Below are 72,089 nucleotides of genomic sequence, written 5' to 3' on the forward strand. Positions count from 1 at the left end.
CACTGGTCCATGCCAGGGGTAGGGAACTCCGGTCCTTGAGAGCCGTATTCCAGTCGGGTTTTCAGGATTTCCCCAATGAATATGCATGAAATCTATTTGCATGCATGCATATTCATTGGGGAAATCCTGAAAACCCAACTGGAATACGGCTCTCGAGGACCGGAGTTCCCTACCCCTGGGTTACACCATCGAAGATAAGTGTTGCTTTTCCTCTCTACATGTGATTTAATGATCTATATTTGTGTGATTAATGTTTTTTATTTTTGGTCTTAACATCATAGTATTTCTAAAGTACACATCTCCCTCTGTATCCCATGTGCATGCAAACTTGGTAGCGCATCGATAGCTGTTCCACAATCGGCCAACAGTGATCCAGTCAGTGTTATCGACTGAGATTAGTGCATCTAGCCCTTGGTCCTTTTGTTTGGGGTTGTAACTGCCTCTATATCTAGGATACTCCTTCCCCTTGCCTTTATTTACATAGGAACTTACCCGCCAATATTCAGCCTATGGTGATCAGCTAATTTAAATGTGCAGGCTGAATCTGACCTGGAAATTCAATGCCGGCTAAATCCAGGTACCACCAGCATTGAAATATCCAGGTCACAGGCAGCTGCTGGAAATTTTTTTGGGCAACAACCAATGCTCAAACTGGTGCTCAGAAAAAGCTAGGACAGCCATTTTTGCTGTCCTAAGCTTATCTGGTCATTTACATGGTTAGTGCAATGAAAATCACTGTGTTACTTTCCCCGTTCTTGTCTTATTTAAGTTGTATTTGCTATGCAGGGCAGACAACTTACCCTGCAGCCATAACATTCTGCTACTCTGCAGATAAGGATTTTGTCTACTGCTGACATGTTTCCTGAACAAAATAAAACAAGATATATGGAGTGGAGAACACATTCATCAGTATGAAATGTGTTGATTTGATTCTTATATACTGTGGGACTCATTTTCAAAAAAGTAGGCATTTTCAGAACTGACTTAGATGTCTTTCTGGTCATTTTGTCTAAATCTTAAGGGGGCATGTTAGAGACATGTTTTGGGTGGGATTAGGGCAGGCTTAGCACTTAAGATGTTTTACAGCGATAATCAAACATTTTACAAATCGTACAGAGCACAATTTGGACGTTTTGGGCTAGATCTGTTTTTAAATGAATAAAGGCTAGAAAGGTATCCAAACTGAGCAGAAGACCACTAGAGGGATGAAAATATGGCCTCCACAACTCCTCCAGTGGTCACTGACACCCCTCCCATCCCAAAATATCTGCACGAAACAGTACATATCTGTCTCTGTGACAGCTGCAGATACTATGGCCAGTTCTAAGCAGAGCTGCAAGCAGGTCTCTGGAGTAGCGTGGTGGGCAGTGCAGTGGACTGCAGAGAAGAGGACACAGGCCTATATGTCACCCTAACTAGTACACTTCTGATGGAAACCAACCAAAAACCCACTGTGCTGCCATATAGATGACTGTTGCAGGCATAAGGGTTTTTGGGATGGTAGACAGGTGGAAACAGTTGGTTTTCAGGAAGTTTTGGAGGGATCAGCATATAATGTACAGGGGTTGTGAGATATGTACTTGGCACCCTTAATGTGAAGTTCACAGCAGTGACCCCTAAAGTACCCCACTTACTGGCATGATTGTGTGGCCAATCCATTAAAAATGCTAGTCCCTCCTATATGCAAATGGATTGATTTGGACGTTCTTAATTTGGACCTTTTTTTTTTTTAATAATGGCAAAAAATGCTAGATGCCTAGCTGGGCCATTTTTGAAACAAAATGGGCATTTTCTCAAAATGTGCAAAGTCAGACTTAGACATCCTATCGAAAATGCTCCTTCATCATATTATACTTGCCCAGACTGACTGACAATCATTGTCTCTTTGAAGGCTGATTATCTCCAAAAATGTGGAAAGCCCCTCACATTCCCAATATGGAAACTCCCAACCCCCCCCCCAAAAAAAAGAGAATAGTTTTTGATAAAGTTAGCATCTAATAACAAAGGCATTACAAGGTGTTATAAAATAGAATATGTCTAAAATTGGAAAAAAAAAGATAACAGCAGATCCCTTGTGTCTATCTTTTAAAAATGAAATAGATTCTCATATATAACTGAAGAAGCAAAACATGTTTTCCATTTCACTTTTATGACCTTTAAAACTGTGCTTTCATAAATCACAGCGGGAAATATGGAACTGTAATTTTTTTTTTTTTAGCAAAGTAATTCATCTGTTAGAAAGTATACAGTATTTTAGCTAATACGATACTGACACCTAGTGGAATTCATGTAACAACACATGTCTCAAAATCTTCCAATGAGGAAAAGTAATACAGATTTCTGAACACAGCACGGCATTTCATTTTATTCTCTGCCGTAGGAACAAAGCTTTTTGAGGACAGATCAAAGAAATAGAATTAAATGTGAGATGACATGTGAAATGTACTGTGTCCCCTCCAGTGGCATAGCGAGAATGAGCGGCGTCCCTCCCCCACCCTCTTCTCCGCTCCCTGCTTCTTCCCGACCCCCCCTGCTGTGCGTATGCACCCCTTCCCCTGTACCTTTTAAATTTTCCTGGCGCAAGCATCACAAACTTGCTGCCGCGTCCCTCTGAGAGAACTGACACAGACATGGGCAGCAAGTTCGTGATACTGCTTGCACTGGGAAAATTAAAGAGGTACAAGGGAAGAGAAGGGGCTTACGTGCGTGCCGGGGGAGGGGTGGCGGAGAGGACAAGTGCTGGTGCCCCTACCAAGATGGCGCCCGGTGCAGACCGCCTCTGGTCCCCTCTATTAAAACGGTCCAAACAAAACTATTAAGGGACCGAGATAGAAAAGAAACATTTCTTATCCATCTAGTACTATAGATACAGAACCCACAAGGTATTCCACTCAATGTTCCTGCCTTATTTGTCCACTTTAATACTCTTGCAAACCCCTGCACAAGCACTGCTCCCCTTACTGAGCACTGTCTTCTTATGTCCCTGGAGCAATGGAGGGTTGACTTGCCCAGAATCACTAGTAGAAACAGTGTGAATCAAATTCAGTACCCTTTCCCACTGCATTTTCCATTAGGCTACTCCATGGTATAAATGTGCAGGACAGTTTCTTTCAATTGAAAGGAAGCTCAGGAATGAGGAGGCATAGGATGAAGGTGCAAAACAGACTCAGGAGTATCCTAAGGAAATACTTCTTTACATAAAGGGTTGTGGATGTGTGGAATGGCTTCCCAGTGGAGGTGATGGAGACAAGGACTGTATCTGAATTCAAGAAAGAGTGGGACAAGCACAGAGAATCTCTAAAGGAGAGGAAGGAATATTATTGCCAGTAATCGGTAGGGATGGACAGACTGGAGAGGGCCATTTGTTCTTTATCTGCAATCATTTTCTCTATTTCTGGGTAAAAGTATGAAAGGTTTGAAGCCAGATACGTAAAATTTGCAACAACACAGAATTAAATCTGCTGAAAAGTTTTATGATTTACGACTGGGGCAACCCCAGGTAAAATTAGCTTTTAAAAATGTAGGGTGTTACTGCTGATATAGGTTAAGATGATGCCAAGCTGTGTGGTAGACTGGTGTGAACATTTCTAATCCATCTAGTACTACAGATCCGGAACCCTAAATGAAAAATACCAATGCAGGCTCTATGGAGACGTTTAGCGCGTGCGGTATTGTAGCTAGCGGAGCCCTGAGTGGTGTGGCTGAGCTGAGATCCGTAGGTTAATGATGAAGAATTTATCCTGCAATGACCCTTAGACCAGCAGTAACTCAAACATCCATACCACTGAGATCAGTTTAACATTTTACTAAATTAATTCACACATATTCCAATCTGCAAATATAATTAAAAGGACAACAATTTTCTTCTGTAATTCATTAAGACAAGAAGTAAACACAAATCGAGTTTTGTAGCATCTGTTTCTCAAGAATCAAAAAGGAAATGCTACTCGATACAATAAAAGCACCACAACACAGTTACAAAATAGGTCTTTTGTTTCCCTTTCCACATATATAAAAGACAACATACTTCCCAAACTAGGTTTCATATCATTCCATAGCTCATTAAAATAAAACTATAAAATTCTCTAAATTTACACTAAGGTCAGACAAGGCCTGGAATACGGTGCATCCAAGCAGAAACCCCCAACTATCAGTGCCAACGAAAAACATTTTAAAAAGTCAAAAGAAACCCCTCTTTTCCAAAACGAGCAAATTCTGAAATAATGGTGCTGCCTCACGATAAGGAGTTAAGGGCTTTGTTCGGGTGAAGGAGGGGGAAAGGATATGTAGGCTTCTAGGTTTAGTTTGTATCAAGCTTAGCCATTTCCTGCACATAGATCCCTATACTTTCACTGTCAAAAAGCACAAAATAAACAGTCTTGATTGAAGATGCCATCGTTGACACAAAATAGCCGGAGATCGCTTTCAGGATCAGTTGTGCAGCGGTCTGCTTTGGGAAGCCGTTTCTATGAAGGCAAAAATATGAAAGATTAAAAAACAACAACAACCCAGGACAGGATATAATTCAGTATTAGGCTGTGACCAAAATGCAACATAAACCATCAAAAATTACAAAGACTAGGGGACGCTCAATTAAGTTACTTTTAAAACAAATAGCAGGAAATATTTTTTCACTCAGAGAATAGTTAAGCTCTGCAACGCGTTGCTGGCGCATGTGGTAAGAGGGGTTAACTAAGCTAGTTTTAAAAAAAGGTTTGGACAAGTTCCTGGAGGAAAAATCCATAGTCTGCTATTGAGACAGACACGGGGGAAGTCACTGCTTGCCCTGGGATTGGAAGCATGGAATGTTGCTACTTTTTGGGATTCCAAAATCTTGCTATTCTTTGGGATTCTGTATGGGAGTATGTTAACCAGGTCTCTCAAACAACTGGCAAAAAAATCACAGTTGTAAAAAAAAAAGAAAAAGTCCACCGAAACACCAGAGGCAGCATCCTGAACCGCAAATCCTCCCTCCCTCAAGCCCCCAAGCAACTACCAATCCTCCTCTCTTCTGGCCCCCCTCCTTCCCCGAAGCACCAGCGTGGCAGTGGTCCTGAGCCGCAAAGCGCTCCTCCCTTAAGCCCCCAAGCAGCTACAAACCCCCCCTCCCTCCCACCCCTAAGCACCAGCGTGGCAATGGTCCTGATCTGCAAAGCCCTCCTCCCTCTTTCAAGCCCCAAAGTGGCAGAAACAGGTGGCGGTCCTGAGCCGCAAATTCCCTCGCTCCCTCCCTCCCCCGAGTGCAGATGGTCAGCAGGAGACAGCCTCAAAACAGGCTGCTTGCGGCCAGCCCTGGCAGGGCCTTTCCTCCAATGCACATTCTCACCACATTCTCTGGCAACGATTTTCCAAAGTTTAAATTCGAGTTGAGTGAACTGCTGCTTAAAAACAGCGCTAGCGGGCTATGCTCAGAAGCAATGCACTATCCGCGTGCCCTGCGTACACCACCCATGTGATAAAATACATTTTTTCCTTCGTGCAGGGACCTTGTTTGGGAGTACAGTCGTGCTCTGTGGATTAACATGAGATCCCTTATGTCCTGCAAAATAGGTGATGGTAAGGGCTGACACACTAATTCTGAAATTACCAGGTAGCAATTAATAAGGAATGCCAAATTACGGCCTCAGCACATGGATAACCCAAATGCTAAAAACAGCGTAGGTCACTTTTTAGCGCAGCTTAGTAAAAGGGCCCCATAATGAGGGCGTCACGGTGAACTCTGTGTGTGATTGTTTTTAATGTGTTATTACTATGTATGATTTTATATGATCTATAAAAGATTAAAATAAATCAAAAAATAAATCAAGATTTGAAAGCAAATGGAAGATATTTACACTTATTGCAGGTTTCCAGGTCTTGCTGTGTCTTGTCAGGTAGAACCGAAATTTCAGCTATCGTGCTGTGGCTTTCTTCAGGGTATGGTGTGAGCTCTTCAGTTTGTCTTTATATAGTAGATCCTCAAACCCGATTGGTTGGGGCCTAAATTTTGGTGGGAAAGTCAGTTGGTCACATGATGGCTGAAACGTTGGTTCTACCTGACAAGAGATAACGAGATCAGAAAAATTGTATATAATACTGCTCATACTGGACAATACATATCAGTATTGGAAGCCCAACAGACTTGAAGGGCTCTGGCCTCAGAATCGGAGCCTACGCACAGCAGTGAATCACAAACTGAGAAGATCTGCGTAGTTTATACAGCTCCTACTCCAATCATTGGCCAGCAATTAAATTTTTTTGAAAATTTTTTTTAAAGCAATTTAATAAAGCTAAAACCCTTCCAACTTTAAAGGGATATTATGCATATGTAGTAGCCAGGATTTGAAAAAATGGGAAACCAAAAAGACTTATCTCAGAACTTGACTTGTCTTTATAACATGTTCAGTCACCAGTGCTGGCCAATGATTGGAGTAGGAGCTGTATAAACTACGCGGATCTTCTCAGTTTGTGATTCACTGCTGTGCGTAGGCTCCGATTCTGAGGCCAGAGCCCTTCAAGTCTGTTGGGCTTCCAATACTGATATGTATTGTCCAGTATGAGCAGTATTATATACAATTTTTCTGATTACGTTATATGCTGCTGGGGTAACTAGTTTTAAGAGATAACGAGACCCTGAAACCTGCAGTAACCATGCTCAGCTGCGGAAACCCTGAGAGAATATATAACCCAGTTTCACTGGCAGGACATCTTTAAACTCATCAGAGACTTCCATTCTACGAGCAAAAGAGACCAACTGATTTTACCACCACAATTCAAATTTGTGAGCAACTGAATTTCCCATCAAAATTCAAGCCCCAACCAATCGGGTTTGAGAACCTACTACTTGTATATAAACAAAATTCAGACCTCAAAGCATACCCTGAAGAAAACCACAGCGAGACCCCGACACCTGCAATAAGCATGATGCCAGATATGGAAACCCTGAGATATTGATGTATTCTGGCTTTTAAACCCGCTCCTTTTGAATCCTTCCCAGATGTGCACATTTGCTCTCCCGTGTCCATCAACACCTGAAACCAAGAGGAAAATGCTCTGACCAAAATGTCATTTCTAAAGGGTGAGAGGTTAAAAACCCAGTTCATGCTTCAGTTACAGCACTTCCTGATTTAACATGCTCAAAACCTGAAAAGAGTAAGGACTGAGCCTTAAACTGAGGACACTTCCTTCTTGGCCAAGCCTGAAAGCCTGTACAATGTATAGGGCTAAACTTCTGTGACCAGAACAATGATCTAAGCCCGTAGGGAAACAAACCAAAAATTATTCCATGAGAATCAATCAGGGACAAATGATTGAATGAAAAAAACAGAACAGCAAAACTTAAAATAATTTCACAGATTGTATGGAAACATCATTTTATATTTTATTACAAAATAATAAAGAAAGTCCTACGGAAGTGAGCGAAATAATAATCCAAGTAGTCTTGGTAATACCAATCATATAATAAAAAGACTTGGACTCGTATAGTGAAGTTAATTTCCCTCCAATTACAACCTGATTTACTTCCTTGGCATTGCTTCTCTTGTAATCCCCTTCTTGGATCATAACTGAGAATGAAGGCTTTTCATGAGAGTTCAGCAGGGGATATCTGTGAAACAGATGTTTGGACAGGACATCACGTGTGTCCGAGTTGGGCTTGACACAATTACTTTTCAGCTTTCAAATGACTTTTTTACTGGATGACAAAATGTAAACATTATTCTTTTGTTTTTCTTAACGATTGCTGCATTGTCACGACAATATTTACCTTCTCAATATTCAAAATGAAATCAATGCATTTACAAACTGTCGAACGTGGTTGTTTCAAAACTGCATTACTATAACTCTGCTTATTAGCCTTCCTTATTATATTTTCTGTAGTCTATAAAAGAAACGACCTCCCAGAAAGAAAGACCGATTTAGTGTGAATTTAGAACTGATTTTTATCCACAGCTGAGCCTTTATCATTTCAAACGAAAAGAAGCCGAAATCGAGGTGACCAAAATACACTGAGTGATGAATCTCAGCACTAGCTGGCTAAGGAGGGTGTCAGGTCAAAAGCGCGCACGCAGACAACTGAGCGCAATGCGGAGGTGCGCGCCGAAGAAAATGACTGCTTTAAAGGGCTCCGAAAGGGGGTGTGGGGGGGGAACACCCCTCTTTACTTTATACAGATCGCGCCGCGTTGTGGGGGGTTGTAACCCCCCCCACATTTTACTGAAAACTTCACTTTTTCCCTAAAAAACAGGGAAACAGTTCAGTTTCCAGTATAATGAGGGCGGTTACAACCTCCCAAACCCCCCACAACGCCGCTGCGATCTGTATTAAGTAAAGTGGGGGGGGGGGGTTCCCCAACAAAACCCCCCGTCGGAGCCCCTAAAAACACTCTTTTTCTTCGGCGCGCGCTTCCGTCTTGCGCTCAGTTGTCGGCGCGCGCCTTTGTCTTCGGCGGTTTTGTCTATGAACCGCTAAGGAGTCCTTTTGCTAAGCTGCAGTAACATGTGGCCTTAGCATGTCCTTACGTGGGTTTTTCTCCAAGCTCTAAGTCCAAACTCCTAACACAAGGGTGGTGTACCAGGAGGCTGAAAGGATTTGCACTGAATATGTCTTGCATTATAAAATGTGCCTCACAGAACCTCAGACAACAGGTTTCAAAGTAGTCCTTACCTGCCACTTCCAATTGAAGGGAAAGCGATAGACTTCAGCTTCTTCTCATCTGCCAAGGCCAAGCAGTTCTTCACCGTCTTCTCCAACATTTCTTCACACTTGTCTGAGCCCCAGCTGGGGCTATTACAGTGTATCACAAACTTAGCCGGCAACCCATGACCCGCGCTGAGAGCCGCTAATTAGAAACAGCAAAAAGTGAATTTAATTACTTGGATTTTGCTGAGCTTAAAAATGTACTCCAGAAATATGTATGCTATGTGAAATTCTGATTGCTATGACATTAAGCATAACATCTAGACAGTTCTGAAATCCGAACTGATGCTTTGTGTTATATTCCAAAACGCACAAGCAGAAGGCATGACCACACACTCTGAATTAATTTGCAGTATTTCTAGCTGAAAACTCTTTGCAGTTAGCTGACGTCAAACCTTAAGCAAAACACAATTTTTTCTAAATTCTTTGCGTGAGTCACAGGATATGTTTCAGTATAATGGAAAAGAGCTCTGTAGACCTAGCTGTGGTTTGACAAATAGCAAATCATGGGGCCTTTTTACTAGAGAGCATTAAACAATTTATACTGTACACTTCCCCCTCCCCATTCGTGCTTTCTGTACTCGCGATTTCACATAATCGTGATTTTTTTTTGGGGGGGAGGGGTAAACCCCCCCCATATTTTTGCCTTCCCCCCGGCATCCCGCCCTTACCTGGTGGTCTAGCGGGCTTTCGGGGCAGGAGCGATCTTCCTACGCTCCTGCCCCATGTAGATCGCCAATAGGAAATGGCTGCCGTGAGCTCCCGCCGTAGTCTCGAGAGACTACGGGAACTCCCAGCAGCCATTTCCTCATGGCGATCTGCACGAGGCAGGAGCGTAGGAAGATCGCTCCTGCCCCGAAAGCCCTCTAGACCACCAGGTAAGGCCGGGAAGGCGGCAGGGAAGGAAAAAATATGGGGTTTTAAAAAGTTTAGACTGTTTTTTTTTTTATTTTCCCCCTCCCCAGAAAAAAATCACGATTATCTGAAACCGCAAATGGAGAAACCGCGAATGGGGAGTGTACTGCTTTTTCAGTGTGGTTACAATCAAAGTGGTAGACACTTGCCCAGAATCCACAAGGAGCTGCAGTGGGAGTTGAACTCGCAGCCTCAGGGTGCTGAGGCAGCGCTAGTTTTTATTGGCCCCCAAATGTGGGCACTGTTCATAGAATTGAGTCCTACATATGCCAAATAAAAAGTACACTGACAGTCAGTTCTACAAAACACAGTAGATGACGGCAGATAAAGACCCAAACGGCTCCCCCTTCTGCTTCTATTCCTTTCTCTCCTCTCTTCTACCTTCCAAAGTATTTAGATCAATGCTGTCTTGTTAAAATGTTTATTTTATTTTTCTTTCCAGCTTATGATTTATCTTTAATCTTATCTATTGTTTTGCCTTTTGTCTTTGTTTTGTTCTATTTCTATCATTTAAATTTCTCCCCCTTCTGCTTCTATTCCTTTCTCTCCTCTCTTCTACCTTCCAAAGTATTTAGATCAATGCTGTCTTGTTAAAATGTTTATTTTATTTTTATTTTTCCTCTAACTCTACTTTTCACTTCTCTATTACCCTCCACGTACTTTAGTTAGATTGTGAGCCTTCGGGACAGTAAGGGAATTTTTCAAGTACCTTTCTTATTTCTAATCTTAATGTATATTTTCTGTAAACCGCTTAGAACCTAACGGATGTAGCGGTATATAAGAAATAAATTACATTACATTACATTACATTCCATCTAGTCTGCCCAACCTGATTCAATTTTCTTCTCCTTAGCTATTTCTGGGCCAGGATCTAAAGCTCTGCCTGGTACTGTTCTTAGGTTCCAGCTAGTGAAACATAGCACAGAGCTTCATTTTATGATTTCCAGAATAGAAGTAAAGTTGTAAGTCTTCAAAGCCTTACCTCCTGCTATATCCAATGGTCCATTCTTTTTTCGAAGCTCATTAATGGAATCTGTAAATTCCTTGCCACCTTTCTTCTCTAACGCATTCCCTAGAGGACAAGATTATTATTTTTCTAAACTTCTGTACATTTGAGTTTTCAAAACATTTTGGGTTTTTTTCCCCCTCCATATGTTTTATGCACAACTGCAAAATAAGATCTTTCCCATATTGCAGCCTCTCTCTCTATACTATTGTTTTCTTGGTAGCAATATGATGCCAAAATGTGACACACTTCCTGGGATGTGGCCACTAGATTTTTACAAAGAAAACCAATTTCAGAATAATTTGAAAAATGGAATCTATGCCAAATGTATAACAACATCTGTGTGCAACAGCTTTGGATTGACCCAACGAAGATTTCAAAGCCTACAATGCATCCTATGCATGACTGGTTTATTTGCAAAATAAGCAGATAATAAATGATTCAAATACTTGACAGTTATACACTTAGCATGGCTGTTGGCACTGTTAGAGAGTCATTTTATTAAACTTTTCCCACATGCAAAGCCTGTTTTACATGCAGAAAGGGCTTTTATACAAATGGACAACTACAAATTAGCATAAAAAGTACAGAGGGAAGTATGCAGCTACTTTTAGGCATTCCTGGGGGTAGAGTCTGGGTGGAGCAGAGGCCGAGTTGAGATGTATGCACATATTTTATAAAAAATATGTGCACATATTTACTCTTTTTGAGCACACAGTTTGTGCATCAGCATTTGTATGTTAATGAGGCTGGCTCGGGGAGCTTATTTTATAAAGGCACATAGGCACCTATATAACTTTTACAAAAAAGGCAACGTTTTGGACTTTCCTATATATGTCCTCTTATAAAATGAACTCTGTATTGTTTGCTAAGTTCACAGTTCCATTAATTTATAAGTCTATATGGAGTCAGATCTTCTACAGCTGGCAAACGTAAGCATTCGAGACCAGATTCTTTAACTAGGTGCTTTCTTCAAGCAAAAGAGTTGCTACAATAAATTTAACCACATAAAAAGGAGAAAGTCTAGACAGCATATTCTCCTTTAGAAATCTTCTGATTTCTCCTGCAAAGGAAAGATGTGAACTGTACAGCATTATTAGGAAGCTGAAAATTAGCTTTTGAATTAACTTTAGATCTTATTTTGCAGTTTCAATGTAAAATCAAATTTCCAACATTGGATATGCTTTCAATATGCATAAAAAGCAACTTCAGTAAGCAGACTGAAGATCTCATTTACTGTAAATAACTTAAGACAGCATTTAGAAAAATATGCATAGCAAAGTGGCATCCCAAAAGGAATGGCAATCCCGATGAGCTCCATTTATTTTCACCGAAAAAACAATGGGGTCCCACTTTGGAAAACTGTGAAGAACTGGTACTAGAAAAGAATTTTAAAAGATAATTCTATTACCAGTTAACACAGAGCGAGAAATATTCCTGTTGTTAGCTCTTTTTTTTTTTTTTTTTAGGAAGTGATATGTGTCTTAACATTTTTGAGAGCTCCTTCGATTTGGTTTTTTTCCGGAATCTAAGCAGATTGAGGTGCACCTGCTTTCATACTGATCCTTGTTATAAAGGATTCTACTACACTGATATACAATCGTGCAACAGTAAGGCATTCAGCAACAGAATGGAACTGCTTTCTCTGAAGAGACCATCTACAGCAGGGGTCTCAAAGTCCCACCTTGAGGGCCGCGATCCATTCGGGTTTTCAGGATTTCCCCAATGAATATGCATTGAAAGCAGTGCATGCACATAGATCTCATGCATATTCATTCGGGAAATCCTGAAAACCCGAATGGATTGCAGCCCTCAAGGAGGGACTTTGAGACCCCTGATCTACAGTGATCTGCCTAGAGCAGGCTTTCTCATACCAGTCAATGGAGCACACCAAGTTATAAGAGCCAGCTCTGTTAATAATAATAATAATAACAGTTTATATACCGCAGTACCATGAAGTTCTATGCGGTTTACAAAAGAATAAAAGAAGGTACAAATTGATTGAACTTAAGAGGTGAAAGCAAGTGATTGATAGGTCAAGAGAACCGTTATTGAGGAGAAAGAGATGTACGGGTCAGTTGTCTAGTTACTTCAGGAACAGGTATGTTTTTAGACGCTTCCTGAATTCCTCATAAGTAATGGGTGAAAGCAATTGTTCTAGATCTTTACCCCATAATGCTGCCTGATGTGAGAGAAGGTGTTCAAGGTGTTTTTTTTCAGTTTAGGGAGAGGTAATTTCCATCGGGTTTAGCACCCCCAATAATTTTGAGATATTGGCTCCTCTGCACCAAGTCCCATTGGGTTTTCTGGATATCCACAATGAATATGCATGAGATAAATTGGCTTTCACTTGGTATGCAACTCTGACGGGACTTGATGTGCCCCAAGGGCTGGGTTAAGAAGCCCTAGTCTAGAGGCTCAAATCAGAGAAGAGACTCCAGCATTTATCCTCCTGAGTACATAATAGTAATTCTAAATGGATAATAAGAATTGCATTCTATATCTAATTTCATTATTTAAAAAGTGCATATCTTTCATTTTAGACTTGTATCTAGCTAGTATTAAGGCTTTAAAATCAAGCTTTCTAAAAGACACAATGGTAAAGAGCTTTGAATACAATTTGGCCTCACCAGAGACCGTCATCACTCCTTGTAATACCAGTTGTCTGCTGGAATATTGCAAAGCAATATTGTAAAGGCTGACAGATGAATTTTGAAATACTGACTTCATTTACTGAAGAACCCAGTGAAAACAAAACTGGTTTGTTAATATTAAATAGGATTTTAATCTTTTTTTTTTTTTTTAACTTACACCACTTGCCTACTGCTTACTTACTGCACTTTAATTCTGGCACTGATGGCTGAATCCAGGCTAAATACCATAGCCTTATAATTATTTTTAAATGTTAATCAACATTAGAATAAATGTTACCGTACTTTCAAATTTATAACCTGCCCAAGTGGCAAGATTTGCAGATGCTTTTGTATGGTCCTGCAACTGAATGTCTGCAATTTAGGGGAAATGGACTTGACCTGAAACCACTCTAGGAATATAGGGTTTATGGTACTCTATACATGGTCAATAGGCAAGTCAAATCTGGCATAACAGTACCGTCTAGGTTATCAAAGGTGAGCAATGATTTTATTTCATTTTGTATGTTTGCACTGGGGAAAGGAAGAGACGGTAAATGCTGTGGATGAGATTGGAGGGGTTATTTGGCTTTCATCTGCCTTCGTGTTTCTACGTTTATTGTATTTTTAAAGACTTTTACAGTGTTAATTCCATATCAGAATACCACAATTTGGTATCTAGATGCTGTGTTGATCCAATTATGGTATCTGGGCACCATGATTCCATTCTAAAATACTATCATAAAGTGGCATCTTATGGCAACTGCTGACTAAACAGGCTTGTTTAAATTGGCGCTTTAAAACAAGCTCCGAGCCACATAGGGAGGAGCGAAGACAAATTGGCCGAAGCCTTGGGGCCAATCAGCTAGGGGGAGGGGGAGAAGGGCAGGATAGATTAGGGGTGAGCGGAGGGGAGGTCGCCCCTCTCGATCCAGCAGCACACGAGGCGGACGTGGCTTCCCTTCCGCTCACCCACTACAGCAACAATTTGTTTGCCTCTCACCTTACTGGAGTGCTCCCGCGGAGCTAGAAGCTGGCAGGGCGTCCTTAGGGCGCCTCCAGCTCCAGTATCCTGTGAGCGACTGTGGGCTGGGACGTTGGGCCGCTGCACACGCGGCCAGGAGCAGTCCCCGACCCATAGGGAGCGGAAGGGAGATCTGACTAAACAGGCTTGTTTAAATTGGCGCTTTATAACAGTGGTTCTCGATGAAGTCCTTGGAGCACACCCAGCCAAGGCTGGTTTTCACGATATACACAATGCACAAGCTCGAGTTAGATTTCCATGCACTGCTTCCTTGCAATGGAAAACTCTCTCATGCATATGCACTCTAGATAGGGTGTCAGGTCAAAAGCGCGCCAGGACAAAGGCGCGCCCAGACAATTGAGCGCAGTGCGCGCCGCACCGTTCTAAATTACTGTTTTTAGTGCTCCAACGGGGGGGGGGGGCGTGGAACCCCCCCACTTTACTTAATAGACATCGCACCGCGTTGTGGGGGCATTGTGGGGGGTTGTAACCCCCCACATTTTACTGAAAACTTCACTTTTTCCCTGTTTTTAGGGAAAAAGTTCAGTTTACAGTAAAATGTGGAGGGTTACAACCCCCCAAAACGCCGGCGCAATGTCTTAAACTGGGGGGGTTCCCCAACAAAAATCCCCGTCTGAGCCCCTAAAAACTGTAATTTAGAGCGGCGCGGCGGCGCTTAATTGTCGGCGCGTGCTTTTGTCTTTCGCGCCCTTGTCTATGAACCCTAGATAGCCTGAAAACGTGAGTGGGTGTGCCCCGAGGACTGGATTGAGAATCCCTACTTTAAAGCATAAGTCTATGCTCCTCCCCTGCGAATACCAACTTGCATTTACGTGCGTAAGTGTACACTTATCCGCGTTAGTATTCAATAACGATATATGTGCAATGGGTGCTGTGTTTTAGAATGAGGGGGGTATTTGCCTTACAGAAGTCTGAGAAGCCAAATGTATATACTATAGGTCTTTATTTTGCTGGGTTCCCAATATTGACATTTGAAGCATCTGCACCTCTCCGAGAATCCCGGGGACTTGGTGATCCGATTCCACAGGTTGCCATAGTAACCTGCTTTTACTCCATTATCTTCAGTGGAGTCGTGACATAGGGGCTGCCACCGCAACCTCTGCTTCGAGGCTGCACTGAATAATGAAATTACTGTAATTCAAATTTTGGCTTTAATTTCTTAGTAAAAGGAGCAGCCTCAGTCCCTGTAAACTTGATAAATGGCAAGGCGGTGTCAGGTCAAAAGTGCGCCGGGACAATTGAGCGCAGCGTGGAGGTGTGCGCCGCACAAAATTACTGTTTTTACGGCTCCGAAGGGGGTGTGGGGGGGGGAACCCCCCCCCCACTTTACTTAATAGAGATCGCGCCGCGTTGTGGGGGGTTGTAACCCCCACATTTTACTGAAAACTTCACTTTTTCCCTGTTTTTGAGGAGGGGTCTCAAAGTCCCTCCTTGAGGGCCACAATCCAGTCGGGTTTTCAGGATTTCCCCAATGAATATGCATGAGATCTATGTGCATGCCCTGCTTTCAATGCATATTCACTGGGGAAATCCTGAAAACCCGACTGGATTGCAGCTCTCAAGGAGGGACTTTGTACTTGTGGTTCATGTACTCCAGGGATCTCAATCTGTTTTAACTGTTAACATCCTTCACCGTAGTCTCCCAGGTTGGCCTGTGTTTCGTCCAGTTTGCGAGGGACACACTGTGACTACACAGTGTTACAAATCATTTCTGCATTGTGTCGTGCAGTATGGGAGAAACTTCCAGAACTGTTGGCTGCTACTACTACTATCCATTCAGTCATGTCCAACCCTTGGATATGCTGTAGGCCAGTCCTCGCCATGCTTCCATTTTCCACAGCTTCTTTCAATTGCTTTATGTTCATCTCTGTGTCATACTTGATGGTATCTAGCCAACAGGCCTTTGGTCTCCGCTGCTTTCCTTTCACCACTGACTATTCCGAGTAGCATCTCCTCTTCTTGTGAATTCGCCCTCATCACGTCCAAACTAGGTCAGTTTCTGTATGGTAATCTTGCCTTCCAGGGTTAGCTCTGTGTTTATATGATCAAGAACATCTTTATTGGTGATCCTAAGTCTTCCCCTGCACCACAGGTCGAAGGCATCGATTTTTCTTCTATCTGCTTTTGTGAGTATCCATGTCTTGATTCCGGAACTTGGCTTGAAAATCAATAAAGATTTATATAAAAAAAGGTCCATGTCTTGCAGTCATATGTCACAATTGGGAACACAATGGCAGTGACAACGCTTTGAAGGATGTTAACAGTTACACATACTCACTCTCAAGCTCTGTGCTTGGTTTTGTGAAACAGCTAACATTTATTATTTGTCAATAAAATGATTTCAAATGTCATGCTTTTTGCTTCTCCTCTACTAGAGACCGCTACACTCATTTCTCATCTAGAGACAACATTAAGAAGTACACGGCACACATTTTCAAATGTATATATTGATTTCCAGTGCTGACGCACTTTCAAGAGAAAAAAATAGTTGCCATGACTTATGAATCAACCTTCGTATATGCAAGATAGACATCCATTTGTGACATTTTGACTTTGAAGTCCTTTCTAAAATGCCGCTCCACTCTGGCACGCATTTATTCAGATTTTGAATGCAAAAAATTGTCCTAATCAGCATTTTTATATAAAAATGTGCATTTTTTAAAATGTTTTCTTAAAACACACCAACTTTAATGCTGGAGTACACTATTGCTTAAGTGTAAGATGCTTGCTCATAGAGTGTTCAATACTGTGCATCCCATCTTTCTTTTTGATAAGCTGGTTCTCTGTCTTTCAGAGTGCACTTTACATTCATGATATGACAAACTGCTATTTTTAACCCCTTCTTCTCATGCATGTTTAGAAGGAACATGGCGGTCTGCTTTTTATTGTTCGACTCCTTTGAGTATCTAAGTCCCTCAACATCTATGTCTAGCATCCTCATGCTTCAAGGCTGGTCTTAAGCCACACCTCTTCACTCAAGCTTTAGGGGAGGAAAGACTAGGGGACACTCAAAGTTACAGGGAAATACTCTTAAAACCAATAGGAGGAAATTTTTTTTCACTCAGAGAATAGTTAAGCTCTGGAACGCGTTGCCAGAGGATGTGTAAGAGTGGATAGTGTACCTGGTTTTAAGGAAGGTTTGGACAAGTTCCTGAAGGAAAAGTCTAGTCTGTTATTGAGAAAAACATGGAGGAAGCCACTACTTGCCCTGTACTGGTAGCATGGAATATTGCTACACCTTGGGTTTTGGCCAGGTACTAGTGAGCTGGATTGGCCACCACGAGAACGGGCTACTGGGCTTGCTGGACCATTGATCTGACTCAGTATTCTTATGTAAGTCAAGTATAGGACAATTAAACCATTGTGACATCATTGATGAGGTTGGCTCCGAGGCACTGTGGACTGAGGCATTATGACATCACAATCTCAGCTCTGGAATGTTGCTCTCATTGGGGTTCCGTAATCTTGCTATTCTTTGAGATGCTGGAATGCTGCTACTCTTTGGGTTTTGGCCAGGTACTAGGGACCTGGATTGGCCACCGTGAGAACGGGCTACTGGGCTTGCTGGACCATTGATCTGACCCAGTATTCTTATGTTTTATGTAAGTCAAGTATAGGACAATTAAACCATTGTGACATCATTGATGAGGTTGGCTCCGAGGCACTGTGGACTGAGGCATTATGACATCACAATCTCAGCTCTGGAATGTTGCTCTCATTGGGGTTCCGTAATCTTGCTATTCTTTGAGATGCTGGAATGCTGCTACTCTTTGGGTTTTGGCCAGGTACTAGGGACCTGGATTGGCCACCGTGAGAACGGGCTACTGGACCATTGGTCTGACCTAGTAAGGCTATTCTTATGTTCTTAGAGTGTGAGCTCATCCCTAGAGGTAATAGATCTCCCTAGCTGGGATGCTATATTTTTCACCTCTGCCATTTCTCCTCTTCTTTGGTTCCTGTGCTGTTCTTTACGTAGTTTGAAAGTTGTAAATCACTGTTGCTATTATGTCCTATAAATGTTAATATATAAAAAGTGTAATAACAACATAGCTATATCTATGAAAAGCTGAAACTACAGATGCCAGTCCATTGAGTACAAACCTCCGACTCCTCACAGTTCAGCCTGCTATGCTGCAGAAACTCCATTTATAGTAGCTCAGACTGGTTTAAAATAAACACTGAAAGATTCTGCTCAGCCCCACTTCTAAATGTGGCAAGAGACACATAGCAGCATTTTTTTTATTGTTTCCTGTAATTGTACATTGTCTTGTCCTGTAAAACACTCAGAGCTCAGGGGAGGATTATATTAGAACCCAGCGTCATGGGCACTAAAAACATAGTGACTGGATCCTGGTATTATGGGCATCCCCAGCTGACCTGGAGAGCTCCATCCCTAGCAGTATTCAAATCCACGGTATAAGGCCACTTTTTGGAAACTGCTTTCAACTCTTAACGCCCCCTGTATCGTTTCCTCTACCATAATCTCCCCAACCCTGATATGTCCTCCTGTTTGTCTGACTAAATTAGACTGTAAGCTCTTCTGAGCAGGGACTGTCTATTGTATGTTAAAATGTACAGCAATGTGTACACCTTTCAGGACTATAGAAGTAACTAGTCATAGTAGAAGATCTGAACCCAGACCTTGACCCATGCAGTAAAGCCACAGAATCAACCGGTCAGCTCATCCGCTCAAGCTTCCCGCGCTTCTAATCTCCATCACTGAGGTCAACAGCAACAAGAGCTTCAAGGTAGTTGCCTTTTTTCCTTAAGCAAGCCCAAGGAATCCTATTTTCAGCACCGCTTTTCGTTAGCCACAACATAGGAGAAACAACTTTAAAGACATATTCTAAGACTTCTGAAAGATTTCACATAAACAGGAAACAAAGATTTTTATTGGGTTACAGAAAAAAAAAAAAGGACACAAACAACAGCACTCAAGCGTTTCTGCACTACACTGATTCACTTTAATTTTGTTTGAAGGGAAACCATTGAAATGAAAGAGGATGGATCAGTACACTTCTCCCTCGTTATTCGCAGGGGATACGGGCAGAGCCGGACTGCGAATGGTGAAAAACCGCGATTATCCGGCTCTGACCCACCCCCACCTCCCTGCCGCCTTCTTGGCCTTACCTGGTGGTCTAGAGGGCTTTCGGGGCAGGAGCGATCTTCCTACGCTCCTGCCCCGTGCAGATCGCCATTAGGAATGGCTGCTGTGAGTTCCCGTAGTCTCTTGAGACTACGACAGGAACTCCCTACAGCCATTTCCTCATGGTGATCTGCACGGGGCAGGAGCGTAGGAAGATCGCTCCTGCCCCGAAAGCCCGTTAGACCACCAGGTAAGGCCGGGAAGGCGGCAGGGAGGTAAAAAATATGTTTTTTTTAAAATTTTCCCCCTCCCCAGAAAAAAATCACGATTATGTGAAATCGCGAGTGCAGAAACCGCGAATGGGGAGGGGGAAGTGTACTGCTTGTCCAGTCATCCCCTGGCTAATGATATCGGTTCTAACCCGTTACTGCTAAAGACAACTGGCTCTTGGCATCATAACTTAGCCTACAGAGATCATCAGTATTTATTATGATATTTCAGGTTCTCGCTCCAGAATGGATTTTTTTTTGGGGGGGAGGAACAGGTTTAGGACTGTTGGAAACAAAGAAGGCATGTAAATCTGCATTAGCTGCAAACCCCCCCCCCCCCCCAAGCTTTTGCTCCTGGTGGCCAAGGCACACACACGCACGCACACACACAGCTTGGCAGCACTAAACTTTCCATTACCTACTTCACCACCGCCGTAGAGGTCAGAGCTTGTCGGGTGAACGACAGCATCACTGTCGATTGTGGCAATGTCAGCCTGTACAACTTGCAACTACAACAGGTAAACAAACGCACATCAACCACGTTGGAAAAAGATTCAGCTACACGCCCTACATTTATTAGCATACTAACTTAATTGTTCTCCTACCTTGAAGCTCAGGGATTTGAGCCAAAAGTATAATCCATGGTTTGTATGTGCGAATATATATATATATTTTTGGGGGGTGGGGTGGGGGAGAAGGAGGCATTATATGTTTAAAATATAGTGAGTGACAGGTATAAGAAATAACACTTATAGCATTTTGAAGTTAGCTAACCCCCTCTTCCTTGATGTTATTCAAAAACATATGATACTAACAAGCAAAGTGAATTTACTAGGCTAAAGAAAATAACCAGTTTCTCCATTTTGTTAGCAGTAATAAAATTTCCACTTCTTACTATTTAATGTTTTGGCATTCAGCAAATTGGTTTCTTTATATGGAATGTACCCTCCAAACAGAGAATCAGAGAGTATTTGTATGTAAATGAAGGTATGTTCTTTTTTTTTTTTACCAGTTGCACTTATTACATGGTTGTTTTATATTTTTTTTAAAGCATTGTAATGTTTATGAGGATAATTCACTTGGTATTTCTGGGGAACTACTAAGACAAGACCACATAAAGCAAACTAAAAAGGCCCTCAGAAGATTTTTTGGGATAAAAATCTGGTAGCAGAAGGTTGGCTTGTGCTTTTTTTCTGTCTGTCACTGGTGTCCCAATATTTTAATTTATAGTAAGAATATCAATCAAACATAACATACAGCGATTACTGTCATTCAGTGGAAGTCTAAACAGTTTTGAATGCATCAGCCTCCAGAACAAAGACATCTCAAGTTAACAAGCAAAATATGGTAATGAGTTTCTTTCATAGACTCCTGCATATGTATTTTTTTTACTAGTTTCGTGGAAATCAACGACTGAAGAACAGCAGCAAACCAATCCAGAAAAGCGTTGACAGGGTTTCAAATACAGAATGACACGGGGACAGATTTTCCCCATCCTTCCAGAAACTCATTTTCCCATTCCGGAGAGTTCTGTTCCATTTCTGTCCACTCTGCCTTAACCACACAGGCCTCGAACACTTATGATTTTAAAGTGTTTGAGGCTTGTGCGGATGAGGACGGAGCTTAGGCATTGGTGGAATGAGGCATTATGACATCACAGTCTGAGCTCTAGAATGTTGCCACTTAGGATTTTAAAGTGTTTGAGGCTTGTGCAGATGAGGACGGAGCTTAGGCATTGGTGGAATGAGGCATTATGACATCACAGTCTGAGCTCTAGAATGTTGCTACTTAGGATTTTATTATTTTATTTTTTAATTTATTTATAAATTTCAAATTATTTATCAAGCATACAAAACTTGTACAGAAAGAAATTGAACTTAGATCATATTCAAAAAGAGAAAAAACAAATGGCTACATGCCAACAAATATAAAGCAATTAACATTAAGGTTCAATTTTACTCAAGTCCACTTTGATCCAAGATTTACTATTGGCGTGAAGTAAAGAAAATTCCTAAAAAAACAAGAACTTGAAACTGAAGCAAAATGTAATACACAATTCTTCTAACGAGCTTAAGAATTTTCTTTACCCAGTCGGCTGAGTGACAAGAAGGAAGTTAATTGACATGGTTCGAAGAAAACATACTTATTTGTTTGGTAATGCACTTACAGGGATGACGCAAATAAAAGGTAGCCCCCAAAGCTAAGACTCCTGATTTAAGTAGAAGAAATTCACGCCTACGCTTCTGCGTCTCGCGTGATAAATCTGGATATAGCTGTATCTTATAACCCAGGAATTGTTTCTGTCTATTTTTAAAGAATAATCTCAAAATCCACAGCTTATCTGTTTGATAATAACTGTAGCTTTTCAAAGTCGCTGGAGTAGCAATTTCTTTATCTGACGTCTCCAAAAGAGCTGAGACATCCATAGCTTCTTGATTTGTTTGTCCTTGGTTTTGGGATTGATCTCTTGAAGGTATGTAATAAACCTGAGAAAGTGGCAGTAAAAGTTCCTCAGATATACCCCAAACCTCTTTAAAATATATTTTGATCATTTCTCTCGGGGCTACCATTGTGACCCTAGGAAAGTTTATTAACCTTAAATTATTACTTCGTGACGTATTCTCTAAAATTTCAATTTTTTTTTTAAGGTTTATATTATCTTTAATTAAAGTCTCTTCTATTTTTTTTAGAGGAAATTAAATCTTGTTCAATCTTCTGAATATTGGATTTAGAGTCACTCAATTCTGCCTTAACTTCTTCCAATTCCTTTGTATGCTGAATTAATTTCCTTTCTATATAATGAAAATGGGGATTTATGGCTTTCCCAAAATTAGCACAAGATCCCACAAAGCATCAAAAGTCACCTCTGAGGGTTTGTTAAGAAAAGTTTGCACTTGACCAGTGAAAAAATGCTCACCACTTGAAGATTCCTCGATTCCCTTCCATCTGGGTAATCCTTCCACCCGCTGGTGGAACTGCCTCCGGTTTCCTGTAGGGGCTTTCTCATTGAAGTGCCCTTCCTTCTAAGCTCTCCAATGATGTCTGGCTTGCCTCTGGTGGTGGAAACAATCCTTCTCCTCCGGGGTTTCCTCACCTCTCGGGGAACTTGTTGTCGGGGCTGAGAGTTGTATCTGGTCCAGGGAGAACTGCTGCAGACCCGCCCATACGCAGCGTCTCCTGCGGGCTACTCACCGACGTTCCGGGTACATTTTGCATGCACATCAGGATTTCTTCAATGATGCCGACAGGAACTCCGGTTCGCCGCGAGGCAGCTGCGGCGCTCCGCCCGTGTCATAAGAACATAAGCAGTGCCTCTGCCAGGTCAGACCACAGGTCCATCCCGCCCAGCAGTCCGCCCCCGCGGTGGCCCAACAGGTCATGACCTGCCTTAATCACCAGAAGGGGCCCCCTTGCCCCCTAGGTTTCTCATCGAAGTCCTATCTTCCCATCAAAGTCCTAACCCTCCGACCTTGCACCTGCACGACCTGGTGAGCTGTCTATACTTATGCAACACCCCAGCACCTCCCTCAGTACCCCACAATCCCCTTTTCCCTCAGGAATCTGTCCAATCCCTGTTTGAATCCCTGTACTGTACTCTGCCGGATCACCTCCTCCGGGAGCACATTCCATGTGTCCACGACCCTTTGGGTGAAGAAAAACTTCCTTGCATTTGACCTGAACCTATCCCCCCTCAGTTTCTCTGAGTGCCCCCTTGTACCTGTTGTCCCTTTTAGTCTGAAGAACCTGTCCCTGTCCACCCTCTCTATGCCCCTAAGTATTTTGAAGGTCTCTATCATATCCTCCCTGAGCCTCCTCTTTTCCAGAGAGAAGAGCCCCAGTCTATCCAGCCTCTCGGCATATGGGCAGTTTTCCAGCCCTCTTACCAGTTTCGTTGCCCTCCTTTGGACTCTCTCAAGAATTGCCATGTCCTTCTTGAGGTGCGGTGACCAATATTGAACGCAGTATTCCAGATGTGGGCGCACCATCGCTCGATACAGCGGCATGATGACTTCCCGCGTCCTGGTTGTTATGCCCCTCTTGATGATGCCCAGCATCCTATTGGCTTTCTTCGAGGCTGCTGCACACTGTGCGGATGGTTTCATGGATGGATCCACTAGCACACCCAAGTCTCTCTCAAGTCCGGTGTCTCCCAGCAATCCCCCCCCCCCCCCCATTTTATACTCGAACAACGGGTTCTTTTTCCCTATGTGCATGACCTTGCATTTATCTATGTTAAAGCGCATTTGCCATTTGTTTGCCCAGTCCTCCAGCTTATCGAGGTCCCTTTGCAGTTCCTCACACTCCTCCCTGGTCCTAACTCTGGCGCTTCGGCATTGCAGGTAGGAGAGAAAAAAAGTTCCCCTCACTACCCATAGAATTTATTGAAATAATCGGACAAACTCCCAAGGCGTCTATTCAGCCGAACAAGCTCACGGCCATCTTGGATCAAGCGCTACATAGGATTTTAAAGTGTTTGAGGCTTGTGCAGATGAGGACAGAGCTTAGGCATTGGTGGAATGAGGCATTATGACATCACAGTCTGAGCTCTAGAATGTTGCTATTTAGGATTTTAAAGTGTTTGAGGCTTGTGGGGAAGAGTGAACAAGAAAAGGACCTGGGTGTACTGATAGATAGGACCCTGAAGCCGTCGGCACAATGTGCGGCAGCGGCAAAGAAGGCAAATAGAATGTTGGGCATGATAAAGAAAGGAATCTCGAGTAGATCGGAGAAAGTTATAATGCCGCTTTATAGGGCAATGGTCAGACCACACTTGGAATACTGCGTCCAACATTGGTCTCCCTACCTAAAGAAGGATATAAAACTGCTGGAGAGGGTGCAGAGACGAGCAACAAAACTGGTGAAGGGTATGGAGAAACTGGAATACGAGGATAGACTTATAACATTAGGATTGTTCTCCCTTGAGAAAAGGAGACTGCGTGGGGATATGATCGAGACCTTCAAAATACTGAAAGGAATCGACAAAATAGAGCAGAGAAGATTATTTACATTGTCCAATTTGACACGGACTAGAGGACATGTAATGAAGCTAAGGGGGGACAGGTTCAGGACTAATGTCAGGAAGTTCTGCTTCACTCAGGCTAGCCCTAATGAATATGCATGAAGCAAATTTGCATGCCTATCACTTCCATCATATGCAAATCTCTCTCATGCATATTCATTAGGGCTAGCCTGAAAACCCGATTGGCCTGGTGTTCCTCCAGGACAGTGTTGGGAATCACTGCTCTAGGGGATGGGAAAATGAGTTCCCGCAGGGATAGGGGAAAAATTTGTCCTGTAACCTGACACAGCTATGTGTTTGGCTTGCTGCAGTTCAACACATTCAGATATACTGGCCAAAGAAAATACTTTTTCCTTTGAATATAACTCTTGAATTATTCAAGACCATATTTTAGAAGATATATAGAATGATTGATGGGCATGCTGTTTCATTGCAGCTAATCCTACAGCACTGGTGGTAAGGACTTAAGACAAAGATGAGCATCCTTAGCGTATTTGGATATCAAGGAATAGGAAATTCTGGGGTTGTTCATTGTTATTATAAATATTTAAGTTTTAAAAAGTATTTTAATAGTTTGGTAGGATTGCAGGATTTGTTGAGTTACAAATCCTAACACCACATTTCTGTTTCTCCATTTCCATTATATTAATAGTGGCAGTAAATAAAACTAGCAGAAACACAATTAGTTTGTGATGGAATTTAAACAGGCTAGGCAAAAAAAAACAACAATAATTTGATTCCCAACTCTGCAAATTTTCAATATTTTAATGCCTCCAAGGATTTTCTGGGACACTTGCCTCAATCTGATGAATGGAGAAACTGTTTTTCTTATAACCCAGAAGAAACAACAGTGAGAAAGAATCACAATAGATGAACCCCTCCCATGAAACTAATGGTCAGTATATGAGAATTACAGACAGAATGGACACAACAGGACCTTGCTGGTAAGAGTTGAAGGCAGCCAATCATAAATCGTTAGAAGCATCTTTCAGAGCTCTGTTTTCAAAATGATTCGACTATAAGCATAAAAAGAGACTCTTAAAAATGGTTTCTAAACTATTTCACTCCAGGCACCACAACAGGATAATGCTTCCCCGAATGGTATCTTGGGAAAAAGTTTTCAAAGTGGGTGCCGTTTAGCATTGAATTCTTAATTTCTTAACTTTCCAGCAGAGTATGAAATATATTTTGTGGAAATCTCTTCCTGTAAAAATTGTTTTTATGCTATCCAGGAGCTTGGCACCAAAGATGATGAAAGGGTAGAGCTACCTTGCATCAATATTATTGAAAGGGTCTACAAAAAAATCCTAATTCAGAGGGATGTCAGTATCTAATTACCTGTTTATCTGGAAGTTGATGATGTAACATTCTGTTTCCATAATTCTCCTCTGACCATTAGCTATTTCAAGCCCCCGTTACCCCCATTTACCTAGGTCATCTTTAAGGTCAATGTCAGCATTGGTAGGATTGATAACTGCCTCCACCTCAAAGCCGGCTAAATTACTGATTTCACTGTGAATAAGGTTCAGCTGAAAAGAAAACCATGAGGTGGGAAATAACAGGACAGCTGGGAAATCACAGAGAAGCTGCAGAAAAGCGCACAGGCTTTTGCAACACAGCCAGCATGCTGCAAATAAACATTTGAAACAAAATGCAGGTCTTATGAAAAGGGTTATCAGTGGCAAAAAAAGAAAAGAAGCAAGATTCTGTTTCAAACACAAGGCTCAAAAGATGTACAGCAACACTGTAAAAGCAGTGTTTTTCCATGTTAAAATTACTCCCAGCTAGCCACTCAAATCTATTTTCTTTTTTAAGAAGCAAAGCATAAACCAGTAGCAGCACACTACCAACATGTCACATAATTATTACAAAATTTTCAAGACCCCTGTGTTTTTAAAAGCGAGTGAACTATATTTTTAAAAATAATTTATATGATAAGTATTGCAATTATGGGTTCAATGCAATAAAGGATACTACTCCCAGCTTCCAAATATTCAGTCCTGCTTTGAGGTCATGCTTCTACTACATTATTGATGTGTTCAATTTGGAGAATACAAGAAAAGATCAAAGACTTGCAAAGCAAAATCCAACATAACAGATCTCAATCTACCTAGAATGGAGGAAAAAAAGCCTCAGAGGGCTAAAGGTGAACAGCTATAACTGCATATGTCAAAACACCTCATATGTGGACTCAATATCTTTCATAGGCACAAAAAAACCCCAAAACCCTCCATTTAACTAATCTAACTCAGCAGATGATGCAATGAATGAATATAAATAAAATCAGCACTTATCTTGTGCTCTAGTGGGGAACCGTTTCAACATACTAGCTTGCACAGAGTTTTGACACACTTCACACAGAGAAGCACGTTAAAGGCAGTGTGAGGTGTGTCAAACTCTATGACACAGCACTTGGATCTCCCGAAGAAGCTAGTATGCGAAATGGATCCTCATTGGGCCACAAGATTGGATCTCCCGAAGAAGCTAGTATGCGAAATGGGTCCTCATTGGGCCACAAGAGTGGATCTCCTGAAGAAGCTAGTATGCGAAATGGGTCCTCATTGGGCCACAAGAGTGGATCTCCTGAAGAAGCTAGTATGTGAAATGGGTCCTCATTGGGCCACAAGATTGGATCTCCCGAAGAAGCTAGTATGCGAAATGGGTCCTCATTGGGCCACAAGAGTGGATCTCCTGAAGAAGCTAGTATGCGAAATGGGTCCTCATTGGGCCACAAGAGTGGATCTCCTGAAGAAGCTAGTATGTGAAATGGGTCCTCATTGGGCCACAAGATTGGATCTCCTGAAGAAGTTAGTATGCGAAATGGGTCCTCATTGGGCCACAAGATTGGATCTCCTGAAGAAGCTAGTATGCGAAATGGGTCCTCATTGGGCCACAAGATTGGATCTCCTGAAGAAGTTAGTATGCGAAATGGGTCCTCATTGGGCCACAAAATTGGATCTCCTGAAGAAGTTAGTATGCGAAATGGGTCCTCATTGGGCCACAAGAGTGGATCTCCTGAAGAAGCTAGTATGCAAAATGGGTCCTCATTGGGCCACAAGAGTGGATCTCCTGAAGAAGTTAGTATGCAAAATGGGTCCTCATTGGGCCACTAGATTGGATCTCCTGAAGAAGCTAGTATGCGAAATGGGTCCTCATTGGGCCACAAGATAAGTGCTGATTTATTATTTATATTCATTCATTGCATCACATGTTGAGTAAGATTAGTTATATGGAGATTTTTTGGTGCCTATGAAAGATACTGAGTCCACATACAAGGTGTTTTGACATATGCAGTTATAGCTTTTTGCCTTTGGACCTCCGAGGCTTTTCTTTTCCTCCATTCTAGGTGCATTGCAATTTGGCAAATACACATTTTCCATGACCTAAGTTCACCACCATATCTCAAGAAACGGAATGAGTAGGAAACAGTTTAACCAATAATCATATCTCAAACTTGTTTTCTAATGGACTTTCTCTCACTTCTTTCTGGATAATGCTCTTTAAAACAGTTCTCAAAAGAAGTCTTGTAGTTTGATGAAGACCGAGTTAAAGCTTTGTTTCTCACCTATAAAATAAATTTTTCCATACAAAGCAGGAATGATCAGGCACAAGAGTGGGTGATATTACTGCATTTTGCCAAGATGAACAGCTCTCCCAGAACTCAGAACCAAGTATTATCGGCATGAATGACCCTTCCCACACCCCAGTACCTAAGTTTGTTCTAGAGCTCAAGAAAGTATGCAGCCTTTAGGGTAATAGGAGGGACTGTGTGCCTGATCAATCCTGTTGCCTACAGAAAACACCCATTAAAGGTGAGAAATAATACAAATTTATGTTAAGGAGTTTACTCTGAAACCAAACAAGAAGACAATAAGGAGACATGTTACAGCATACTGTATATTTACACCTCTCTTAACTCACACAAAAGTGATGTCAGCATGTACAGAAATGTTTGAGACCCTTGCTTTTATGCTTGTACTGTACATTTGTCTCTCTTTGCAAGAACCAACAACAGTCTCCCGTCATACTGGGATTGAACTTTCCCTGATATCTGCTTTCCATCACCTTGATATCTTGATGAAATCTATCCCCATGCTTATCGCTGACATGACCAAGATTGGGTGGGAAAAAGTCGAGGTGAGAATTTAAGAAGGGCCCTTTTGCATGTGCGTGACAAGCAAAACATTTTCTTAATTTTAACTCAATAAACGAGCGTTGTACATATGTCAATGAGCATCTTAAAGGTGCAACTTTAAGATGCTCATTGACATATGTAATATGTCAGGGATGGACAACTCTAGTCCTCTGGGAACTCAAAGTGGTTAAGTTTTTGGGACATCCCTAATAAATATTCATGCACATCGCCCCCACAATATGCAAACCAACTCCATACACATTCATTAGGATTGTCTGGGGCCCCCAAGGATTGCAGTCGCCCACTCTTTCCCAACCCACCTTTCATTTTTCTCTCCATATTTTAAATTTGTTACTGTTTTACTTGTGCAAGCATATTTTCATCATTTCAGAGAACGCATGGGTCTCTTTTGGCTGGATCAGTGAGACGGGAATAAGAAAATGAAAATATTGTTTCAACATATGTTCCAACTGGAGAGCCTATTTCGTAGCAATTGTAATGGCAGCATAAAAAGGAGAGAATAATTCTGAGATACTTAGTAAGGAAACGTAAGCTCATTAGCAAAAACAATTGCCCCATTGTCTACCAGACCCTTTCGCCCTCGAACCCCAAGTAGCTTAGCAACAGCCATGGCAACTGCAAAGGCCTTCTTTGCAACCCAACTGTCTCACACAGGGATCTTCTGCCACGTGTTTTCTCGGCAGGAAAGGGAAATACATGTTTAGCAAGCACTTGAAAATCAAGATAAAAGGGCTTCTGGTTTATGCTTCTGAAAATATTTTAAAAATAAGCTGGAGAGGCTTCAACTGTAAAAGTGTCACATTAGTGCTCAAAACGCTCCGAATTAGCACCCAGAATGTATGGATTTCTGTTTTAAAACAGTAAAAAAAATGCATAAAAGGTTTAAAAGATGAGGTCGAATAGTTCAACATCAAAATGCTTCGGAATGGAACAGTATTGAATAAGCAAGGCTCTAAATAATAATGTCTTCTGTAAGAAAAGCACAGCTTAGCGTCATAAAACAAAAACAAGGTGAATCCAGATCTTTTCCGATTCAGACCTTGATCTGAGCTTCTGAACTGTGTGTGTGTGCGTGTCTAAAATGCACAAAGGTTTGGACCGTAGTGACACTGAGATATTCCACTTTATTCACCCAACTCGGGCATATCAGGAAGAGAGAACAGAGTCTGCATCAGTGGATTTATATCCCGCTTCTTCAACAGACATGCCCTATAAGTATCAATTAATTTGGATTTTAAACCAAAATAGAATTTAAAAATTCAGAGAAATATTTTCAGAAACATCCCAACAGAAAGTTGCAAAATTAAAAGCAGCATTCAAAGGTTAAGCAAAAAAAAAAATAAAATAAAATTGCAGAGTGTGCTTATCTTATGGGGAAGATGGACGTGCCATTCATTTAAAAATAACCCTCATTTTTACACTAAGATGTAGCAGATTATAGTCAAAAATGATGTCAGTAATCTGTTCTCACCTGAAGGAGTGCTGCCTCTCAAAGGCTATTCAATAAAATTATTATTAGTCCAATTAAAATGTGTCATATGTTTTTATTTATTTAGGCCCTTTTTTACTAAGCTGCAGTAGAGATTTCTACCATGGACCAGAGCGCTACCGTGGACGGTCAGAGCAGCGTTGGAGCATTTAGTGCTCTGGGCCGCGGTTGAAACTTCTACTGTGGCTTAGTAAAAGGGTGAAGGTTAGTTTTGCTTGTTACTTTAGCCCTAGGTATTTAACTATGTTCTCCATTTTTGCCAAACTCTAGCATAATTAATATTTTATAAAGTAAGTGCTTAAAAAATCACACTTCAGTTTGAATGAATGAATAAAGGAATTTCTCTACGTCAATTTCATCTTCAGTAACATACTGTCAGAGATGAAGCTTTATTCCAATAATTTCCAATTTCAGAAGGGAAAGCTAGCCGATTCCGACTAGTTGACTTCTCGGTCCTTCATAGCCCACGAGATGTGTTTGATGGGCCAGACAAGTAAAAATCAATCAGCAGGCTTTCATTTCTATTCTTGAAGTCAATCAGATGCCTCTCTGACTAACTGGGATTTAGTCACTCAGTTGTTTGGTTTTTGCCCAGACAGCAGGCCAGATAACTACTAATAACCAATAGTGGCAGCATATTGAACAGATGTGAAAACAAAATCTACAAATAAGGCATTTAATGGTTTTCTGCGATGCCAACATCAGCCTTTTTCATCTAAAGTGACCTTCATTTTGTCTTATTCTCTTTACTCTTCATTAGCTGGTCAATACAGCAGTGAGAAACTTATTATCCATGAACACATTTATTGAAAGTTTGTCTATTAAAACTTCTGAACACTTGAAGTGTTCTCCCATGACTACTCTCTTACTCTTTCATCACAATAGCCAGTGAGTGGTTTGAAATGTGCGATCTTACCTTCTGTCCAAGAAAGAGACTTTTTGTGGACAGGACAGTGAATCCATCTGGAGTGCCCTCTGTTGTACTGTCTGCACTTGCTGTTTTGCTGATTTCACCTTGCTTCTTCTGACAAAAACAAACTGCTGATGCAAGATCATGTGACATATACATCTTTTTAAAACATGCAAATCACAATCCTGTAAGGCAGAGTGAAAATAAAAAAAACTTAGCCCCGAAATGAAGAACTCGCTGGCTAATGTATCAATGTCACTGAAGGGGACAGGAAAATTTCTAAGCTGCTTCCCCCCCAATAGTGTCATCTTGGAAAATTAACTTTATTCACTATGAAACTTGAATTGCTCAGCGACTAAATTTCTGAGTTCAAATTGTTTTATTCATTTTTAGTGGTAATACCAACACATATTGAGACAATAGTAAAAGGTATTGTAAGACAGAATCTGAGTTATCTGGCATCCTTGGGGATTGGTGGATGCCGGACCACTGTTTTTCTGGTTGATTGAGTGTTAGACAAGGTTTCTAACACACATCTCATTCCCTCCCTCCCACTTCCTGCCCTGAAGCACCAATGTGGCAGCAGTCCTGAGCCACAAAGCTCCCCCCCCCCCCAAGCCCTGAAGCAAGCGACAGTCCTGAGCCACAACCTCCTGCTCCTCCCTTCCTTACTTGAAGCGGTAGCTGGTCAGTAGAAGACAGCACTTAAAACAGGCTGCTCACGGCCAGCCCCGGCAGGGCCTTCCCTGTGTTGAGCATTGGCTCCTGCTGACACTTCGGGTAAGGAAAGGAAGGAGGGCGCGAAGGGGGTTCACAGCTCAGGACCGCTGCCGCGCTGGTGCTTTGGGGCGGGAGGGAGGGGAGTAAGCGTCAGCTACTTAGGGGCTTGGGTGCTTGAGGGTCAGAAGGATGGGGAATTTGTGGCTCAGGACCGCTGCTGCTTTAGGGACTTTTTTGGTTTTGTTCCCGGCGATGTTTTTGCCGGTTGAATGAGAGTGCTGGTTAACGAGATTCTACTGTACATTCCAGACTAAATAATTAACCAATCATTTCCAAATACAACAGTAACTCTCAGTGCTCTTTTGTCCTCTGCCTCCCTCTCATAGGGGCAATAGAAAATGGCCTTGGTGCACCTTCACATGGGTTTTTCCCGTGTGCTAAGGCATTATCATCACAGCCGTAAAATGGCCGATTCTCCATTTTTTAAAAATTAATGGCCATGGGCTAATGTTCAAAAAAATCTCAACCCAAGTGGTTAATGTATATAATTTACCAACACAAAACTAAACTCACTTAATAAGATCAGTGCATAACTATTTTTTTCTTTTTTTCAAAAATTATTTTTATAGATTTTTTTCACTAATTTGACTAATTCACTAATTTGAATAAATACATTCAAGTTTTTCTGGCCTATGACTGGAGCGTGGAGCTTTAAAAAAACTACGCAGAATATTGTGGTTTATGACAAGACGGTGCATAGAGGCCTTTTCCTGAATTAGTGAAAAAATCTTTAATTTTTGAAAAAAGAAAAAAATAGACATGCACTGATCTTATTAAGTGAGTTTATTTTTGTCATGGGCTAATGTTGCCATGTTGTGCACTTTATAAAATAAACAGGCACATGTTTAGAATCATACTTATTTGTTAAATTTTTGAAATAATTCACACGTCATGTAGTGTTTGTTTATTCTAATTTTTGCTGTAAACCGCACAGATCTGCAAGTATAGAAATAAATTTGTTATGCTTTGACAACATGTGCAGCTTGAAAGCAATCTGGCTTCTGTGCTCCATGCTGAGTTTGGAAACAAAGCCTACCTTAGACTTTCTTATTCCTTTCTTGCCGCCTGCTTTTGTTGACAGTGCCTTCTTAGATGAGGAAGATTTTTTTCCCTTTTTGGCTGGAGAACTTGTGATGATGGCTTCGAGTTTGCCCTTGGATCCTCGCTTCTTTGCCAACAGCTCAGGGTGAATATTTGGTAATACGCCACCATTGGCTATAGTGACACCCTTTAGTAGCTACAGATAAAAGTTGCAGACAGTAGGCTAAAAAATTATCCTATCAAATAACATTATATATATATATATATATTTAAAATGTACTAAGGATATAGAAAAATTAAAAGCATACTAGCAGATATTCAAAGCGGTTTCGCCAGCTGCAGACCAGTTAAACCGCTTGGTCAGAGCCAACACCTAATTTTCAGCAGCATTTAAACTAAACTAAACCTTAAGTTTGTCTACCGCATCATCTCCATAAAGATAGAGCTCGGCAGGGTTTACAGGTAAATTCAATAAATGAGGGAAGGACATAATAAGAAATTAGAGGTTATGAAGAGGAGAGCTAGCTTTACATTTTAAATAAGATAGCTTTACGTTTTGGAGAAAAGTCAGGTTTTCAGATGCTTTCGGAATAATTGGAATGAGCCTAGGTTCTGCAGCGGGGCAGGGAGGTTATTCCAAAGCTCAGTGAATTAACCAGTTAAGTACCAATGGAATTCACGGTTGGTGGCTAACTCAAAGGCCAGCTATGTTGGTGGCATTCCAGAGCAGAATCAGCATGTGAACGCTTAACTTCCAATATTCAACCCTTAAGCGGCCAAGTTTAGTAAATAAATGGGACTGCATTAAAGCCTGTTCTTCCGTGGCTGTTTTAAGTATGTTAGGTCACTAAGTAGGTGATTTTAATGCACAAGCCCCATTTTAGTGGTTGACGATAGCCGGTAGCCAAGCCCAGAAGAAGCAAAGCAAAAAACCCAGCTTCAGAGAAGCAGCAGAACCCAGCTGAGCTAAAGCCACAGGCCCACTCTGCAGTGCTGAATATGCCGAGATCCAAGAACAGGAACACTGGACCAGGACCAAACTCCAGGAACCAGGAACAATTTCTCCTCCAGGCTCCTGAGGCAGGCCGCAGAGGCGGAAACGAGTGTGTGGAGAGCCATCGCACTCTTAGGCAGAGTTTTAAAATAAAGATTGCATGTCAGGAGCTTTTGAACAAATCCACTGTTTACGTAAGCTTTAAGCTTACTGAGCACGTGCAGGAGCCCTAGTCCTCGAGCCCTCTCCTCTCTAGCAATAGAAGAGGAGACGAGGGGATGGTGAGCAGGCAACCACGTTATAAATCTATGCTAGCTGAAAACACAGCTTAGTAAAATAAACCAAACAAAAAAACTCCCTCTAAGTTAGTAAAATAAAACAGGAATCATCTTCATCTTGCTTTTCAAAGTCAAACCTATTGAAAACATAACACAGTTTTCTATTTGGATTCTCTCAGAAATTTCTTAGCAAACTGTATAACCTATATTCACGCTCAGCAAACTGTATATTTACATTTTCCCTTTCTTAAAATCTCTGCACTCTGTATTTCCTGTGATCATCCGCATATTGTAACTCGCTGAATGTTCAGCTACCTTGGTTGTAAACCGCCTAGAAGTCACAAGATTGTGGCGGTATAGAAGAATAAAGTTATTATTATTAATAAGCATGTTTAAACTAGTATAACTTGCTGGTTAAATAAACATTTCACTTTATTGTAGTACCGACTGGTAATATGACTGTTTGACTAAATAAAGCTACACCCTTGGAATCTTGAATAAATATAAAGTCAAGTTCTGGATTCTTACCTGATTTAACTCTTCATCATTGGCTACAGCCAACAGAATGTGTCTAGGAGTGACGCGACCTTTCTTATTGTCCCTTGCTGCATTCCCAGCCAATTCCAAAATTTCCGCTAGGAATAATAATATAAAGAAGTCTTTTCTCGGTTTAAAGTAATGCAGTTAAAAGAAATATAAATTATAATATGGACAAGTGTTTATTTTATCAGTGCATGTGCAATACTGTACTTTAAAAAAAGACCACTGTAATATAGAATTATAATAAAAGATTTTTAGGGACATTTTTACTAAAGGTTGGCAAGCCCTAATGTGTGCTTAGCACATTAAAGTGTTTTTGCAGTGTTCTGTCTGTTTGCATGCACTACCTCATGCATCAGCTATTTTTTGGAAAGGAGAAGACATGGGCACGGAAGCATTAACCAGCTAACATGTTCACATTAGAGCCCAGTAACTGGCTAATGCAGAACAACAAGAGCTCTTAAGGGCACCCACGTTAATTCTTTACAGGTACCATATATACCAGGGGTCTCAAAGTCCCTCCTTGAGGGCCGCAATACAGTCGGGTTTTCAGGATTTCCCCAATGAATATGCATGAGATTTTTGTGCATGCACTGCTTTCAATGCATATTCATTGGGGAAATCCTGAAAACCCAACTGGATTGCGGCCCTCGAGGAGGGACTTTGAGATCCCTGATATATGCTAATAACGCAACATTAGCACATGACCTGAAATTCAAAAAACGGAAAATGCCCCAAAATTCTGGGCTTAGCAAATGAGAAAGTCCTGCTTTAACCCAAATTTCAGCACACTTTAATAAAAGGGTCCCTTTGATTGGCGTTTCAAGCTGTTCAGTTATGATTTGTTTATCATGTAGAACAGTGGTTCCCAACCCTGTCCTCCAGTCAGGTTTTCGGGATAGCCCTAATGAATATGCATGAGAGAGATTTGCATCTAATGGAAGTGACATGCAATCTGCCCCATGCATATTCATTAGAGCTATCCTGAAAAAATGACTGGCTGGTGGTCCTCCAGGATAGGGTTGGGAACCACTGATGTAGACCACTGTGCTCCTCTCAGTTATTATCAGAGCACCAGATGTGAAGCCCTGCTTTACACACATCTACCAAGTTTCAAGTTTATTAGGATTTTATATACCGCCTATCAAGGTTATCTAAGCGATTTTATAATCAGGTACTCAAGCATTTTCCCTCTCTGTCCGGGTGGGCTCACAATCTATCTAATGTACCTGGGGCAATGGGGGGATTAAGTGACTTTCCCAGGGTCACAAGGAGCAGTGCGGGATTTGAACCCACAACCCCAGGGTGCTGAGGCTGTAGCTTCAACCACTGCCTTAGATCAGAAAAGAAATGTCCAAGTTGGGATGTTCAAACTTTCCTGGGTATTTTGCAAAAGGCTTGATAAAAATGCATGTTTCTGTACCAGTCCTTACAGCAAGAAGAGCCACTTAAAAAAAAGGATGAAACAATACCACTTCCCCAAAAAAACAAAACAAGAATGGCTTCACTCAGGGTATGTTTCAGTTTTACAACCTGCACATCTTAACTGCTGGACTTTAAAACTATGTTCATGAGAGCAGACAAATAAAGAGCTCAGTTCTTCACCTCAAATATTGACTTTAACTGAAATTAATTTGCACTAATTTGGATTTATAGGCACATCCGCCTATGCTGCACACTCACCGTGTCTTATATCCAAAACAAAAGAGGGCAAGGCCATGGAGGGAGATAGATCAGGAGCTTTTTCTGGGAGAGCTGCTTACTCAGCACCCCAGAGAGTCTCAGATCAAATCCCAGTGCTGCTTCTTGTGACCTCTGGGCAAGTCACTTAAACCTCCAGTGTCTTACGCTTGGAATGTCAGCTTTGAAATGCCAAAGCCACAAAAAGGCAGTATACAAGTCCCCCAATTCCATATCATATTTCAGCACAAAGTTACAGAACACGAGGGCTACGCACCCAACTTGCATGCCAGGATTTACACCAGATTTCTGGTGGTCCTCCAGGACAGGGTTGGGAACCACCGCTCTAAGGTACTTATGCACCTATAGAGTAGACTTTTAAAACCCTGGTCTATATTGCAGCCGCCTAGGCCAGTGGTTCCCAACCCTGTCCTGGAGGAACACCAGGCCAATTGGGTTTTCAGGCTAGCCCTAATGAATATGCATGAAGCAAATTTGCATGCCTATCACTTCCATCATATGCAAATCTCTCTCATGCATATTCATTAGGGCTAGCCTGAAAACCCGATTGGCCTGGTGTTCCTCCAGGACAGGGTTGGGAATCACTGGCCTAGGCTTTAGTTAGACATGGGTGCCTAAGGGTGATTGACATGAAATAGGTGCCTAATTTTTTTCACCCAATTAAAGAATCTGTCCCTTAGTGCATATTTTTTCCTGGTGCCTAAATTTGAGCAGTTTACCGAATCTGGCCCTACACAGACATAAGTATTTTCTGATAGTAAAACAATTAAACTTTTATGCCAAACTCTACAGAAAAAAAAACTGGACCAATGATTAGCCTGAAGCAGCAATAGTGTTGACAAGTTTTTGCATCATATAAGATGATCCTTGGTTGGTTACCCATTTTATTAGAGAACAGAGTTATGACTTTACAGACTCCTACAATGAGCCCTAATAGGACACACAGGGGGAAATTCTATAAGAGGCGTCTAAAGATAGGTGCTTAAATAAATAGGCACCTAACAAAATTAGTAAATTGGCTTTAATTATAACTGAAAAAAAAATCATTGGATAGGCGGCACTTATCTTCTTGGGCACAGTTCTATAAAAGATAGAACTCCAAAGTAGGCATGTTTAGGGACGAAGGACTTTAAATTGAATTCTATACTTGACTGGCAGCCAGTGGAGTTCTATCGGATGTGAATTTGTATGCATGGTTCACAAGGCTATATATGGAGAAAGCTCGACCGGGCTAACTTCAGCCATCCAAGTCTCACACACCTTCGATAACTCGAGAATGACTCAGTGCCAGAAATTACCTTTTGCCTCTCCACATCACGCTTGGAGGAAATTGCTCTTCAAATCCACCTTTGAGTTTCAAGGCCCCAAAATTTGGAACTGCCTCTCAACATGCTTACGTCAGATCTCCTCCTATCTTCAATTTAGAAAAATGCATCTGTTTTCATTTTGCTACGATTCATAATGTCTATGTTGCTAACCTTATTAATGTTCTGTAAACTGCAATGATTGTCAGTTGACATCTGCTGTAAAAGAGAGACTTTTGTGCATGTGCTTTTTGCATTATGAAATATGCTTCTATATTGCAATTTCTGTCCCAGCTCTGACAAATCTAGCAATACCTATGAACAGATTTCAGATATTTAAGTACCTACTTTTTTAGGCATGTACACCCCCTCCCACCCACACAGTTTTATAAGGGCCATACTACGTGTTTAAAACATGGAAAAGGTTTTAAAAAAATACATCCTCCATCCCCCGACAAGCAGGTAGTAAATAAGTGCATATCACCAAATTGTGTATATCTTTTCGCATGGCAAATAAGGGTGGGGTATAGACTTAAAAGGGTCAAGGGGTCCAAACCAGTCCTGGGGAAATCCCAGCCAGTCGGATTTCCAGGATATCTCCAATGAATATTCATAAAATAGAAAAAAACCCAGAAGCTAGTTTTAATTAAATATTTTGTCTCATATTCACAATATGCACTTATGTTCAAAGAGTGCGATAAATATTCAGAGTGGAACAATAAGAACTTTTGCAGAGACTGATTTTGAGTAGGTTCCAGGTTTTCTACCACCATAGCGAATGCTTAGGTGGTTTAAAAGGTTTTAATTATATGGATAATGTGGATCCATTTAATTAGAATGTGTGGTATATTGTTATTAATTTAAAGAAATTTAATATAAAGAATATTTAATTAGAAATAGCTTCTATTTTGTGAGTAATATAAGTGTGGACGCTATATATCTATCTATATATACACCCTGCGATGTAGCATTGGTATACCAATGAATATTCATGAGACCGATTTGCATGCAAATTTTGCAAATGCATACTCAAGTGTGGAAATCCAGAAAACCTGACTGGCTGAGGTTCCCCCAGGACAGATTTGGGAGCCACTGACTAAAGCACATACTTTTGGACTTTTCCAATATAGGCACATGCATTTGCAAGCAAACTGTGTGTGTACCAAGGCGACAATTATATAAAAAAGGTGCCTGGAGGTTCGTGCCACTTACTACATCAAAGCGCCATCAAGATGAGAGGGACCTAAGTGCACTCTGTGCTATTTTCTAAGCAGAATGCCTAACTGCAAGGAAGTGAAATGCAGGTGCAGCAAGAGTAGGCCACAGGGGTGTCTCCTGGTTAGTTCACAGGTGCACCAATTTACATCTGTCATTGCCATGACGTAACAGGAAATGCCAAAACAAAACTAGTAGGGTTGTCCAAACAAGGAACCTGATCTGTAAAAAAATGGGCGGTGATCAACTTAACAAATTGAAATGGAGAGTTGCGCTGGATACATATATTGGACTCAATGTGCCCAGTAGGGCTTAACAGTGTATCGGACTGGTCAGTCTTTATTTAAGCACATGAGATGTTATTTAATTGGTTTGTTCAGTAAAGCACGAATGATGTAGTAAATGATTTAATCTTAGAAGACACATTAAATCTTTCCAATAGAATAATTCCATGTCATCAACCTGAATGCGCATGCGCTGGCGTCTTAACAAAAAAGCGCCATTTTCAAAGTATTCCTTTTATTATGTATAAGGCAATGAGAGCACATTGAATGCAAGTCTTTTGATTAAAAAAAAAAAGTCTTGTTACAATGAGAATCAATACAAGGTTAACTTTATTTCATGTTATTTATTTTAGATCGATATCTACCTTGAGAAAGCCTGATTTGTAGGACGAAATGGGTCCCGTCGGCAGTACGATATTCAAAAAGCTATGCCATTTGCAAGTTTCCTATAAGCTGGCGATCAACCAGAGGAACTTAACAGCCAATTTTGAGTGCTTCAGATAAGCTAAGCGGTCCATTTTGCGTTCTCCATCACACGAAGGCTTTAAACTCCCTTCTGTGTTTTTGTTATAAGGAATAAGGGTTGTTCAAGCACTCCCTTTGTGGTTTGAAATTCCAGTCAAGGGACTTCACTAAAATTAAAAAGAATTAACAAAAAATTTAAAAAAGTATTTCACTTAAACACTATTTAAATTCAGTAGGTTTATGGAATAAGATTGATATTTTGTGGATTCAATTTGTTTACATTGAAGGTCTTTTGGATCAATGAAAGAAAACCTTTATCCCCCCAACTTAGCCAATTGCGATTTGGATGATCTTTGGCATGGATTTCCGAGATCCTTTTTCCTTCATGTTAAGCACATCAGCATAACTTTAAACCTTTTTGAGGATCTAGTTTATCGTGGTTTATTGTCATTTTTGTATATCTATTGTTGTTTGAGAGCAGCAAGAGTAGGCTACAGGTGTGCCAATTTACATCTGTCATTGCCATGGCATAACAGGAAATGCCAAAACAAAACTAGTAGGGTTGTCCAAACAAGTAAAGAAAAGGAACCTGATCTGTAAAGATGTCTTTTATTGAGATGAAAACACATCAGATCTGAAGTCATCAGATACACAAAGACTCCACATACCTGCCTCAAAGTAGGAGCTTGATTTTTTTTTTTTTAAGGGTAACAGGTATACTTGCTTTTATAAATATCTTATCACTAAATTATGAACACAAAACATGAGAGAACTATCGTTCAGATACTGCCACTGAACTCTGTACTCTAAATAATTTATAAGAGTATAAAGGGACCTTCAAATGTGCAGAAACAATTTCAGTGGAAGAATCTTAAGAATTGTCACTTTAGTATCAACATCAGTCCAGTACAAGAAAACATACAAACTTGACAAACAGCTAAATTTAATAAATTATCAATTCATTTATGTCGCCTTGATCATAAAATTGAAAATGTCTTATCAAAAATTTATATTGAAAGAACATGTGGGATTGCAGAAGGTTTGGAGATGTATTCAGCCACTAGGATTCAGGTGGTCCAAGGAGTTCCTTAAATTAAGACCTGGAGCACTGGCTCCAAAGATGACCTTTTTCTCGAGGTTCCCCAGATAATGGCAGGTGAAATTTCTGGAAGGGGAGTATATATTTCATGATCCATTATATTTAGAGAAGCTGATATTAGCCCAGGAGGCTACCTTTAGGGGGTTAAGTTAGTATGCGATTGTACTCTAATTGAAAGTGTTTTCCGTTTTTGCTGTCTTGAACTATTGTGAATGTTTTATTTTGGTAACGGCTTAAGTTATAGTCAGTCTAGAAATTTTAGAAATAAGACATCCTGCTTTAGTTTTATTTATTAATAATTGAGGAAGTATGTCAAAATAGATTATTTTTGGATGTTAGAAATAGGCAGAAATATGTAGAAGGACATAAAATGTAGTTTTCTGTTATTTTCTTTTTTTCAGAAAAGTTTTTGTTAGGAATAGCTCTCCTCTCATTTTTCTTCTCTGGTTCTAAGACAGAGATGATATATTTCCTTTGTATTTTTTTTTTTTTTTAAATCATGAATGTAATTGCCTTTTTCCCTATTTTTTCTTCTTGTTCAACTTATGTGTTATCATATACTAGTCTTAAGCCCGTTACATTAACGGGTGCTAGAATAGATGTGTGTGTGTATGTCTTTCTTTCTTTCTCTCTCGCCGCGTTCTGTCTGTCTGTCTTCCTTTCTGTCTGTCTCCCCAGCCCCCTGCCTGCATTTCACTGTTGCGCCCTGCCTGCCTGCTCCGTGGCCCCCTTCTGTTTCTCCCCCCAGAGCAAAGTGTGATTGTTGTCTGCTCCCCAGCACACCCCTCCCCCCAAAGCAGCCCCCTTTCCCTCTCACCCTCCACTTCTTACCCGCACGACACCCTCCTGCCATTCCCGAGTCAAACCACTGAATTCACTGCATGCGCCGCAAGCCGAATGTGGATGCAGACATCACGGCGGCAGACATCACAAAACCCTAAGCGGCTTTACTATGGAGGTAAAAAATTCTTAAATAAAATAGGTGGGGGAGAAAGAACAACATATATTTATCTCATTAGTAAAAGTATGTCCCATGTAACATCTTTGAATAGATCTGTTTCAGGGATAGCCACTCCTTTTGAATGTTGTGATACTGGTTCAGCTTTCATTCTATTCATGTTTTGCAGCTACCAACACAGAGCGTTTGGCATCTTTTCAAGCCTGAGACTTGAAAAAGAGAGACACTGAATGCTGAAACAGGATGTCATGGTATCTTACTAGAATACACTAAAATTTGCAGTTTCCATGGCTTACGTCATGCTCCATCCCTAGCAGTATTCAAATACAAGCTAAAAACCCACTTTTTTAGAAACTGCTTTCAACTCTTAACTCCCACTCACTGCTGTCAGATACCTAGACCCACTGTATCATTTCCTCTACCATAATCTCCCCAACCCTGACATGTCCCGTCTACATTAGATTGTAAGCTCTTCTGAGCAGGGACAGTCTATTGTATGTTCAAATGTCAGATACCTAGACCCACTGTATCATTTCCTCTACCATAATCTCCCCAACCCTGACATGTCCCGTCTAAATTAGATTGTAAGCCTTCTGAGCAGGGACCGTCTATTGTATGTTCAAATGTCAGATACCTAGACCCACTGTATCATTTCCTCTACCATAATCTCCCCAACCCTGACATGTCCCGTCTAAATTAGATTGTAAGCTCTTCTGAGCAGGGACCGTCTATTGTATGTTCAAATGTCAGATACCTAGACCCACTGTATCATTTCCTCTACCATAATCTCTCCAACCCTGAGATGTCCCCGTCTGTCAAATTAGATTGTTAGCTCTTCTGAGCAGGGACTGTCCATTGTATGATGCAATATGCATATTTTGGGGATTAAAGCTTAAAGCCTTTTAGTAAAAAAGCCCCTTGGTTTGTTAATGTCTTATTGGTTGTAAAAGTTGCAAGTGTCATGCTTTTATCATTTCAGAACGTAAAGAGAATGAAAGTTTGGACCAGTGTGGCTACCTAGATAACGAGTTTTGGCCTTCTCTTTCCTGAATGACCTTAATTTCTACAGCATCAAACATTTGTTCAATGATTTTATGAGGCAATATTCATTTAATTAAAAACCTGAAGAGTTTAATTATTCCTCCTCCGAGTAAGATCAGGAACAATTCATACAAATGGCAATTCAACTCGCTGGCTGTCAGATCTGCAGTTTGTAGCAGATAGGAGTTAAGCCATCTGGAACAAGCCAATAAAAATTTACTTCAAGTGTGTATGTAAAGGTTTGGAATAAAAAACACATTTACAGCTTTTATTTTACCCAGTGAAAATGCTTAGTCAAGGTAAGTGCCATGAACAGACTGCAGAACAATTTGAGAGATAATGTTACAAGTATAAAAAGCAAATTACAAGTGCAATTTTGCATACACATAGCAGTTTTAGAAATGCTGTGTGTGCAGAGATTTGAAGGGAGTGCGATCTGAGCAGATCTCAAATGTATAATGCATTCCCTATTTTGTGATAGCAATATACTTATTTGTTGCATTTATACCTGCTCCAAATTACACATAATTGTAAGCTTACTGTTTTGTCTGGACTTGGATTTTGGAAGATTAATTGAGGGGGAATTTGATCACCTTTCTGCTTTCAATACAGCCTCAAAAAGCAAAAAAGGAGTTTGGGAATTCTGCTCCCCCTGGATGTGCAGTTTTGCAAAAATCTTGTTACTTGCATATGAAGAGAGGAAATACAGCCTGAGTAATGCAGCTAGATTTTGTGCGTGTGCCTTTCTATAATTATTTTAGTATTTATATACCACTTATAACCTGTCTGTTTTCCCGAAAATGAGACCTACCCCCAAAATAAGCCCTAGTTAGATTGCCCCAAAGCCCCTCCCGAATGTCCCTGCGCTGCTTTGCGGTCTTCTCCTGCTGAGTCCTACCCTCTGCTGCGAGACCAACATACCTCCCTCCAAACAGCAGCATCAACAGCATTTTAAACAGGCTGCTTCGCGGTCTTCTCCCCCCCCCTCCCGGGTCCTAACCCTGCTGCATCACGGGAAAACATGGTAGATATGCTACGATCTAAATGTGTATTCCCAGCATTCTTATCATCTCTCTATATCTTTTTTTTTTTTACAAAATATTCCATGTTCAGGTGTGACCTGATATTGAAATCAGAGTACAGCGGTACCTTGGATTGCGAGCATAATCCGTTCCAGGAGCATGCTCATAATCCAAAATACTCGTTTACCAAAACAAAGTTCCCCATTGGGGATAATGGAAACTCAGATGATTCGTTCTAGAACCCGGGGCCTATACCTGTCGGGTGCTGCAGTGCCATCTCCTCCGTCTGCCTCTTCCTTGGGTCATCTGATGAAGAACCCCACAGTGCTGCTTCGAGGGGGGGGGGGGAATGCCAGCCGCCGGAGAACCTCGCAGTGCCGCTTCGGGGGGGGGGGGGGAGGATGCCAGCCGCCGGCCAGCCCTCCACGTCGGATGCCCCTCGCATGCTGGAGAGCCCCCACCCGAGCCCACGCAGCCGAGCGCCGCCCCACCCGCACACCACGCCGATGATTGACGCTGTGCGCGTCACACGCAACGTGCAGGTGGGACAGCACCTGGCCGCGTAGCCCTGCAACCTGCGGTAGGCACCCGATGTAAAAGGCTGGCTTGAAGACGAAAGAGGAATCCCCTGTAAATGCTCGGTTTGCGAGTCAAAAGTTTGCTGAGTGTTTTGCTCGTCTTGCAAAAACACTCGCAAACTGATAGCACTGTAAATAAAAACCACAGCAGCTAACGTTAAAAAAAAAAAAAAGTCTGCCATTGTCTGAATATTGATGGAAGAGTATTAATTTTGTTTAGGCGTGCAGAATAGCAAACCTAAACTTAACAGACAGTTGCCATGACAGTCATCACACCACAAGAGTATTCAGAGCTACCGATTATACATTTAGCAGTGCTGAAGATATGCTTTAATTTAAAGTCTGCAAGTGGTGCTTGAATTAATATTGTGACCGCTGCCATTGATTACCGCCACATCATTGTTTTCTGTGTTTAAAGAAATCCATATTAGGAACATTTGGGTCTCCTTTTACAAAACTGCACTAGTGGTTTAACGCAGGTAATACCGCGCGCTAAACCGCTGGCCGCGCTAGCCGCTACCGCCTCCACTTGAGCAGGCGGTAGTTTTTAGGCCAGCGCGGGGGTTAGCGCGTGATGAAAAGTCACGCGCGTTAACCCCGCTAGCGGGGCTTAATAAAAGGAGCCCTTTATTCATTCTTATTTGAGAAACACACAGAAACATGCCAGCGAGGCTCACCTAGCGTCCCCATCTCCCCTAATTATTGTAATACTGCAATCCAATCTTACTACTACTAATGCTAATCGTTTCTATTGCACTACTAAACGTACACAGAACTGTACATCAAAAACACAGAAGAGACAGTCCCTGCTCAGAAGAGCTTACAATCTAGCCCAAAAAGACAAACTGGACAAGGACAGTACTCAGGTGGGGGAATTACAGGCGAGTTGGAGTTTGGAATTGAAACAGCTTCAAAAGAAGTGGGCTTTCAGTCTGGATTTGAATACTGCCAGAGATCGAGCTTGATGTATCAAGTCAGACAGTTTGTTTTAGGCATTAGGGGGTGGGGCGGGCGAACAGGGCAGCTGCCCTGGACCCCACATCTCCATGAGGCCCCATGGTTCGGAAACCTCTTCCCCTTCTCCCCACCAAGGCAGAATGTGACACGGGAACGGCTACTGCGGTAGCAGAAACTATTCCTTTCCTCCCTCCTCTCGCACCTTCCCTCCCCCACGTGCCAGCACTGCCGGTCAGAGGCCCAAGTCCTCCCTCCACAGGAAAGCAATGTTACTTACCGTAACAGTTGTTATCCAGGGACAGCAGGCAGCTATTCTCACGTCCCACCCACCTCCCCTGGGTTGGCTTCTCTGCTAGCTACCTGAACTGAGGAGACACGCCCGGACCATCGGGCGGGAAGGCACTGGCGCATGCGCGGTGCGGGCATCTAGAAACTTCTGAGTTTCTGCAAGCAAGTATGCTTGTGAGACGTCCGTATCGGGGCTCTGTCGTATGACATCACCCACTAGTGAGAATACCTGCCTGCTTGTCCTGGGATAACAGACGTTACCTGAGTGATCAGATCCTCTATGCTCGCCGATCTACACCTTCATACTGCTCTATACTTACCAGTCAGGTATTCCAAAACGGCAGCCATGTACACCGGTGCACCCACACCAATTCTGTATTTTGGGTGTCCTTTTTTAATGTATCTTAGCATTCTTCCCACTGGGAAGATAACCCCAGCCTTCGCAGATCGGGAGGTCTTGGTCGTTTTCTTTTTCCCACCTCTACTGGACATCTTCTCTGCTACAGGTTAGGAATGGCACACTGCAAACCAAACAAAACAGGCATCAACACACAAAAGTCATCCTTTCCTATGTCATTCACAAGAAATCAGAATAAGCAGCACAATTAGCACAGAGATGTGCTTCCGTTTGAAATGAAAGCCGAGATTCTCGGCGAGAGGGAGAATTAGAAGGGCTTGAGCATGCACAGATGCATGTTCAAAGCCGGCAGAGACTGGGAAGAAGAAGATCTTCAAGCGGCACCGGCTCTTGTGGGCTGCGTGCTGGTGCCAAAGGGGGGGGTGAGTTAAAGTTGGTCGGGCGGGGGGTTCCTGTTCTCACGGGGGGTGCCGGATCAGTGGTGCTTGCAAACTACTTGGTTAAGTGCTTTGACTACTTGGAGACAAAGTGATTTTTTTGCACACTTATATTTGTACCCTATAGCAGGGGTGTCTAACCTTTTGGCTTCCCTGAGCCACAATGGCCGAAAAAAATGTTTCTGTGGCCGCACGAACGCTGCAGCAAGACAGATGAGGGAGCCGGCAAGACAGTAAACACCCGGGGGCAGCAGAGGAAAACACTGCATCGCCCTCAACCGGGGGCCACATAAATACTTCAAGGGTCCGCAGGTTGGACACCCCTGCCCTATAGCATGGAAGCCTTATAACAGTGGTTCCCAACCCTGTCCTGGAGGACCACCAGGCCAATCGGGTTTTCAGGATAGCCCTAATGAATATGCATGGAGCAGATTTGCATGCCTGTCACATCCATTATATGCAAAACTCTCTCATGCATATTCATTAGGGCTATCCTGAAAACCCGATTGGCCTGGTGGTCCTCCAGGACAGGGTTGGGAACCACTTCTTTATAACACAGAGGTAAATATTCATTTTATTCAGATGAACATTAAGTAAAGGTAGTTCCCTGTATGGTTTCTTGGCAGACTATTAGCAGGGTGGTTTGCCATTGCCTTCCCCTATCATCTGTATTCCACAATATACATTTCCCCCCCCCAACTGTGTGAATTCTGTCTTGAGATGCTGAGAGAACTTCTCCTGTCTACCTGAATTCCCATAGCTAATGCTGTGTCATTATATTCTATAACAAGGTCGAACCATTAACAGACTTCAACATAATTATCCAGTAGTGGCTTTAAAAACTAATGAGCTGTTAAGTCAAGAAGTTAGCACTCATTTACTAATCAAGTTCTCTATGGCACAGTGCCGACTGATCAATGGCTTACATTCCCACGGCGATTTCTATCGGGAAATTAAAGGGGAGAATTTTAACAAGTGCCCCTTATTTTCCAGTTTTTTCTTTGCACAGTGATAATAAAGGGCAAAGCAAACTGATCGTGTACCGATTGGTTTGTGACCCCTTAGTGACCCCGGCCCGATTCACTTACCTCTCTGCCGACCATCCTTCAATCCGTGCATGCAAATGAGGGCAACGGCATGCAAAGTAGGCAAGGACGTGATTCACTAAACAAAACCCTGCAACACGGAATGGGCTGGCCGATCAAAAAAAAAAAAAAAAGCAACTGCTGAGGACCAGTCGCTGAAGCCCTTTGCAACTGCCCTGCCTTCTGCTTTCTAACCTGTCAGCCCCGATCGCGTCTGCCTCGACTCTCCTACCCTTCCCCGCACTGGAGATTTCCAATGAACTTGTGGGGGATGCAGAACCAAGCTGAATGCCGCCCTGCTCTGCCCCGATCTCTCCTGCCTGCTCGCCCTGACTCTCCTGCTCTTTGCCGCCCTTTCCCACAGTGCAAGCCCTCCATCTGTATATTTTAGGTTCCTAAATTCGTCGGACCTGCCCGAATCGGAAACGGATTGTTCCGATTCGGGCAGGTTAGTGAATCTAGCCCAAAGCTCATAAAAAGAACAAGACTCTACTGGGATCTCATTTCCATATATATTTACCAAAATGTGTTAACTTGTGTTGCCATGGGTTATTAGTAATTAGGCTTCATTAATCTTGATAGGGCCCAACTCGCAACAATATATTTTTGGTAAATGCTTCTTAGTTGAAATGAAAGTCTGTGTTTTCTCCTGCTGCTTTGAGTTTCACAGAACACCTATGATGCCAAAGTACAAACAACTATTAAGGGTCATTTTACCAATTTTTAAACCTTCCCTAACCAAACCATTGGACCTGAGTCACAAGATTATTCTCTCTTGAATGCACCAGTCAGGTGTTACCACTGAGTAATGACTGGGATCATACCCTTACCCCAGGGCCTATGATTGCCACCACCTCCACAGCCAGCAAAGAGAGCAAAAGCTAGACTCAGTACCATATATACTCGAATACAAGTCAAAATGTTTGGGCCCAAAAATGGGGGGGATGGGGGGGGCCTCAGCTTATATTCTGGCCATCGCCTACCTGGACCTATTGCGGGCCTCCACAGGGCCTGTCGCAAGACCCGGTGGTCCAGCAGTGGGCTGGGACATGAGGAATCCCCTCAGTCTCCCGTCCTGGCCAAATCCAACCCCCCCCCCCGCGCATACCCCAACTCCTCGGCAGCCTCGCGGTGGACAGGAGGAATCTCTTCTGCCTCCTGAAATTGATAATTGCACACAACTTATCAGAGAGAGGTGTATCACTTGACATCACACTCATTACATGTTCCATGCTTATGCTGCCACCCCCCAAATGTTACTATTATACATTACATTACAAGGCGGATTACAAAAGAATTATCAAGGAAGTATTACAAAAAGATCTTACCAAAAAGAGATTTGGTCATTTTCAAAGCGAGTAAGACATGAGCATGGTTATTTGTTTAGGGTAGTTGGTTTTAGTGAGAGGTGGTGTTTGATACTTGCGGTGTTATTTCTTTTTTAGGGATTTCTTGAATAGTATGGTCTATTTCTTTTCTAAAAGTTTTGTAGTCTAGGGATGCTGACAGTAGATTGGCGATTCGGTTGTCTAATTTGGCTGCTTGAGTGGCCAGGAAGCCATCATATAGCTTTTTCCGTTTGATCTCCTTAATTTATAAACTAGACGCATTATTGGTGACTAAATTAAGCACCAGCTTCTACAAATGGCTTTTTGTGTGCTTTTTTTTTGTTCAGCAGCACATACTTCTGTGTCTTCTATAGCAACAGCCCCACAAATTTACCCAAAATGTCTGAAACATTCCACCAATAAGTGTGGCTTCAGTGTATCATTTCTTCAAATGAACTCATTACATGCTGTTTGTTACAAATCCAGTTTATTAGAAAGCCTGAACACCAAAGATTTGAGAAGGGATGTTATAAAGGCTGAATAAATTTTCTGTTCTATATTTCATGAAATTAAATTTGTCTCTTGGATTCAAAAGTTATTATTACCTTGAAGGTTCTCTTAAAAATCAGGATCTATTAAATTGCAATTCAATTTTTATAGAAATTGTTTTATTGTATTATCTTTGTTATCTATATACGACAGTGATCACCCCAGGTGCCCCAATGCTGCCTTCTGCTTCTCCTCTCCCTTCCACAAACCCTTTAGGAATGCAGTGGGAGGGCACCAAGGGGCAAAATCTAATTCCTTTCTCACCTGTTGCTAAGTATCAGATGCACAACAATCTTACTTACATTCTTGAAACTGATGGGAACATTTTAAGATTCACTGTGATCCAAAAAAGTACGAACACATTTGACAACAGAACCTAAAACGATTTCCAGAATAAAGACACAGGCAGGAGTGGTTTCCTATCCAACCAACTTATCCATGCTATATATCTGTACACTGCCCTTGGCAACCATGCTTTACAAACCACTGTTTTACTATACAATGCTAAACAATGTAAACCAATCTAATTCTTTTATTCAATGACAGAGTAAAAATACAATTAGAAAACTTAAGGCAATCACTCAAAAAATTAGGAGCCATGAAAACTGTTTTCTCTATTTTCTTGCTGTTATTCTGCTTATCATGTTTGGTATTATCTTATTTTTTTCTCTTCTTTCATTTTTTGTTCTTTGTATTACAGTGTTTACGAGTGCACCGGTTTGCGAGTGTTTTGCAAGACGAGCAAAACATTTGCAAAATCGGTACCTCGGAAACCGAGCATGGCTCGATTTACGAGCGCCCCCCCCTCCGCAATCCGGCACCCTCCCCCAATCATGTCAGGGGTGGGTGCCGGATCGTGGCGGGGGTGGGGTGGGGGTGTGCTGGATCGCAGGGAAGGGGGTGCCGGATCGCAGGGGGGGGCCTTTGAGGGGAGCAATGCCGGTTCTTGGGGGGGGGGGGATCAAAGCGAGTTTCCATTATTTCCTATGGGGAAACTCGCTTTGATAAACAAGCATTTTGGATTACGAGCATGCTCCTGGAACGGATTATGCTCGTAATCCAAGGTACCACTGTATTTAGTTATGTTGGTTTTTTTTGAACTGTAGGTGCTCCAGTGACCTGGCTTCTGGAATTGTCCCAGTCCTACAGTGATTTTGGAACCAGACCCATACGAGGGGTGCTGAAAAGTTCTTAGCCCAAACAAGAAGGGAATGATGTGGAGGCATGAAACTTACACGTTATTCCACATATTCACCCTTAAGTTCAAAACACTTGGCACATTATGCCTGAGGTTTCTGTAACCCTTCCAAAAAAATACTCTTGATGTCTGGTCATCGAATTACAGCTCCACTGCTGCAAGAAGCCATTTGTATAATCACTCAGAAATTGTCACCATTTCAAATTCATTTTAAGGTTTGGAAACAGAAAATAGATGGGGCAAGGTCTGGTGAGTAGGGTAGATGGTCTCTGCACTGAAACCCCAACTGTGTTAAAACATCCGTCATTTTGCCAGCCTTGTGAGCAATTGCATTGTCTTGTATAAAGAGAACTTGTTTCTGCAGCTTTCCTTTCCTTCTTTCAATGACTCCTATTTTTGGCATGGCAAATTACATTAGGATTCGGTCATTACAACACCTTCCTGATTCCAAAACACTGTGGCCATGACTTTTCCTGCTGACTTATGGGTCTTGACTTTCCTTGGCCTTGGAGAATCTGGAGTGCCTTCATTGCATGGACTGTTTTGTCTCAGGATCATAGTGGTGTAATCATGTTTCATCAACAGTAACTAGTCGTTCCAAGACTTACTTCTGTGGTAAGCAAATTAATGAAGACGCTTTTAAAAGAGAGAATGGTGAAGTTTCTGGAATCCTGTGGATTACAGGACTGGAGGTAACATGGATTCACTAGAGGTAGGTCTTGTCAGATAATTGGATAGAGAGTGCATTAGATGTGGTGTATTTAAGATTTTAGCAAAGCCTCTGACAGTATTCCACACAGACATCTAATAAATAAACTGAGTGCCCTTGGGATGGGTCCCAAAGTGACAGGTGGGTCAAGAACTGCTCGAGTGGAAGGCGACAGAGGGTAGTGATCAATGGAGATCGCTCTGAGGAAGGGCTGTTACCAGTGGTGTGCCTCAAGGTTCTGTTCTTTTTAACATTTTTATAAACAATATTGCTGCAGGGCTGTAGGGTAAGATTTGCATCTTTGCGGATGATACCTAAATCTGCAATAGGAGTAGATACCCAGGATGGTGTGATTAACATGAAGAAAGACCTGGTGAAGTTTGAAAAATGGTCTGAAATTTGGAAGCTAAATTTAATGCTAAGAAATGCAAGAACATGCATTTGGGCTGCAAAAATCTGAAGGAATGGTATAGTTTAAGGGGTGAAGAACTTATGTGTATGACAGAAGTGGGACTTGGGCATGATTGTGTGTGATGATCTTAAGGTGGCAAAGATTGAAAAGGTGATGGCGAAAACTAAAAGGATGCTAGGGTGCATAGGGAGAGGTATGGTTAGAAGGAAAAAGGAGGTATTGATGCCCCTGTATAAGACTCTGGTGAGACCTCATTTAGAATACTGTGTACAATTCTGGAGGCCGCACTTTCAAAAAGATAAAAAGGATGGAGTCAGTCCAGAGGAAGGCTACTAAAATAGTGCGTGGTCTTTGGCATAAAGCATAAAGGGATAGACCTAACGATCTCAATCTGTATACTTTGGAGGAAAGGCAGGAGAGGAGAGATATGATACAGATGTTTAAATACCTATGTGATGTAAATGCACACGAGACGAGTCTTTCATTTGAAAGGAAGCTCTGGAATGAGAGGGCATAGGATGAAGTTAAGAGGTGATAGGCATCCAAATGTTCTTACTGAATACTAGTGTTCTGCCATAAGCTGCACATAAATGGGAACACTAGATGTAGCAGGCAAGCAGGCAATTTACAGCGATCTGTAAACTGCCCACCTAAATGTCTGCCCCACCACTGTGAAAGCTCCCTTACAAATACAAGATATGTCATTTGAGTGTCCACTTTTAGAAAAATATTTAGGTGCCCAAATGATGTTTTTGCAGGTTTAATGTATTCATCAACTGTATGCCTAGATGTACAGAATGCTTAAATATATGCAGCAACTCTATGTCAGTAACTTGTTATAGAATTGTCCTTCATGTGGGTGTCTTCCTTATAGGTACACCAATGCTTTGCAGTAACAGCCTATTCTATAATAGCATCTGAGAGCTGTATTGGCTCTCCTCCTCTCTGTTTGCCCACCATATCTTCACTTGAAGCGAGCAGCATGTCTTACCTGCTACTTGCGCCGGCCTCAGCTCTCCTTCTGATGTCACTTTCTGATTGCAGGACCATTAAGTAAGAGGAAGAGCTGACATTAGTGTGAGCAGCAAATAGAAGATGCTACTCACTGTTGGTGAAGTGTCAAAGAGGTATATGAGAGAGGGGCGCACATGATACAGTGATGCCAGCTGTCAATGACCTGGGTGCCTTCTTCCCTTGTTACACCACTGATGACCATAGCTACACCAGTCATATTCCTGGCATAAGTCTGGTTGTGTAAAAAAAAGTGGCAAAGGCTCACTTAACTTTTTGTATTCTGTAAACTGTGCAAGTGGCAGCCTTGTCAATAATGCAACTATGTGCCTTTGCAAGTTATAGGGAGAATGTGGCACAGCGGTTAAAGCTACAGCCTCAGCACCCCGAGGTTGTGGGTTCAAATCCATGCTGCTACATGTGAACCTGGTCAAGTCACTTAATCCCACATTGCCCCAGGTACACTAGGTATGACGGGATAAAAATAAAGTTTATTATTATTAGATAGATAGATTGTGAGCCTGCCAAGACAGAGAAAAATGCTTGCAGTACCTGAATAAATTCATGTAAACCATTCTGAACTCCCCTGGGAGAATGGCATAGAAAACTGAATAAATAAATATACGTCGTCATTTTCAGAATAGTGCTTAGTTGCTCAACTGCGATTAATACTCATAACTGTACACTTAGCTGCAAAGGTGACAGTATTCTGTACATTTACACACACTCAAGTAGCACATAAATGCAGGTACCCCGTTATAGAACTGCCCCTTAAACAGGAGTAACTTTACCCACTTAAAATTATGGCTTAAGGGGGAAATGCGTGACTACCCGCATGAATTCATGTAAACCAGGGATCTCAAAGTCCCTCCTTGAGGGCCGCAAACCAGTCAGGTTTTCAGGATTTCCCCAATGAATATGCATTGAAAGCAGTGCATACATATAGATCTCATGCATATTCATTGGGGGAAATCCTGAAAACCCGACTGGACTGCGACCCTCAAGGAGGGACTTTGAAACCCCTGATGTAAACCATTCAGACCTCCCACGGGAGAACAGTGGAAAACTGAACAACTGAATGTTATGAATGCGCATGTAATACATGTTCCTGAAATGCCTGTCTTTTATAGAATGAAACGTCTGTTAAAAACTCAACTCATATAGTTTAATATATCAGAAAATTCACTGGAGTTACATTTGTAGACTGCTTTGAAAGCACTTTCTCTTTTGAGTCCAGGAACCTGAAAATTCCACTTACTGTGCACCGAACAGCATTTTTTTGTGTTTTGGTTTTGCCTTTAGCCCCCCTGGGAGAGACACAATCAGCCTCCTCCAGCATATAATCATCGGCTTACACCAATTAAAACCCATCTCCCTCATCCCCTTTGAGGCGTCTAAATCAGGGAATCTCAAAGTCCCTCCCTTGAGGGCCGCAATCCGGTCGGGTTTTCAGGATTTCCCCAATGAATATGCATGAGACCTATGTGCACGCACTGCTTTCAATGCATATTCATTGGGGAAATCCCGAAAACCCGACTGGACTGCGACCCTCAATGAGGGACTTTGAAACCCCTGATGTAAACCATTCTGACCTCCCACGGGAGAACAGTGGAAAACTGAACAACTGAATGTTATGAATGCGCATGTGGACATGTAATCCATGTTCCTGAAATGCCTGTCTTTTATAGAATGAAACGTCTGTTAAAAACTCAACTCATATAGTTTAATATATCAGAAAATTCACTGGAGTTACATTTGTAGACTGCTTTGAAAGCACTTTCTCTTTTGAGTCCAGGAACCTGAAAATTCCACTTACTGTGCACCGAACAGCATTTTTTTGTGTTTTGGTTTTGCCTTTAGCCCCCCTGGGAGAGACACAATCAGCCTCCTCCAGCATATAATCATCGGCTTACACCAATTAAAACCCATCTCCCTCATCCCCTTTGAGGCGTCTAAATCAGGGAATCTCAAAGTCCCTCCCTTGAGGGCCGCAATCCGGTCGGGTTTTCAGGATTTCCCCAATGAATATGCATGAGACCTATGTGCACGCACTGCTTTCAATGCATATTCATTGGGGAAATCCCGAAAACCCGACTGGACTGCGACCCTCAATGAGGGACTTTGAAACCCCTGATGTAAACCATTCTGACCTCCCACGGGAGAACAGTGGAAAACTGAACAACTGAATGTTATGAATGCGCATGTGGACATGTAATCCATGTTCCTGAAATGCCTGTCTTTTATAGAATGAAACGTCTGTTAAAAACTCAACTCATATAGTTTAATATATCAGAAAATTCACTGGAGTTACATTTGTAGACTGCTTCGAAAGCACTTTCTCTTTTGAGTCCAGGAACCTGAAAATTCCACTTACTGTGCACCGAACAGCATTTTTTTGTGTTTTGGTTTTGCCTTTAGCCCCCCTGGGAGAGACACAATCAGCCTCCTCCAGCATATAATCATCGGCTTACACCAATTAAAACCCATCTCCCTCATCCCCTTTGAGGCGTCTAAATCAGGGATCTCAAAGTCCCTCCCTTGAGGGCCGCAATCCAGTCGGGTTTTCAGGATTTCCCCAATGAATATGCACGAGACCTATGTGCACGCACTGCTTTCAATGCATATTCATTGGGGAAATCCCGAAAACCCGACTGGATTGCGGCCCTCAAGGGAGGGACTTTGAGATTCCTGGTTCTAGATGTCAAATAAAATAAGAGCACAGCTGCGCTATGTGGCCGTGTCAGGCCGATCACAAAACGGCCCTCGCGTGCCCAACGCTTTGCAATGAAATCACCAGCTCGTACGATTAGTTGCAAAGAAGAGGGGGGGGGGGAGCGCTTCTGCCGCAATCTGACTCTAGCGTTGTCAACAGGCGCGCGCGATTCCCCCCCTCCAAAACAACCCCACAGTGGCCGCTGCCACGCGACTTCCGTCTGCACCTTTCACGCGGACAATAAAGGCGCCGCAGCTGTCAGAGGGCGAAGACGCACGCGCTGGGCTCACGTGCAGAGCGCGCTCTTTCCCCCCCTCCCCGCGCGCCCCGCCCTCGCTCTCCTCAGGACCCGTCCAACTGTCAAATGCCTACCTGAGGCCGCCCAGCACCGGTCCCGCAGCTTCCCCCGTCCCTTCCGACACAACTCTCCCTCTAAAGGCGTCCCGCCCGGCCGGAAACAGGAAGTTGCGTCAGAAGAGGGCGGGACCTGAAAAGAAAACAGGGGCGTCAGAGGAGGGCGGGGCGCCGGAGAAGGGAGAGCTGCGGGGCCTATGGCGGGCGACGTCCCGAGCGAGTTGGGGGGGGGAAGGGAATTCCACGCGGGTGGAAGTTAGCTCCTGCGGGATTCTCGTGGGAGCGTACAAGCCTCTCATTGACCCGTTGCTTTTACCCAGGATCCCCCCCACCCCCGAGACGTCCGAGGACCGCCTCCTCCGCCATTAATTCGGCGCAGCCGCATTTGATCTCTGCCCGCTCGCGCGCCTTACACCCACAGGGGCTAGCAGTCAGCTGATCGACTGGCGCATGCGTACCACCACCTCCATGTGTTGCACGTGGAGGTCGCCGCAGCCGTGTCTGGTCCCTGCTTGCTTAGGTGCCCCAGTGAGCTTTGCTGCATCAGCCCTGGCCGAGAACAAATACGGAAGTGCTGCACAGCTGCTAGAATATTTTTTTGGGCTTGCATACTGGTTGTGTGCATGTGAATTCATAGGATTATTTATGCACGATTAATTTGTTTGCAAAAACATTTCTTAGGTGCCTATAACGAATCTAATGCATGCTAATGAATGCATATCCCTAGGGTGGTGGTGAACGGCACCCCCTCCGAAATGACGGAGGTGATTAGTGGAGTACCACAGGGCTCAGTCTTGGGCCCAATCCTATTCAACATCTTTATAAGAGACTTGGCAGAAGGGCTTCGAGGTAAAATAACATTATTCGCCGATGACGCCAAACTGAGTAATGTAGTGGGCAAATGCACAACAGATGAAGAGTCAATGCCCGACAACATGATGCACGACCTACTCCTACTGGAGCGATGGTCTAGGACATGGCAACTCAACTTCAATGCCAAAAAATGCAAAGTTATGCACCTGGGCAGCCAGAATCCATGCAAGTCTTATACCCTTAATGGCGAGATCCTAGCAAAAACGGTAGCAGAACGAGACTTGGGGGTAATCGTCAGTGAGGACATGAAGTCTGCCAATCAAGTGGAGCAGGCTTCGTCCAAGGCAAGACAAATCATGGGCTGCATACGAAGGGGTTTCGTCAGTCGTAAGGCGGAAGTCATTATGCCATTGTATAGATCCATGGTGAGGCCCCACCTGGAATATTGTGTGCAATTCTGGAGGCCGCATTATCGCAAGGATGTGCTGAGACTGGAGTCGGTGCAAAGAATGGCCACCCGGATGGTCTCGGGACTCAAGGATCTACCATACGAAAAACGGCTTGACAAATTACAGCTATACTCGCTCGAGGAGCGCAGAGAGAGGGGAGACATGATCGAGACGTTCAAGTATCTTACGGGCCGCATCGAGGCGGAGGAAGATATCTTCTTTTTCAAGGGTCCCACGACAACAAGAGGGCATCCGTTGAAAATCAGGGGCGGGAAACTACGAGGTGACACCAGGAAATTCTTTTTCACTGAAAGAGTGGTTGATCGCTGGAATAGTCTTCCACTACAGGTGATTGAGGCCAGCAGCGTGCCTGATTTTAAGGCAAAATGGGATCGGCACATGGGATCTCTTCACAGGGCAAAGGTAGGGGAGGGACATTAAGGTGGGCAGACTAGATGGGCCGTGGGCCCTTATCTGCCGTCTATTTCTATGTTTCTATGTTTAGTTAGTATTTTGAGGGGCCTCTAAATTGGGACAAGGGCGTGCTAAACCCACTTTTTTCTATACCTTTATAAAAGGACCCTTTAGTCTATAAAACACTTAATTTAGTAAAAACGGTGTAGTATTGAGCTCATAATCAAAACTTAAACACGTCTAAAAACCTGCTCAAGTCGGCACTTGGTCATCCTAAAAGACAGGTCATCCAAGCGCTGATAATACGGCTTTTTGGATGTATCCAGGGACTTTTTAGGCCTCTGAATCCCGCTGTGCGCCCAAAGCTGAAAGGGTTGTTTCTGGAGGAGTGGTTAGTGCGGGATATGGGCCGACCTAGACTTAGTTGTCCTTCAGGGATAATCGAATGTTTGACGAGACTTCTAAGCGAAACTTATACGTTGTGAGTTAGACGATGTAAAAGAAGGTATAAGTGCCAAAAAGGTATCAAAAGTGGCCAGATAACCACTGCAAAGACAAACTAAAGACCCCTCCACACACACACTCCTGTGTTCACTGACCCCGTCGCATCCCCACAAAGTTCAGAATAAAAACATACATACCTGCCTCTGGAACATCAGTACCTCCTATAGGAAAGCCTAGTAGAGTTGTACAGATGTGGCTTAAGTAGTCTGGGGGGTGGGCTACTGAACCATAGAGAGGAGGACCCAGGCCCATAAGCCACTCTAACCACTATATTAATGGTGAAAAATGTAAACCCACCAAGAAATATTTCCTATAAATCTTGCCAATTTCCGAGGAGTTAATTCCACCATTTACTCAAGCATATGCATGCTAGCATTTCGGAGTAACACTTGGTGGATCAAGTGCAATAGGAACCCCAATTAGATGTTACCACTATATTGGAAACTTCAATTCAATAAAAGATTTGGTAAAACCAGCAACTTTATTGGTAACTGTTGCATTGGCACCAGATAAAAATTGGATAATGAAGTTGTTCTTTAAAAATAGGAGCAAAGAGTTTCTGGTTCAGAAGGTATATAGATCTTTCCAGATGTCACCAAAGAGACCCAAAAACGAAGACGACAGTTCTTATTACTAAAATCTGGTGTAATTTCAGTGGGAGGTATGTTTCTTCTTAGGCTTCCTTGTAAGTGTTTTGTGCATTATGGTTTCTAACAAATATGTTTTCTTTGATCCTACCCACCTAACTAATTTCATAGCTTTGAAACGTCTTGAGAAAGATGGAACAACTGAGATTTAATGTTTATAAGACGTTTCTCCCAGGCATAGTTTTCAGTCACTTTTTTTCTTTTAAATTGATTTCCTGTAATTGTTAAATATCACTCTTTGAAAGACTTGGATCATAAATATGGATGTTGTGGACTAGTGATTGCTTAAATCTGATATGGGGGATATATTACATATATCTCCTTTCTTTTTCCTTTTGTTTAATTTGGTTAAATGTATAAAATTACTTTATTTAAGCAATCTTTCTGTACAAGATGTATTTGCTTATTAACATTATGTAAAATTGATAAATTTAAAAACAAAAATCAATTCTTCTCTCCTTAGCTCAAGAAAGATATAGCGGCACTAGAAAAGGTTCAAAGAAAAGTGACCAAGATGATAAAGGGTATGGAACTCCTCCCACATGAGGAAAGACTGAAAAGGTTAGGACTCTTCAGCTTGGAAAAGAGATGGAGTGGAGTAGAACGGGTACAAGTGGATCGATTTTTCACTCTTGGCAAAAATTACACAGACTAGAGGACGCTCGATGAAGTTACAGGGAAATACTTTTTAAACCAATAGGAGGAAACTTTTTGTCACTTGGAGAATAATTAAGCTCTGGAACGCGTTGCCAGAGGTTGTGGTAAGCGCGGATAGCGTAGCTAGTTTTAAGAAAGGTTTGGACAAGTTCCTGAAGGAAAAGTCCATAGTCTGTTGTTGAGAAAGACATGGGTGAAGCCACTGCTTGCCCTGGATCGGTAGCATGGAATGTTGCTACTCCTTGGTTTTTTGCCAGGTACTGGTGACCTGAATTGGCCACCGTGAGGACGGGCTACTGGGCTTGATGGACCATTGGTCTGACCCAGTATGGCTATTTTATGTTCTTAATATTTACCCCCTTGTCTTTTATTTATCAAGTTTATTTTTTAATCTGTGAGTTTTTATGTGTTTGCTTTTCCTTATCACGCTTTATTGTAACTGTCCCTCTAGTACATGCAAGAATATGTATAAGTTTCAAGTTTATTATAAAATTTGATTAATCGCTTATTCAAAATTCTAAGCGATGAACAAATCAATAAAATTACAAAATAGGGACAAACAAAAGTAACAAAAAAAACTGAACCTTACAAAACATATTGAAGACTAACTTAACAAACATAATAAAACGTGAGGAAAGGATGGGGACAGAAATACAATTTGGTTGATAGAAGAAAAGAAACTTATGGTTGAAAACAATAGGAAGGGAAAGAACGAAGAATCTCAAAGAAGTTTTGAAAATAAAATGAAGCTCCTAGACAGTACTTTTAGTCATTAAATGCGTCTATAAAAAGAAAGCTTTTAAGTTTGCTCTTAAATTTATCCAAATTTTTTTCCTCTCTTAAGTAAATAGTACATTTCATCCCTTTCATTAATTAAACTTCATGAGTTATTGTCATCCATTACTCATTTTTTTCCCCTAGTCTACAAATAATATCTAAAACACTAGATGGCGCCAGAAGGTTAAAACCACACTGCTGGTGAAATATTGTGACCAAAGGAAAAGCATGCAAAATTAACTCTTCACCATGGCAGGCTCTTTGTAGAATGCACTTTTCGTGTTTCCCATATTTATAGAATCTAATGCAGAACGATTTACTGGTCTTGCTTTGATTCATCAAGATTTTGCTTTTTGGCAGCCATTTGTGCCATTAAGGGCTCCTTTTACAAAGGTGCGCTAGCGTTTTTAACGCACGCACCGGATTAGCGCGCGCTAGCCGAAAATCTACCGCCTGCTCAAAAGGAGGCGGTAGCGGCTAGTGCACACGGCAATTTAGCGCGCGCTATTCCACGCGTTAAAGCCCTAGCGCATCTTAGTAAAAGAAGCCCTAAATCCTTCTGTGAGAGTAGAAAATTCTTCTAAAATTATTTCATATCATTCATTTATTTTTACGTCATCTGCGTCAGACTGTATTATGATAAAATGTGCAGACTGAGATATTTCAATCACACTCGGAGACACCCGATATTATTTGTACATTTTTACTTTTTCTCTTTAATATGTTCTTGTATGACATTATCACCTTTGTCACATTACCATTTGCTTGCTTCACCTTTTTATGTTCACACATTATCTTAAGTATTTATGCTTAAATTCATTAGGACCCCTGAGGAAGGCGTGTCATCCGAAACACGGACCGTGTCGGGTCCCTTGGTTGGCTATAAGGTTGTATATGTTACTGCATTTACTAATAAACAACGCCTGCATCTTGTACATTGTCTGCAGTCTGTTTGTTGCAGACTGAGATGTCTTCATGCATGAGCAATATAAACATACAAAGCAGTAAAATACAAGTACATCAGTACTGTTTTCAGGAGAAACCTCTTTTGTGCTGTTCCTTAAGCATATGGGCATCATAAGAACATAAGCAGTGCCTCCGCCGGGTCAGACCATAGGTCCATCCTGCCCGGCAGTCCGCTCCCGCGGCGGCCCAAACAGGTCACGACCTGTCTGAATCACCAGAAGGGGCCCCTTGCCACCTTGGTTTCTCATTGAAGTCCTATCTTCCCATCAAAGTCCTAACCCTCCGGTCTTGCACATGCACGACCTGGTTGGCTTTCTATACTTATTACCTGGTTAGCTTTCTATACTTCTGTTACATCCCAGCACCTCCCTCAGTATCCCACGATCCCTTTATCCCTCAGGAATCAATTCTAGAACTTTTGAGATGAGCAGGAGGATGCTAGAAAAAGCCTGAGGGTTGTGCCCTCCTCCTGCTTATCGACACCTCGTTATTCCTGTCTGCTCCTCTCTTTCTTGCCAGACCTCTTATCCCCCTCTCTAGGAGCCGGATTCTCAAAACTTTAACGCCGTCGCTAAACTGTTTTCCGGCGGTTTAGCCTGCACACATTTTAGCGGCGGATTATCAAAACGGATTATCTCGGGCTCTAGCGAGGTTTCTAGCAGTCTCCGACAATGGCATGCAAATGTGCTCTCTAACGTCGAAGTGAGCCCTCCGGTGGAATCTTAAAAATCGCCGAGGCATTTTCGAAGAGCAGCGTCGGCTTTTGGCGACAAAAAGCAGCGACTGGTCCGGGGAGTGCCGTTACAGTGCCAGCACTTGTGTTTTGACTGTGGCTAATGATAAAAAAAAAAAAGTAATATATTTTAAAGTGGAGGGTAGTAAAATCACACTTCTTTTTGAGTTTTTGGGAGAGACAGGCTTGTTTCATGCTCGCTTGTTAAAAGCCAACATTTCTTCTTGAGTGCGTGTATGATACCCTTGTCTTGTGTATTTCTGGCTGTAGGTCTTGATTAATTTTACACTAAAAACAAATTACAAGATTTACCTAAATTATAGTCGTTTTTTGGGAGAGAAAGGCATGTTTTATGTGCGATTGATAAAAGTCTCTCCTGCGGGAGAGTGTGGGGTTTTTTTAATGGCGTTTTTTCTGTGCATGTGCCCATCAGCGATGGGCACATGCAAATGTAGGAAATCTTCACTACTGTCCGCCGATCTTATTTGCATGCTGATTTTTTAAGAATGAATCGGGTTAGCAGAATGTCGCTTTTTAACGTGGGTTTTTGAGAATCCTGGCCTAGATCATCTAGGGTTCTTCTCCTCCCAGCCCCCAATCTCCTATCATCTGACTCTTCCAGTCTCCGTTCGTTGCCCCCTCCTCTAGCTCTGTGCATCTACTGTTCCCTGATTTTACTTCCACTAACTTTTTTTTTTATTCTCAGATATTCTCTCCAATGGCTAATTCATCCTTCATCTCCGCTAGTCTCTGCTACTTTTCTCTGAATCCCGCTTCTCCCATCCTTCAAGCTCAGCATGTTTATGTTTATTTAAAAGATGTGATATGCAGCCTGGCCTTAACAGATTAGGGTGGCTTACACTTAAAGGAGGAAAGGACCTCCAACAAAAACAAAACCCCCAGAAAAGACCTAACAGAAACATTCAAGATCCCATTCACTCTATCGTGCTACATTCCTGATTCTGAAATCAATGTATTTATCTATAAATAACTAAAGAAATAAATTCAGCTGAGGTTTCCCTGGAGTACAGCTCAGTCTCCCTGCAGAGAAGATGACGATCCAAATGCTTATTCAAAATTTCAAAATAAATGGGCTTTCGGCATAAATTTAAACTTCTTGTAGCTGATTGTGACAGGGTGTACATCCCTAAGAAATCCCCCAAGAAGAGACAATACCACAAAATCACATAGGTCCCATGGTAGTCCTCTAACCCCTTTATAAAGTCAGGGTGAATAACAGGGACCCTGCCAGTGGGAGGGAGTAGTTTGACAGGGAAGGTCACTTGGGAGGTGGCAAGAGTGGACTATCCCTGGCGACAGAATTCCCTGAACATTAAAAAGGACTGAGTAGTGTCCAACCCATGAGGTGGAAGAAGATATCTTTTTTCTTAAAGGTCCCACGGCAACAAGAGGGCATCAGTTGAAACTCAGGGATGGGAAATTTAATGGCGACACCAGAAAATATTTCTTCACCGAAAGGGTGGTTGACCGCTGAAATAGTCTTCCACTACAGGTAATTGAGGCCAGCAGCGTGCCGGATTTTAAGAAAAAATGGGATTGTTACGTGGGATCTCTTCACGGAGGGAGTTAGGGGGTGGGTCATTAGTGTGGGCAGACTAGATGGACCGTGGCCCTTTTCTGCCATCAGTTTCTATGTTGCTAAAAGATGTCATTTGCATACTAATTTGCATAGGACAGAGGTATCAAAACTAAGATTGTCCAGAAGGGAGAAAAGCCCTTTTGGGATTCAAAGGCCTAGAAGGGAAGTGGATCTAGTCCTGCACAAGACTGACTCCTCACCCTGAGTGTACAGTGGGACAGATAATAGGACTCCGTTGATGATCTCTAGGAAGAAAGGAGAGATTGGCCTCCTAGTGTCAAAATCTTGAATCCCAATCTAGCATCCTTCTCTCAGCCCCGTCAAGAAAGGAGGAAAATGAGAGGGAGAGATGTCAGACTGGGATTTTGGCTCCCATTATCACCAGTGCTTTGGGCCCGGACCTCACCTGGTCCATAGGCTTGAGCCAGCCCTGAGAAGATGAGCAATTTTGCAAATGAGAAGCAGGCTTTCATACCCCGTAGCCTTCCATGTCCTGCTATAACACAGCCTTGGTGTCTCCCCCTTCCTGAACAGTCTAGTAATGGAGGCAGAAGTAGCCAAATGCAAAAGCAGCATTTACTGGCTCTGTAGGCATTCTGCTTCCTTCTTTCCTTGCAGTGCTGGCTTTTTCTAACCAGAAGAGTATTCCACTGAGAAAGCAAGAAGAGAAGCTGCTATGGAGACCGTCAGCACATCCTCGCTGCATTGTCATGTGGCCGCCCGCCCACTGCTTGCCTTTTTTGTTCTCTTCTATTGCTATCCTAGGTTCCCATTCACCCTTTTATCCATGTGTCATTGCAGGCCATGAGATTGTGATGCGTTCCCTAGTACTTAAAAGTACGATGCCTTATTTGTTTATTAGGGCTTATTTACCTCCCTTTTGATGAGAGTCACAGCTTTCCTAGTGGCCAACAAGTGAAGCCATTAACGAGGGGGGGGAGGGGGGGATCAGTGGCATGGCATGTGATGTATTTTAGATTGCAATTGTATGATTTTATTGTTTTTGAAGAATTAAGTTGGACCCTGCCTTGGCCCAGGTGGGTTAAAAATGAATAAGCCATGAACCAAAATCAAACTGGGCAGAACAAATGAGTGCTACGTTGACCTCTACAAATAAAGCTGAAGTTTAAATGCAATTCTATTCCCCCTTACTCTTCTCTTCTATATATAAGTTCATGTAAACCTTTTTTTTCCTTCTCTTTTTATATTTTAAGTTCTTGTAAACTGTGCCGAGCTCCACAACATCAGTGGAGATGATGCGGTATATAAATTTAAAGTTTAGTTTAGGGACTTCAAGCATTTTCCTTATCTGTCCCAGTGAGCTCACAATCTATGGAATATTCCTGGGGCAGTGAAGGATTAAGGGCTAGATTCACTAAGCCCACCGATCAAGTCCCGACCCCTTTGCAACCCGATTCACTAACCTCTGTCCTGATCATCCTCTGATCCGATCCGTGCATGCAAATGAGGGGGAACGTCATGCAAATATAGGCAAGCAGCAATTCACAAAAAAAAATGAGGCACATCGACTGGGGCTGGACGATCCCAAAACAAGCTCACGTCTTTCCGACTGCATCTGCTCTCTGCCCTGACTCTCCTGCTCTCTTCCCCCTGACTTTCCAGCTCTCTGTCTGCCCTAGTCACCGCCCTGCTTCTGCCCTGACTCTCCTTGCCTTTTCCGCAGTGCGAGCCTGTGGTTTTAACCCATGGATTTAAAGCGGGTTAAAACCAAGGCCTCGCGAAAAAGTAAAAAACAAACAAACAAAAGTTTTCTTTTCTTTGCCGGGCATGGAGGGCCAGCGCATGCGTCGGGATCGCTGGAGAGCGATTCAGGCGGTCGGTTGGGGGCGTGATTCCGAACGCCCTCATTTGCATGAGGGCACCTCGTGAATCAGCCCCCCCCCGGCCATGGATCGGATCGCTCACGGATCGGATCGGATCCATTGCCTTATTGAATCTAGCCCTAAGTGACTTGCCCAGGCTCACAGGGATTGAACCCACAACCTCAGGGTGGTGAAGCACTCCTCTAGAAATCAAAATGTAGCAGAAGTGAGCCAAGTCTAGGACAATCAATCCATTGTGGCATCACTGATGAGGTTGGCTCTTAAGCATTGGTGGAATGAGGCATTATGATGTCACAATACCAGCTCTGGTTAACAGAGTATGAAACTTCACACTATTTATTTATTCAATTTTCTATACTGTTTTCCCCAGGGGAGCTCAGAACGGTTTACCTGAATTTATTCAGTTACTCAAGCATTTTTCCCTGTCTGTCCTGGCAGGCTCACAATCTATCTAATGTACCTGGGGCAGGGGGATTAAGTGACTTGCCCAGGGTCACAAGGAACAGTATGGGGTTTGAACCCACAACCTTGGGGTGCTGAGGGTACATCTCTAACCACTACGCCACGCTCTCTTCTATTATTGTTTAAATTGATGTCTTCCTGTCTTTCTCTCCTTGAAGTCTTAATAGTTCTACCTAATGATTTTTGCTCTCTTATCCCAGAATATATGTGCTGTACACATCCGATATAGGATTATTCGTCTAGTTACTCTCTCCACATAATTCCACCTCCACCTGCAGGCAACCCATCTGACACAGGAAGGAACGCTGTGGTATTTGAAGGCATGCAGCAATTAGCAATGACTTTTCACTGCCGGTTACAATGGGTTAGAAGAGGAAAAGAAAGGGGCATGACCCTGTCCATTAGAGCTGGCCCATGTCAGAAGATCAGGGGCTAATGTTTGAAAGGCTTCTGTTGTACGGCTTTCTGCAAAGGGTCAACGCTGGCTGCTATCAAAAGCTGAGAGGAAGCCAAGCATGATGGTTCAGAAGGGGATGGGGGAGGGGGGGGTCAAAATCCAATGTCAAATAAAAACCTGGCGTCTGTCCAAGCGACTTCTTAGGTGCTATAAGAAAGAAACAAGTTTCAATGCCGTTACATTCTGGTTCCGTTTCGTGTCTGGTTTTGCAATGTGACAAACCAGGATTCTGAAAGCGAATTGCACAGTTCCACGGACACCATGTTACACCTCTCTTCTTTGGTTTTGTAAAAAAATACGTCCCTTCATTCAGCAAGACCATGGCCTGTGACGGCTTCCAGTGTGCTCCTGAGAAATGTACAAATTACCTAATTCTGCTCTCTTATCAGTATCACATAGGGATGGGCACAAGCTACAAATCTGTGGTTTGTTTTCAGTGCATTTGGCTTCCAAAGGTTGGTGGTTTTTTCAGTTCGTATCACATATCTATTGCAATAGAAAACATAATATAACATAAGACGTAAGCAATGCCTCCGTTGGGTCAGACCCGAGGTCCATTGTGCCCAGCAGTCCGCACACGCGGCGGCCCAACAGGTCCAGGACCTGTGCAGTAATCCTCTATCTATACCCCTCTATTCCTTTTCATACCCCTCTATTCTCTTTTAATTTTTAATGTCTCTCTATTACTTTTTAACATGCAATAATTGACATAATATGCTCAAATTCAACTGTAGGTGCATGGTAAATCAAAGTAGCCCATATAACTGTTTTTCAACAGACATTATAACACATCAAATGTGCAAACTGAATGTGCAAACTGAAAGCAATGTGCAGAAGGAGATGATCGCCTTCTAATGCCCCCAAATATTTTCCAGATCGGGGAAGGTTTTGAGGAGGGGGTTTATTGTCAGTTTTAAAGGCAGACGTGTGTGTGCCTGAGCAAAACTGAAACTGAAAGCACACGTGGGCAGTGGCATAGCGAGAGTGAGTGGCATCTGGGGCGGTGGCACTCCTTCCCACCACGCCCCCCTCCCCCGCCATGCACGCCACCTTCTTTTTCCCCCCATACCTCTTTAATTTCCCAGCACGAGCAGCATTGTGAACTTGCTGCCTGTGTCATGTCGGCTCTCCCTCTGCCGTCACATCCTAGGCCCAGGGACCCCCGGAAGTGACGTCGGAGAGAGCTGACGCGGGCAGCAAGGTCATGATACCGCTCGTGAAGGGAAAATTAAAGAGGGAAGGGAAGGGGCGCATGCGCACGGCAGGAGGGGCGGAGAGGAGGACGGGTGTCCCCCCCCACCCCCCTTACCATGTCACTGTCACGTGGGTGCCTGTGCATCTGCATCTAACTATCCCCCTCTTTTACTAATGCGAAGCGCAGGTTTTAGCGGTGGCGGCGGCAGTAACAGCTCCGATGCTCATCTGACGACAGTAAAACCCGCGCTGTAATATCGCCGACTTGGGAATTTCTCCGAAGAATATGCGACGATTACAACTAGTTCAAAATGCAGCGGTCAAACTAATTTTCGGATTGAAGAAGTTCGATCATGTAACACCTCCTACCGACTTCTGCATTGGCTGCCGATGGAGGCACGTGTGAAGTTTAAGTTTGGTTGTTTCTGCTTTAAAGGTACTATTTGGCTTAGCCCCTAAATATGTAACTGACCTTTTCTCTTTCTCAACCAACAGACATAAGAGAAGCTCACACTTGAACTTTGTTTCCCCTCCGGTTAGACGCAGGGGTAGGGAACTCCGGTCCTCGAGAGCCATATTCCAGTCATGTTTTCAGGATTTCCCCAATGAATATGCATTGAAAGCAGTGCATGCAAATAGATCTCATGCATATTCAGTGTGGAAATCCTGAAAACCCGACTGGAATATGGCTCTCGAGGACCGGAGTTCCCTACCCCTGAGTTAGAGGATGTAAATTTAAAAGACATCATCAACATCTTTTCTCGCATCAGGCAGCATTATGGGGTAAAGATCTGGAACAATTGCTCAGGCCTATTACTTATGGGGAATTTAGGAAACGCCTAAAAACAGATCTGTTCCTGAAATATTTAGGCAACTGACCTGTACAACCTTATTCCACAATAAGTGATCCTTAGAGCTGTTAATCACTAGCTTTTAACTTTGTTAATTCCACTCAATTTTTAGCAGCTTTTAATCATTGTAAACCGCATAGAACTTCACGGACCTGCGGTATAGAAACTGTTATTATTATTGCTTGCTCTGTGGAAACTGGGAAGCACGCTAGTCACAGACACTGTGTAGCTAAAGCTAGAGACGAGCGAGTCAGTAAAAAATAAATTAAACCTGAAATCAGGTAAGACTTTTATTTTTGAAGCAAGCCATCCCCCAAAGTTTGTCATGGTGTTTTCAAATCTTTTAAACGGTAGCCTTGGATGGCCGGCGCTCTTGGTCAAGCTTTTTCGCCTTTCATTAGATCAACCAAAGCTAGACAATTTTCTATAGCCAGCTCCGAAGCGTAGACTCACCTGAACGGGAAATTCAGTCGTGAGCCGTTCCCAGGGGCATCAGCCAAATCCCCGCTTTGTTGGTTGAATCCCAAACCACAGTGAGCCTTTCCTATTGCACGATGCTATCATTATCTTAAATTGCATGAAATTAGAGCAAAACTGGGCTGGAGAAATTTTAGGAGTTGTGTAACTAGAAACTCATTTTCTCTCCTGAGGTTGGCTGGATGATGCTGGGCCACGTAAAGGAGCGATTTTCCCACACACTTCATAGTTGGGGAAAACATCTTAGCAAATCTTAGGCATAGTCCGCACATGACTGAGAAATGTTTCCCAAAGGCAGTAATTAGCAGCAGTCTCCGACAGCAGGTGCTATTTTTTATTAACCCTTGTACAAAACCATAGCGTGGTTTTGAGCGCCAGCCGTGGCGGTAACAGCTTGAGCCTCGGAGCTGTTGCCGCCACGGCCGGTGCTAAAAACCGCGCTACTGTTTCTTTGTGTGCTGTCCCCTCACAAAGGCTTCCCCGAGTAAAAACAAAGGGAGCCGATTTAGCGTGCGCTAAAAATTAGCCCGCGCTAAATGTAAACGCGCGCCAACGCATTCACACGTCTTAGCATTTAGCGCATTCTAAAACAGCTAGCGTGCCTTAGTAAAAGGACCCCACAGTGTGAGGGCGCACAACAAATTTGCCTTCGTGTAAACTTGGGTTCGTTTTAAAATGGGATGTCCAGTGACGTTCCCTAAAATGGCAACGCATCCTGCTGCTACTGCTTATCATTTTTTGTACGGCTGCAGTGCTGTACATTAAAAAGATTCAAGAGACAGTCCCTGCCCCGTAGAGCTTGCAATCTGATCAAATAGATAAAACAGGACAAGTAGAGGGTTAGGGAGTGTCGCAGGCTTGGGTGCTTTGCGAGCGAGTGGGGGGTTAGGGGTTAAAAGCATTCTCACGGGATTAGGTGCATTTTCAGTGGCATTACGCATAGAAGCCCGTATACTATACCTATGATACACTTACCTTGCTCTGCCCCTGATCAGAGGTTCCCGACAGCCGCCCAGTTGCACCCATTGGAAAAGTTCCCTCTGCCACATCCCGCGCCCCCCCCTGACGCGACTCCCGCCTTCTTTCTTTCTGTCTCTGTCCCTGGCCCCCTTTGTCTGTCTGTCTTTCTTTCTATGCATCTCCCTGCCCCTGTGTCTTTCTTCTTTTCTTTCTGTCTCCCTTCCTCCCTCTGTCTGTCTGTCTGTCCAAAGCAGCATTCCCTCCCCTTCCATTTCCCTCCCTCCACACCAGTTCCCTGTGCAGCAGCATTAGCGTTTCCTCTACCCCACTTTCCCTTCCTGCGGGCCCAACTACAAACCTGGTGATTCCAGCAGCGTGTGCAGCAGTCTCCACACGCTGCTTCGGGTCCTTCTACTGTCCTTATTTGCTCTGCCGCGTCTCTGATGACATCATCAGAGACGCGGCAGAGCAAATCAGGGCAGTAGAAGGGCCCGAAGCAGCGTGTGAAGACTGTTGCACACGCTAATGGAATCGCCACCGGGCGGGAGGAAAGTTGCTGGGCTCCTCGGTGGGGGCGCTGAGCGGCTGCGATCCCTCTCCTCCGATACCCCGCCCGCTGGAGATCGGCGGCTGGCTGCCCGACTGGTGGAGGCGATCGGCGCCGCAGCTCTGTCCTGGCGGCCTCCGAGCGGCGGCGCTGGGTGCGTGAGAGGAGCCTGCTGCCCGAAGAGGAGGAGCGGCGTTGTCTGAAGAGGCTGAGCTGCGTCATAGACCTTAGCTGGCTGAAGCGGTGGTAAGCCTGATGCATGATAAGCGCGCATGCGCACTCTCATGTCCGCGACGGATCAGAGAACACGACTTTAGAATGCGCATGCGCGACTAACATTTTATTATTATAGATTAGCAAAATAGGTGCCACGCTGACTATTCCATCGCTGCGTTTTCTTATTTTTCAGTTATCATTTCCATTAATCCATACACAGCAATGACTGAGCTAAATGAATGGGCAGGGGGTATAAAATAGAGAAAAGAATCCACCCCCCAGGTAACTGTAGACAAAGGCTCTGGACATTTTAACCTAATAGAGGTTAGTTAGGATTGCCTAAAGGAAGAGAGGGAGATTGCCAACTCCCCTCCCCCTAAACCAACAAAACCAGAGGTGGAGTTCTGGGAGGGGTGCGGATGGGGGATTTGCAATGCTATATGTTCATTCCCTGACAGTTCGAGGCCAACAGGCTTACTTTGAGTTGACCAATTTCTTTGAGTTTTGGTGATACTTTTGGCTGAATTAATATTTCTCCTCAGATTTACAAGATCCATGCTTTAATCCACCAGTTCAATCCAATTCCCATGACAATAGTGTGTGTCCTACAATACAAGCCTCACATAAGCCTGAAATTTTTCTTAGCAGTGAGAACCACTTCTGAGGAGCACCAGCAGGTGGCACTGAAAACCTAGTTGGGTCCTGCATTCGCCACTTTTCTTGGCTGTCTCATCTGGTCTTAATAGAGAGAAGTTCATACAGTGGAATCTCTGGCATAGGGTTGCAAGACATCCGGATTTCACCTCCTGCTCAATAAGAGCAGGTAGTGGGGGTGGAGCTAGGGCAGGATTGGGAGCGGGACTGGGGTGTAAATGGGGCGGAGATGGGTGGAATGGGGGGGGGGGGGGAGGTCCTGGATTTTACTAAAGTAAAATCTGGTAACCCTACTCTAGCACTTAGGAGCAAATTCTCCTAAATGGCATTGTTAGGTGGCAGTAGGCATCCTACTGCCCTTAATCATTTTAATGCTACACTGATTAAAAACCAATTAAAACACCGTTTAAAAAAATGAAGGTGCCCTTAGGCGCCACCAAGAATGGTGCTGTTGTCCTAAGGAGGTGCCTTGCAGCGTCTACGGCCCCTGTAGGCCGTGTCAGTGGGGGTGCTGGCATCTCTCCACCCTGCCACGTCCTGCTTGCACCATCCCTCCCCCCACCTCTGTAGATCTTCGCTAGTGTGAGCAACTTCTGCTTGTTGCTCGCATCAGCCTGGTTCCCCTCTGAATCACTTCCGGGTCACGGGGCCAGGAAGTGACATCAGAGGGAAATCCAAAGGTGGCGCAAGGAGCATGCTAGAGAAAAGCCACTCGCTCTGGCAAAGATTTGGAGGTACGGGGGGGGAGGGGAGGGAGAGCATTAGTGTGGACCACCACCGCTCCCAGCGACTCCTACCCTTACTACGACACTGATTGGGCTGGCCCTACTTCTAATAATTATTCCTAATACAGTAGTTACTTTAGGGCAGGGGTGTCCAACCTCAGCCCCCGCCAGGTCAGGTTTTCAGGATTTCCCAAATGAATATGCACGGATCTATTTGCACACAGTGGAAGCAGTGCATGCA

General features: G+C 42.9%; 1 protein-coding gene across 5 annotated transcripts; it reads right to left on the reverse strand.

Annotated features, from left to right (window-relative positions):
- Positions 1-3,789: 3,789 nt before the first annotated feature.
- LOC117351564 (core histone macro-H2A.1) lies at positions 3,790-56,200 on the reverse strand. 5 transcript variants are annotated; one of them, XM_033926981.1, is made up of 9 exons: positions 55,920-56,200; positions 46,068-46,268; positions 34,824-34,930; positions 33,019-33,219; positions 31,209-31,313; positions 26,077-26,176; positions 10,574-10,663; positions 8,644-8,818; positions 3,790-4,466 (listed from the first exon to the last, which is right to left on the reverse strand). In XM_033926981.1, exons 2-9 carry the CDS (start codon positions 46,237-46,239, stop codon positions 4,301-4,303), a joined length of 1,116 nt encoding a protein of 371 aa, XP_033782872.1. In that variant the 5' UTR covers positions 46,240-46,268; positions 55,920-56,200; the 3' UTR covers positions 3,790-4,300. The 5 variants fall into 5 exon arrangements, with proteins under 5 accessions (XP_033782872.1, XP_033782869.1, XP_033782874.1 ...); XM_033926978.1 differs by having other exon boundaries at positions 31,209-31,316; positions 55,920-56,195; XM_033926983.1 differs by lacking the exon at positions 26,077-26,176 and adding an exon at positions 20,046-20,136 and having other exon boundaries at positions 55,920-56,192.
- Positions 56,201-72,089: the final 15,889 nt, after the last annotated feature.

This window comes from Geotrypetes seraphini, chromosome 18, assembly GCF_902459505.1.
Source record: "Geotrypetes seraphini chromosome 18, aGeoSer1.1, whole genome shotgun sequence".
In the NCBI taxonomy this organism is placed as follows: domain Eukaryota; kingdom Metazoa; phylum Chordata; class Amphibia; order Gymnophiona; family Dermophiidae; genus Geotrypetes; species Geotrypetes seraphini.

Coding starts and splice junctions, on each gene's coding strand:
- LOC117351564 (XM_033926978.1), bottom strand. CDS start 46,239: ATGTCCAGTAGAGGTGGGAAAAAGAAAACGACCAAGACCTCCCGATCT. Junction 26,177..31,208: donor GTCTCTTTCTTGGACAGAAG/GTAAGATCGCAC, acceptor TTTTCTTTTCAG/CTGAACCTTATTCACAGTGA. Junction 8,819..10,573: donor ACCATTGGATATAGCAGGAG/GTAAGGCTTTGA, acceptor GTTTCTAATTAG/CGGCTCTCAGCGCGGGTCAT.